The sequence below is a fragment of the Medicago sativa genome, chromosome 2 (genome assembly GCF_051527215.1).
Source record: "Medicago sativa cultivar Bolivia chromosome 2, Bolivia_mono, whole genome shotgun sequence".
NCBI classification, from domain to species: domain Eukaryota; kingdom Viridiplantae; phylum Streptophyta; class Magnoliopsida; order Fabales; family Fabaceae; genus Medicago; species Medicago sativa.
Genome location: NC_140750.1, coordinates 66020913 through 66085371, shown reverse-complemented (window position 1 = coordinate 66085371; position 64459 = coordinate 66020913). Strand labels below are relative to the sequence as shown.

Sequence of the window (64459 nt, the reverse complement as noted above, 5' to 3'; positions counted from 1 at the left end):
GATTAAGATACTTTTAAGCATATAGATACATGACAATTGTACTATAAGATCACAAATACCTCAGAAAAGTGCGCACATAAAACAACTTTCTATCATACTAGTAAATCATACAACGCAAAACCCCAAAAGCACCACCAAACTAAGATCGTATTATCAAAATAACCTTAACTTTTGAATCCAAAACAGTGCATAGAAGAGTAATCAAACCAAATACCTGTAACAGCATCTCCTTTAACAGTTTCCAGTATGCATCTTTTTCAAAATTTGATGAAAATGTCAAAAGAGGGCGGGAGCCTTTTAGGTGATTCCCAGTAAGCTTCAATTCCTCCATTGTGTGCACTGAAAAGCAGTGAAGGTAAAAGAGAAATTAGTAAGATGGGCTCGGAGAGAATGAAAGAGAGACGATCATAATTCAAAAAGAAGAATAAAGAACTGGATTACTGATACCAGAATAATATATAATCATAGCAAGGAAATTGGTTTATGTAGTAACCTTAAGATAACAAACAGATGAGAATATTACCGGCACTAACTAAAAATTTAACAGACGGACCGTTGGGGCATTTTGCCATCCAGAGATAAAGATCTTTTGCCTTCCTGCACTGAAATTCACATACACAGAAGGTAGATATAAGATAGTTATCCAAATGTCACAAATAGACTAGACTTGCTTAAGATTAAGAACAGGAACTCAAACTTGAGATTAAATGGAAAATGTTGTCTCAGCCGCCAGATTTAAATTAAGTAAACTGTGTAAATACATAGAAAAGCCAATTTGGGAGGGAAAACAAAGGAGTGAAAGTGTTCTACACTTTAAAATTTAAAATGGATAAAACAAAAATCTGCAAGACACAAGAGTCAGATGGGTAATCCATTATCCATCACATAAAGGAAAGAGATTATATCAATTTGAAACTAACCAACAACATTTGTAACAAAATGGAATAATTCTTCACACCATAAACAAACAGTGAATTTTCTAACTCAACGACAACATAGAATAGCTCATAAACATAATGCATAGTTGTCAATGAAAAACCTTAATGTCATAAAAAATAATCGAAAGGAATACCTCAAAAAATAAACATGAAGAACAGTTTTTGAGCTCAACAAGCTCGTTCAAGGTGGCGCCTTTAGTTTCTTTCGATTCAACCTTGTTATCCTTTTTGCAATGAGGCAGAAGCGATACCAGGTTCAACATCAAATGTCGGTACCTATAATAAGTTTATGATCAATACCATAATCAAAAACCAATAACCCGCAATAAAAGGAAGAAGTTTTTTATTACTTAATATCATACAAACAAGAGCATTCTGATACAATTCTTTTACTGCACATAAAGGGCTTGTTTGGATTGCATTATTTAAATTTATCTACAAGAATAAACACTTGTAAGACTGTTTGGGACAGCTTCTAGAAACAACATATGACATGTCCATAAACTGTTTTCAGCTTCTTCCATAAGCTCTTCAAGGTAGTTTATGAATACAACTTATAGCTTATATCAAAACCATTTGACATTAATTTAATTTTTGTTACATAAATAATTTATAAAGAAGCACTTACATGATAAACCCTTACAGCATAATAGCTTAACTAAGTTGTTGGCCAAACATAGCCAAAATAAACAAATCCGAACTCAAAACAAACACAAACTGTGCAAATACAGCAAAATATATTTGGGTTTTGTGGGTTGTACCTATAAACAATACGCCTAGAGCAAGTAACCAAAACTTTCTCTTTGTTCCTGAATACAGGTGAAGCACCATTCTCCTTAACCTCGACTTCATTCTCATTTTCATTCTTATCCTTCCATCCCAAAAGGGTCCTCACTGGTCTCTCTGGAGCAACATCTTCCTTTTTGGGCACAGCCACAGCTTCAGCCTTTTCGCTTCGTTTTCTCTTCCCCATGTTATTTGGCTACAAATCAATCGCATAATATAAATATAAATTAAATCATTTAATTCACATATGCCGTTAGTGTAAAGAGTCGTTACACTCAATCAATCATAAATGATAAAAAGTCACACACATGATTGGTTGCTTGAGATATAGTGACAGTGCATAAAAATTAAACTTTGGGCCTGTTTGGTTTGAATTATTTTAGCTTATCTACTTGCATAAGCTTCATGAGACTATTTGAAAGAACTTAGGAGAGCAGCTTATGACGTATTCACAAGCTGTTTTCAGCTTATTTTCATAAGTTCTCCAAGATAGCTTATTAAAACAGCTTATACAAAGACAATATAACTTAATCTTATATTTTTTCCATAGAAATAGCTTACAAATAGCTGCAAATAAGCTGGTTATCTAAACAACGGTTCTCTCTGGAAAAGAACATATGCATTAAAATAGCTACATGTATAAGCTTATTATGAGTTTCATTATAGCTGTGTATGTATTCATAGTGAATAATCTCTAAAACGAAATCGCTCCTGAACAATTGATAATCAGACAAATAGCACAATCCTTCAATAATCATATGTATATAGACAGTGTTATACCTCAATACAAATATAACAATTCTCCTATAATTTAACACCCACCTATATCCAGTGTTATTAAATTTTAACAAGGAGAAAAATATTACATAACAATTAATATGTCAACATTTAACGGTAAAAAAATGTCACATAAACTCAATTTACACACAAAAAATACATAAATACATGTCGTACAATAAGTAAACTCAGTTTACATAAGTTACATCAATTAAGTTTGTGACCGCTGAAATGATTTGAGATGTAACCGAAAAGCGAGAAACAAGTGCAAGATTTTGATTAGATTGGAAAATTTATTTCATTTTAAAAGTATTTTATTGAGGTGTGAATAGTAATTGTCTTTGTTCTAATCGTTTTAAAGTAAAAACAAGGTAGATTTTTTTCGTTTGAATGAGAAAAAAATATTAAAACATGTTTTTTTCCTAGAAAATTAAACAATTAAAAGAGTACATCGAATAACATTGGAATTGTAAAATAAAAAATTACTCATGGATTTCAATAGATTCATAACAGTATTTTTAAAATTTTAAAGTACTTTGCGGGTTTTTAAAATTTAAAGGAACGCATATGGTTGGACATTTGATTAAAGAGTAAAATAAAATTGATTCCTCATAAATTTGTACAATAAATATGAAATAATTTATCTCTCGTATTAGACATTTGATTTCTCACAGAATTCGTTTAAAGAAATTGCTTTCAATTGTAGTAGCTGTCACATGCAAAATCAAAATAAACTTAAGAAAGAAAATTTAGAAGCACATACATATCATCGTTGAAGAACGAAAATAAGAAATGAATACCTGTTGTGACGGTGATCTCAGAAACCCCAACACCAGAGAGAGTGCAGTGGAATGGAAGTGAAGAAGCTAACCTAGGGTTCTTTCGAGGATCTGCTTCCGCTATTTATTGCAGAGTTAAATCGGGTCGTGGGTTTATCTTTAATTTAACGGAAATGCCCGCATAGGCCCATTAATCTTTTTATTACTCCTTTTTTATTGAAGAAAAAAAGAGGCTAGTGTAGGAACAATTACCTTCTTCATTTATTCATAAATTTCTTCTTCTTTTTTTTTTTTTTTAAAGAAAAAAGTTTAAGTGACTTGGATTCATGAGACTCACCAAGGTTAAGGCATGTCTTAAGGTTATTTAAGAACGCTTGCAAGGTACTTACTGATCACCTACTAAAGACGTCCGCACATTAATAATGGAAGTTGAACTTATGACTTTATAGGTAAGTTAATTCCTTATCAACGAAAAGTGATATAGAAAAAATGAAGGAAAAATTTATCTTTACAGATTAATCAATCGGGGACCATGGGAATGATGAAGTGAAATGGATGGAAAATTTTATGTAAAAGGAAAATGAATACACATGGACACAATGTAAAATGACTTTCATACGATAGAAATTGTGTATTCTATCAAATCACTCCATTACCTTATATTTTAATATGGTGTGACGTGTAAAATGACTTTCATCCGATAGAAATTATGTATTCTATCAAATCACTCCATTACCTTATATTTTAATATTGTGTGACGTGCAAAAATAGTTGATTCTTTTGAGATGTCAATACAAATTATCAATTTAGCACATCTATTAAGCTTTTAAAATATAATTATTAATAAATATTCATAATAAAAATAATTTACACCAATACAACTTTGTCTCGTCTTTTATTTTTCAATTCTGTAGGTGACTTCTTACTAAAACAAACCTCCGTTAGGATGCAAAAAAAATAGTAAAAAAAACCTAAATAATTGTTATATATACTTTCACTCATTATTCATTAGCCGCGACAAAGTGAGTGAGACGCCACTTTACATATTTCATTTTTATTTTACATCACGTTTACTCCACTTTATCATTCTCATGGTCCCAATTTATGTATTTTTTTGTAAAAAAAAAAAAACAAATTTATGCATTTAATTCAAATTTTATATTAAATTCATCACAAAATTTACTAACTTTTGCTTATTACAATTTGTTTGGATATAATAATGATAATGATATTTGACACGTAATAACATTCAAGTTTACAACTTACGTCAAAAAAAAAAATTTACACCTTACAACAAAGAACAAGGACAAGGTAAACACAAAGTTGTGCTTATGATCCCTCATCAGATCCTTCTCCAACGTTGTTCCAAACAAAGTCTCATCTTTTGATGCCTTTGGTTTTCTGGGTACTACTTTAACCAACATCCAAATTTCGTACAAATCGTTTTTCCTTCCTCCACTCTCCAATTCTGTACTATTTTTCATCAAAATCATTATTTTTGCCTCAACTTTGGCTCTGAGTTTCCAACTATTTCTCATCAAAATCAATAATGCAAATTTGAAAACAATGTTATGCCAATTATTAGGATCCTTTGCAAATGAAAACACAAACCAACCTGGTAATTTCAGAACCATATATGGTCATCAACAATTGAGAAAACAAAAACATGGCCATGGGAAGGCTTGGCCTTTCTATGGTCCTTTGGTGTTTCAAATATCTGGATGAAGAAAAGAAAGACTACGTCAGGAAATACTCAAAATTGTGCATACTTTGATTATTCTAAAAACCAAGAAAGAAAGAAAAAAAACACACAAGCGCACATATGCAATCCACACCCCTATTCAAATACATAACTCAGGTACAAGAACCAAAACCAGAGAAAATTGCGAACAGGAATAAATGCTTGGCCACATTCTACTCAATTTAAATTTTAAATTATGACAAGAGCCAAACATAACATTTATAGACTTCTCAAGTCAACGGTGACAAATTAAGAAACTTTTAAGCATATAGATATTGTATGACAATTGTAATATAATGTCAGAAAGTGAACATAAAACATCTTTCAATCATACTAGTAACTCATACAACACAACACCCCCAAAGCACCGCCAAACTAAGATGGTATTATCGAAATGACCTTAACTTTTGAATCCAAAACAGTGCATAGAAGAGTACTCAAACCAAATACCTGTAACAACATCTCCTTCAGCAATTTCCAGTATGCATCTTTTTCAAAATTTGATGAAAATGTCAAAAGAGGACGGGAGCCTTTTAGGTGGTTCCTAGTAAGCTTCAATTCCTCCATTGTGTGCACTGGAAAGAAGTGAAGGTAAAAGAGACAACAACAACAACAACAACAACCAAGCCTTATCCCACTAAGTGGGATCGGCTACATGGATCAAATGGCGCCATAATGTTCTATCAAAGACCATATTTGGATCCAACTCATTGACCTCTAAATCTTTTCTAATGGTTTCTCTAATGGTTTTCTTAGGCCTTCCTCTACCTCTTTTAACCTGACTCTCCTCCATTTGATCTACCCTTCTTACCACGGCATCTACGGGTCTTCTCTCTACATGTCCAAACCATCTAAGCCTATTTTCTACCAACTTTTCTACTATAGGTGCTAGTGAAGGTAAAAGAGAAACTAGTAAAATGGCCTCGAAGAGAAAGAGAGACGGTCATAACTCAAAAAGAATGAATAAATGGATTATTGGTCCTAGAATACTATATAATCATAGCAAGGAAATTGGTTTATGTAGTAACCTTAAGATAACAAACAGATGAGAATAATACCCGCACTAACTAAGAATTTAACAGACGGGCCATTAGGGCATTTTGCCATCCAGAGATAAAGATCTTTTGCCTTCCTACACTGAAATTTAAATACAAAGGTAGATTTAAGATAGTTGTCCAAATGTCACCAATGGACTAGACTTGCTCAAGATTAGTTATCCAAATGTCACAAATAGACTAGACTTGCTCAAGATTAAGAATTGGAACTCAAATTCGAGATTAAATGGAAAATGTTATCTCAGTCATCAGAATTAAAATAAGTAAAATGTGTAAATACGTAGAAAAACCAATTTGGGAGGGGAAACAAAGGAGTGAAAGTGTTCTCCACTTAAAAATTTAAAATGGATAAAACAAAAATTTATAAGACATAAGAATCAGATGTGTAATCCACCACAAAATGGAAAGAGATTATACCAATTTGTAACTAACCAACAATACCATATTGCATTAAGCTAAATATCCACATAGACATCAACATTTGTAACAAAATGGAATAATTCTTCACACCATAAACAAACAGTGAATTTTCTAACTCAACGACAACATAGAATAGCTCATAAACATAATGCATAGTTGTCAATGAAAAACTGTAATGTCATAAAAAATAATCAAAAGAAATACATCAAAAAATAAACATGAAGAACAGTTTTTGAGCTCAACAAGCTCGATCAAGGTGGCGCCTTTAGTTTCTTTCGATTCAACCTTGTTATCCTTTTTGCAATGAGGCGAAAGCGATACCAAGTTCAACATCAAAAGTCGATACCTATAATAAGTTTATGATCAATACCATATTCAAAAACTAATAACCCGCAATATAAGGAAGAAGTTTTTTTGTGCTTAATATCACAGAAAACTGTTTTCATCCTCTAGAAACAACATATGACATGTCCATAAACTGTTTTCAGCTTCTTCCATAAGCTCTTCAAGGTAGTTTATGAATACAACTTATAGCTTATATCAAAACCATTTGACATTAATTTAATTTTTGTTACATAAATAACTTATAAAGAAGCACTTACATGATAAACCCTTACAGCATAATAGCTTAACTAAGTTGTTGGACAAACATAGCCAAAGAAGCACTTACATGATAAACCCTTACATCATAATTCTTCCTTCCGGCAATTATCTCTAGCAACACCATCCCATTGATGTATGCATTGCTTTTCTCTGATATAGCATAGTTTGTTATCCACTCGGGTGCAAGGTAGCCACAAGTTCCTCTTAGTGTTGTAAGAACATGGCTTTCTTCTCTATTCATAAGCTTGGCTAAACCAAAATCCGAAACTTTGGCAATGAAATGATCATCTATAAGTACATTCTCAGGTTTAATGTCACAATGAACAATCTTTGAGTCACACTCTTGATGCAGATAAGCAAGTCCTTTTGCTGTTCCTAATGCTATATTAAACCGTGTATCCCAATCCAAAAGAAATTCACTTTTTTTCTTCTTGAATATCCATTTATCCAATGAGTTATTAGCCATGTACTCATAAACTAGAAGCCTATGAGTCCCATCTGCACAAAATCCTTTAAGCCTTACCAAATTAAGGTGGTGAATGCTACCAATGATGCTAACTTCAACTCGGAACTCTTTCTTCCCTTGACTAATACCTTCTAGCTTCTTCACAGCTAATTGAGTCCCATCAGGTAGAACTCCTATATAAACTGATCCAAAACCTCCTTGACCTAGCTTCACAGAGAAGTTATTAGTTGCAACTTCAAGATCTTTATAGCGGAAACGGATTGGCATGCCGGTTAAATTCTCCAAGAAATTGTCTTCTTCAGAATTCTCTGCAGGTAACTTTTGCTTTTTCCTGCAATATTGAATCACCACAAAGAGATGAAAGAGTAAAGTTAATATGACAACGACGACAGCAATAATTATGATGTGCTTATTTCTACTTCCACTTCCATGACTTGAGACCTTAATGTAAGAAACATAACCAGAATCAGCATCATCGGATTTCTGAAAACTTCCAACACTGTCCAACAAGAAACAGCTCCCTGAACTTGTATGGAAGAACATTGCAAGACGAGCAATTTCCACGACAAGATGTTTGACAACCGGCCAAATCAGTATTCAAATAGGGATGAAGAAAATCAAGTGCAAAGTAACCAAGTCCATCATCAGCTTTCACAAATTCAATAGACTTTTCTGATTTATCATCATCACAAGGCGAGACAAAACCTGGTTTACAACTACTAGGAACAAGAACAGAAGGACAGCTGCACCTACGGTTATTTGCACAAATATTGTAGGTATCACAAGGTTCTGGTGTATCACAATCATCTTGAGGTATTCTTGTTGAAGAATCAACATTTAATCCACCACCGTTGAGATTAAAGAAAGTAATGACACCATCTTTTCCCAAAACTGCAATCCAACTTGCATTTATACCTGCATCAACAGAGAAAATAAATTGCCATAACAAAGACCTACTGTTATCATGGAATCTCCAAGAATTGTCTCTGAGATTTGCAAAAGCCACGACATGGCAGACCTTATCAACGATTTTACGGTTATCATTCTGCATAGTCCAATAAGTCTGTGGAGTTTTGAAACCAGCTGAAAGAATAACATTCCCAGATTTAATCTCAAGAACATAGGTCAAGTTATTTGAACTAGGTTCACTGGTAAGTTTCATTCCCTCTTTGAAATCCTGTGCATGCATCAAAGTATCAGTTGGATAACTAAAACTTATCTAAATTACCGTATTATTGTCATCGTTACCAAGCAAAACCAAATTTCCAGTGTCTTGCAATTCCATTGTTTTGCTAATTGTGTTTGTAGACCAGATCATTGTTCCATCTTTCAGTAAATATGCATTTCCATTTTTATCAAACACAAAATTATCATAATTGGAAACTGGTGATGCTGCATGGACGTCTGCTAATAGAAACTTCGTGGTGTCATTGACGGTGGTGACAAAACCAAAAGCAAAATTTCTATTGTTTGAGAGGAGAAACTTCGAGCCTTCGTCAATAAAATTCGCTTGAGAACCTGCCATCCCAGGTGGCATTGTGCCAATATATTGAATATCACATAAACACAGTTTGGACATGATCAGTAGGGTGGAGAAAGACAGATCAACAACAACATGGGATAAAAACCATTGGTCGTTGGTTCCCATCTATCTAGGAGAATTTGCATAAGAAGAAAATTATTATGATTGAAAAGAAAGAACAGAACAAGAACCACAGTTCCTACATGCCTAGAAAATTGAAACAGCACTTTTATCTGTCCATCCGTCAATGAACAGTAACTTTCATTTCATGAAAATGTGTTGTAGTTGATTGATTCAGTTCTTAGGAACTTACCTCAAACATCATTGACAATATGGAACTTTTTTGTATAAAAAACAAAACTATCTTGTGCCTTAAGAATGATATTGAAAATTGTCGCTTTCAGACCTATTATAATAGTTACCACATTTTACCAAATATCAGTTTCTTATTTTAAATTGTCTTTTTTAATAAAAAGCTCTTGCATTGATTGTTTATACATCAAGTTATTGATGCATCCCATTCAAAACAAAAGTTATTGGTGTATCACATTTATTTATAATCAAAATCAACTCAAATGAAGGATTGAGTTTTCAAAAATTAGAAGCATGTGTTAATTGTTCTATTTTTTTATGAAGCATGTGTTAATTGTTCTTATCTCTAAAGAGGAAGGTGGATTTTCATATATGGTGAAATATTAACAAGGTGAGTGCATAAAATTTAAAAAAAAAAAAAAATCATGTTTTTCATTACTCTTAATCTACCATTTTATGTTACATTTTGAAATGCAACAATACTGCAAAAAAAACTCTTCAACTAGGCAATCCAATGTTGTCACCATCGTTAATCTTCAATCTCATTTATATGACCAATCTGCACATATTTTCCTTACAAACTTCACAAATAGCTAATCAAAACAAGGGCATTTCAAAAGTTTGTTTTAATAGGCACCATTAAAAGTATTTGAATTTTTTTATCATTGCATATTATGTCAATAAGGTGCATCCCATCATGTAATTGCTATGTCATGCATGTGTGCATAAACGTTTTTTAAATTATATAAATGTTAACATTTTGGAGATACTCTTTACTGGTGTATGGTTTTTAGTTTATGGCTTTTTGGCTTTGTCTCTGAGAGTTGGTAAACATGGATTTATTTCCCATCATTTTCAAATAGTCAAAGGGGTTGGTTCTCACTCTATTCATTTCATTTTTAATTCATAACTTAATCTTTTTTTTTTTTGAAGAATTCATAACTTAATTTTGTTGTTTTTGTATTTTATTTAGTCAAATGAGATGGTTGCTATCTGGCAATTTTGCATATTAGTCCACCAAATTTTGAGAGAATTCTTAACACAAATTTTATAGTTCCCTTGAGATTATGTGCATTGTTCAAAATTAATTTCCCAAATGAGTTTTTTGATGCTTGGTCATTATGTCATACTATATTTATGTTCTCTTATAGTTTTTCTATGAAATAAAAAATTAAGCAACTCCACACCACTTCATCATCCAATCAAAGCCTACATACAAAATTTTACAAATTTTATTATTTAATGTGGCAGAAATATTAAAACACCTAAAAGGATAAAAAAAAACATTGAAGCAAAAAAAAATAAGAAAAGGAAGAAAATATGGTAGTTTTAAACTTTTGAAATGGTAGTTATATCAATGACTCCCATTACCTCTAGAAGAGAAATGAAAAGTTGCATTTTCTTGACTTCGTTATCTTAACGTCTAAGATATGTTAAATTATGTAGTCATATAGTTTGCAACTCCTATTCTACTTTCTACATAGGAAGATTCTTACCTTTTCAACAACGGCAACACTCTCAATAAGTGGCACACATTATTTAAATGAAGAAAAACATGCAGAAGAAGAGGAATTGAATAATAATCACAGTTGCAATGATGGGTTTAATGGGATGTGGTGATTTGGGATGAATCCTGCTCTTTACCCAAATGATATCGCTCATTCCCAAAGTAAAAGACCAAATTACCCCTACGCAACTTAACATGCGCTACGTGACTTAACATGCGCAGCGTGACTTAAGTCACGTAGCGTGAGTTAAGTCACGCAAAGTGCCGTTTTTAGTTCAAAACTCAGCATGCAAGGCCAAAACACCATTTTTCTTTCCCTCCACCTCCAAAAACCCTAAAAGTGCGAATTTTTGGGTCATAATCTCAACTCCAAATCATTGCAAATCGTCAGGAAACAAGTTTCTACGCTCATCAAGCATCAAAGAACAGGTAATGTATCCCCAAAACTCATCCTATTTTCCTGGTTTTTGTGCCTGTCACGTCATGTTTTTCAGTAGGGGGTAGGGCTCAGCGTGAGTTAACTCACGCTAGTCGTAAGTGTTGCGCAAGTTAACTTGCGTAGGAAGATAACACTAGTGTGAGTTAACTCACGCTAGTGTGTTGGCCAGATTTTGAAATTTTTCACCTCTTAATTTTTCTTGCTTTGCTTGCCGCACAGTCATTTATTTATTTTTTTCTTTGTTTTTTTTATTGAGTAGACATTGAGTGGCATGGTTGAAAATGTGGTGGAGGATGGCGTTGAGCCAAAACCGGGCAAAAACAAAGCTTCCGGTGAAGGTTCCGGCGTAGGCAAACCAACCAATGAAGTGAAGTTTAAAGTGAAAATTCCTTTTCAAGTTGAAGCTCACATACTTCACAATCAAGCAACACCGGTACCTACCGGTAACTTTGAAGAGAAGCCTAAACCGGTTCCTACCGGTATTCGTGTTATTCAAGTAAACACCGGTTCATTTTTTACAACAAACGAGAGATGGAAAGATCGAGAAAAATTGCTTGGTTGGGTTCGTCGACAAGCGGCTAGGGCGGGATTTACTATTTCTATAGATAAATCTAGTACAATAGCGTCATACATGACGATGCAATGTGAGAGGAGTGGTGAATACAAGCCACCTAAGACGAGGAAGAAACCGAAGCTTGAAGGCACGGGATCAAGGAAGTGCAATTGTCCGTTTAGGTTGAAATGCTTCTTTGAAAAAAAAACACAAGAATGGTGGATTGCAATGCTTTGTGGAGTTCACAACCATGAGTTGGTGCCAAAGTTATCCGGCCACCTTCTTGCGGGTCGACTAAAAGGGGAGGAGAAGCAAAGAGTTATCGACATGACAAAGAGCTTGGCAAAGCCTAGGAATATTCTCACGGCTTTGAAGGAAAGAAACAAAGAAAGTTTGACAGTCATCAAGCAAGTGTATAATGCACGAACTAGATGGCGCAAGGGGAAAATAGAGGACAAGACCGAGTTGCAATACTTGATTACAAAGTTGGAGAAGCATCGGTATGTCTATTTCACAAGAGCAAATAGCGAGGAAACCACTCTTGAAGATTTATTCTTTGCTCATCCGGATTCAATTGATATGCTCAACACTTTTCCCACCGTTTTGGTCATGGACTCCACCTACAAAACCAATACATACCGAATGCCATTATTTGAGATTGTTGGTGTCACCTCTACCAAAATGACCTATTCGGTTGCGTTTGCCTTTCTTTCCTTTGAAAGAGAGAATAACTTCATATGGACACTTGAGATGTTGGTTGGTCTTTTGACCTCAAAACACAACATGCCTAAGGTGATTGTAACCGATAGGGACCCCGCTTTGATCAAAGCCGTTGCCGAAGTTCTCCCTAAAACGGAGCATGTACTTTGCTATTTTCATATTGAGAAGAATGTAAGATCTAGGTGCATCACGGATTGTAAAGTCAATGCCAACCCTTCGAAAGGAAAAGGAAAAGTTGTTGCCAAAGAAGCAAAGGAAGCGGATGATGACAAGCAATGTGAGCTTGTTAAGAAAATAGTGAGTGCTTGGAGAGATGTGGTTAACTCTCCTACGGAGGATTCATTTGCAATTGCATGGTTGACATTCAAAGATGAGGTATATGGACCGTTTCCATTGTTTGTTAAATATGTTGAGGAAACCGTTTTGCCCCTTAAGAAGCATTTTGTGAGGGCATGGACGAATACATACTTGCATCTAGGGTGTAGGAGCACCAACATTGTTGAATCGGCTCATGCACAATTGAAAAGATACTTGAGGAGTAATGTGGGAGATTTGGCAACATGTTGGGATGAAATAGACAAAATGTTAAAAAACCAATTCGGTGAGATACATGGGAGTTTTGGGAGGAGCAAAATCGTCATGGTGCACAAATACAAAAAAACAAGTTATTCTCCGAGTTGGAGGGGTATGTCTCTAAGGCCGCTTTGGGTTTCATCGATGAAGAATATGAACGCTCTAGGAGATTCGGCTTTGCTAAAGAAGATTGTGGTTGTGTGCAAATGGCAACGTTCGGGTTGCCTTGTGCTTGTATTCTTGCCGAGAAGAGAAAGCAAAAATTGCCTATTCTTTTGGAAGAAATACACCTTCATTGGCGAAGGTTAAGTGTAATTGGAGAAGAGGTTGATGCCAATTTTTCCGTTACGGAGGAATGGGACGCCATTCAAGAACGTATCAAGAGGTCCCCTTACAAGATGAAACTCTTCATCAAATACAAGTTACGTGAACTAGGATTTCCGGAGGAAACAATGTTGAAGCCACCTCCGAGAAAAGTGGCCACCAAGGGGGCACTTAAAAGGGTGAAGTCTACACCGAAAATGAGGTCCACTGGTCGAATCCCCTCTAGGTGGGAGACTATTGATACTCAAAATCCCGATAGTCAATGCACACATGGCAAGAGTAAGTCTCATAAGACTAAAGGTTCTCGTCTTGGCACTTGCTCCCGCTCACAAACTTCAACTTCTACTTCAAAAAAACAACCTTATTTGCAAATACCATACATGTCACAATTTCCAAATCTCATGAGACCATACGTTGAAGACATTGTGAATGTTAGAGGGGATGGTAATTGTGGTTTCCGGGTTGTAGCTAGGCACATGGGATTTCATGAGGATGATCATGTTTTGGTTCGTCATGCACTTATTAATGAGTTGAAAACTCACAAGAGTGACTACTTGCCAATATATGCTACCGAGAGTCGTTACAAACTTATCTTGGATGGTTTACACCCTCCAACAAGTAAAAGTGGTATTGCACCTCCAAAGAAGTGGTTGACCACTCCGGATATGGGTCACATTGTTGCTAGTTGCTACAATAGAGCGGTTGCTCTATTGACTTTGCCCGAATTGGGTGGTTCATGTGAGACATATTTTCCAATCCGGAGTGCTCCACCACTTAATGCACATTCCAACATAATGTGCCTTTGCTTGATTCCCGACCACTTTCTTCATGTGAAGTTGAAAGAAAATTGTCCGCTACCACCTCCTCCTAAGGAGTGGATGACTCACAAGATTGGTGATGCGGAGCAATGGCTTTTCAGTTTTTGGATAGAAACGCCGCCTTCGATGAGCTCATGTCTAAGGAGCCAAAGCTGCCAAAGAAACCAACAAATGAGCACAATCCTATTACTTTGGACACCCCGGAAAAGCCAAAGCAAGAGAACGAAGTCATGGATGAAGATGAAGATTATGCACTATCACTAGTCTAGTTAGATAGGTTATGACACTTTTGGGTCGGTGGGTGTTCGTCCTATTTTTTGGTGGTATTACACCCCGACATATTTTTTGGTGGCCTATTGTGTAATTTTGATATTTATGGCCAATATGTAACTAATATTATATAAATATATGAAATGAATTATTTTGGATCGTTTACGTGTCATTAAGTGTGTTTAAATTATTACGGGTCATTACCGGCGAATTTATGAAATTTGGACCGTTTGGATCGTTTATATGTGATTACGTGATTGTGATAAAAACGATGTTTTTAAGTAATTTTGATCAATTATGTCGTATTATCCAATAAACTTCTTAAACTGGCATAATTTGGTTAAGTTATGAATGTGGCGTGATTACGGGTCTTTCTAGACTTATCACAAGTTTATTCTGTTACTGCATGCATTTAATGCAGTTTCTGTTTCTGCTATGAACGTGAGTTAACTCACGCCAGTGCAAATGGCAACGTGAGTTAACTCACGCACTGCATTACACTAACGCATGTTAACATGCGTGTTTTTTTTTTTTACAAATAACACTAACGCATGTTAACATGCGCAGTGTCTTTCAACAAATAACACTAACGCATGTTAACATACGTAACGTAACTTAACATACGTTAATAATTGTACTAGAGTAACTTAACATGCGTAGGGGCAGTTTGGTATTTTACGTTGGGAGTGAGCAAACCTGTTTGGGTAAAGAGCAGGATTCATTTGGGATAATTGGTTTTTTTTAGGCCCAACCACAATTTCTAAAACTGACAACAAGAGATTTACTTTGCGATTTGAAACCAAAAAGTAGAAGCAACATAGTATTATAACCCCTCATGTGTCTATGGCATCCTTATCTTGCTCACTTGGAGAAACCATAGCCTTTGCCAATTGGTGGCTTACTTTCAAGTATAACATCTTGAAGAGAGTTAGTCCTCAAGGTTTTAAAGTTCGTCTTATGCGTGAACAATCTAGAGAAGACTCGTCTAACCCAAAGTAGTCAATAGCGGTCGTGTATAGCGTAGCGATGGCTTTACGGATAGCGGCCGCTTCAGCTACTATTTGATTTTAGTATGAAATTCTAAATTAACCATATTTTTAAAATCTTTTTGAGGGCATTTTGGGGGTTTCGTAAACCCCAACATTTTTCAACTCTTTCTCTCTTCTTACATGCGTCACAAAACGCACTCTTCTATCTTTCAAGAAAATAATTCTTCTGCAATTGCGATTAAAAGATTTCACTTATGCGATTGCGATAAGAAACCCGTTCACATAGTGCGGATTGCGGTTTGCAATTGCTGAAGGTATTCTCTCCATAATTGTGAGAGCTTTTGTGTTTCTCTTCTTGTAAGAGTGTGTGGTGTTGTTATTTTACCAGTGTGGGTACGATGACGGAGGTGAATTTGGAAGACTTGTCACTGAGTGACGACGAGGGACTAAGTTTTGATATTGAGGAGGAAGAGAGTTCTGAACATGATCCTCACCTATGTTTGGTCGGTCGTTTTCTTGTCAACCGTCCTGTTCGGCTCAAGGAGATGAAAATACGGATGTCTGAGGTGTGGCGACCGGTGAAGGGGGTGGCGGTGAAGGAAGCACAACAAGGGCTATTCTTATTCCAATTCTTTCACAAACTGGATATGGAAGAGGTACTAAAGGGCGGTCCGTGGACATATGACAGTCATTCATTGGTTTTGGAGAAGCTGCAAATAGGGGTGCCGTTGAAGGATATACTGTTGAATTATATGAATCTCTGGGTTAGGGTTTACAATTTGCCAACTGGTATGATGAAGGAGAAAGTAGGAATCGGGTTAGGGAACTATATTGGAGAGTTTTTGGAGTATGATGGAAATAACAATTCTAGCTTCTGGCGTGAGTATATGAGGTTGAAGGTGAGGTTTGATATCAGACAGCCATTGAAGATAGGGAAGAAGATCAAGGCGAATGGAGGTGAATGGTGTGTGGTGAATTTCAAATATGAGAGGTTAGGAACCTTCTGTTTTGTGTGTGGGGTGCTAGGACATAACGAGAACAAGTGCGAGGTTAGGTTCTCTCAGCCAGACGTTACGATTCCTAAACGGTGGTCAAACGCTATTAGGGCAGATCCATGGAAGCCGGGGGGGAGGGCATCATCACAGTGGTTGCGGGAAAATGGGGTTTCTCAGGCTAATGTGGAAAAGGAGGAATGGAGGAGAGCCGAAACAGATGGGCAGTCTGAGTCCAGTAGGCAACAGGCGTCTCCGACTTCTGTGGAGAGGGTGACCACGTCTCAAGTACTGGTGGGTAAGCATACTAGTTCTACGCTTGTGCCATGTGGGGCCAGCAATGGCGTGAAGGAGTTAAGGCATGTAAATGCTCATGTATTGACTTTGACTAAAGATATACGGCCGGGTACATCATGTTCAGTCATTTCCTCAACTATTGATAACCAAAACCAGCTGCATAGTACTAGTGAGAATGAAAATAATGCAGACATGGAATATCAGTTTCAGAGGAAGCGTATGCGAGAGGACAAACAACTTGTCGAGGATTCCACAAATCAGACACTTCAGCATTTTTTATCGGCACGTCCTGGCAGCCAGGACTGCCGGGACCAATGATTATTTTGAGTTGGAACTGTCGGGGATTGGGCAGCCCGAGTGCAGTTCCAAATCTTCGAAACCTGGCCCGAGGACACAAACCAGACATTCTTTTCCTATCTGAAACATTGGCTAATACGCGAAGCATGGAAAATATCCGTTTCATGTTGGGATATGATTCATGTTTAGCAGTTGATGTGGAAGGAAGGAGCGGTGGGCTGGCAGTGTTTTGGAAAGATGTTTCTAATTGTCGTGTGTTAAATTACTCTCGAAATTTCATTAATCTGATTGTGGAGGATAGAGAAGCTGGTGATTGGAGATTAACTTGTTATTATGGCTTTCCTGAACGTGCGCGTCGTCGTGATGCTTGGGATTTACTTCGGGAGCTGCGGGATACGTCATCTCTTCCGTGGTGTATCATTGGGGACTTTAATGATTTGTTGTCTCAACAAGACAAAGCTGGTATTCATCCTCATCCTAATTGGTTGTGTACGGGTTTCCGTGAAGCGGTTGAAGATTGTGCCTTATCCGATATTAAATTGCATGGTCACCCATTTACGTGGATCAAGAGTCCGGGTACCAATCGAGTGCTGGAAGAAAGATTGGATATGGCTATGGGAAACTCTGAATGGCTGCAACGTTTTCCAGAAGTCAAACTTACAAACTTGCTTACTTCTCACTCAGATCACACTCCAATACTGCTTGATATTATACCTACGGTTCGTCAGAGGTATAATTATTCTTTTAAATTTGAAAACAGTTGGCTTCTAGAGGACGATATTGAGGAGGTGGTGGTGGATGGCTGGGGTGGTACTAGGGGGTTGGAGCTCGGTGATAGAGTTGTGAATTGTTCTACGAAGTTGCAAAGCTGGGGTAGGAGGAAGAGAGTTCGGTTTAAGGAAGAAATTAACCAATGTGTTCGTATATTAGAGGAGCTTTGTGCCCAGCCGAATGGTATGATGCGTACACAATATGTCGAAACTCGGGCGAAGCATGCTCGACTACTTGTACAGGAGGAGGCTTTTTGGAAGCAAAGAGCGAAAATGCACTGGTTGAAGGAAGGGGACATGAATACTAAGTTCTTTCATACATCCGCGGTAGCCCGTGGCAAAGTGAAGAAGGTTAGTAAGCTCCGGACGGATGATGGGAGGATTGCTACGTCTCAAGAGGATATGTGTATCGTGGCACAAGGTTATTTTGAGCAACTATTTGCTGCTAATGAAGGTGTGCATGAACCGGTGCTGGATTTGATGAGTCAGTGTGTGCCGATGGATGACAATATAATGCTTACAGCACCTATTACAAAAGAAGAATTGCGTCAAGCCCTTTTTCAGATGCAACCGGACAAGTCCCCAGGTCCAGATGGTTTTAATCCGACATTTTATCAGAGATTTTGGCATGTGTGTGGTGATGATATTTTTCAGGCAGTGGTTTTTTGGTTGGATCGCGGTTACTTCCCTTCAAACCTTTCAGAAACAAATATATGTTTGATTCCGAAGTGCGAAGACCCGGAAAGTATGAAAGATCTTAGGCCTATATCTCTTTGTAATGTGTTGTATAAGATGGTGTCGAAGTTGCTCGCTAATCGACTGAAACGATGTTTGGGTAAATGTGTGTCAGAGGAGCAGTCAGCATTTGTTGAGGGCCGCTCTATATTGGACAACGCGTTAATTGCTACCGAGATAATCCACTCAATGAAGAGGAAGACGAAGGGATGGAGAGGGGAATTGGCTCTCAAGATTGATATTAGCAAGGCTTATGATAGAGTGGATTGGGGGTTTATTCGAGGTGTGCTTATGCGAATGGGGTTCAGTGAGAAATGGATCCAATGGATGATGATGTGTGTTAGTTCTGTTACTTATTCGGTGCTTATGAACTTTGACAGGGTGGGGCCTATTGTACCCGGCCGAGGGTTGCGCCAAGGTGACCTGTTATCACCATATTTATTCATATTGGTGGCTGAGGGCCTCTCGACTCTAATACATAAGGCTATTAATAGAGGTGATATTCATGGGGTACAAGTATGTCGCGGCGCACCAGTGGTGTCCCATCTGTTGTTTGCAGACGATTGTTTCTTGTTTTGTAGGGCCAATGTGGTGGAAGCACAACATTTACTCACTATTCTTAAAACTTATGAGGTAGCATCTGGACAAGAAATCAACTTATCAAAGTCTGAGGTGTTTTTTAGTCGCAATATGAGTGAGGCGGCGCAGAAGGATTTGTCACACATTATTGGTGTCCGACATGTAATGGGTACCGGAAAGTATTTGGGGTTACCTTCGATGATTGGTAGAGATAAGAGGTCTATTTTTTCTTTTATCAAAGATCGTATTTGGAAACGAATAAATGCATGGAGGGGACGAGCATTATCGAAGGCAGGAAAGGAAGTTATGATCAAATCTGTGTTACAATCTATTCCAGCATACATAATGAGTATTTATCTTTTGCCGAATTCAATTATAAATGATATTGAAAAGATGATCAATGCGTTTTGGTGGGGAGGAAGGAGTAACAACCGAGGGATTAAATGGATGGCATGGGAACGTGTGGCATGCCCCAAAGAATTTGGTGGAATGGGGTTTCGAAATTTCAAAGCTTTTAATCTCGCTATGGTAGCTAAGCAAGGATGGAGCTTTCTGTCTAAACCTGAATCGCTGGTTGCTAGAGTCTTTAAATCGAGGTACTTTCCACGTTCCTCATTTTTGGGTGCTACACTCGGACATAACCCGAGTTTTGCTTGGCGGAGTATTTGGAATTCGCGTCAGTTACTTTTATATGGATGTAGGTGGACAATTGGAAATGGGCAGCAAGTCAGCGTGATGAATGATCCATGGGTTCGAGGAGGTCATGGTAGCTGGATTCAATCCCCACAAAGTCAGGGTGTGCATAGTTTGCGTGTGTCTGATTTGATAGTTGGCGAGGAACAAGTTTGGGATATTGATAAGCTTGAATCTCTGTTTCCAGATGATATGGTGCAAGCTATTCTCGACACACCACTCTTTGCAGAAGTTCAGAATGATAAAATAGTGTGGATGATGGAAGTAACGGGAGGTATACTGTTAAGACTGGTTATAAACTTGCTATGATGGAGTTGTTACATACTGATCGATTCCATGTTGAAGGAGAGTGGCATAGAATTTGGAATGTGAATTCCCCTCACAAAGCACGTAATTTGTTATGGAGGATTTGCAGAGGGTGTGTTCCGACGCGTCTCCGACTACAATCACGGCATGTACAATGTGAGGTGATATGTCCCTGGTGTGATATGGATGTTGAGGATGATTGGCATGCTTTTGTGGGTTGTATGGTGGCGCGTGAGAGTTGGTATTGGGCAGGCCTTTCGACTGTGCTGCAACCGCGAGTTGGAACTATGAGCAGTTTGGCAGATTTTGTTTTTGATATATGTCGTTCCGAAAGCCGAGACATTGCTGGTCGGGTGGCTTCACTTCTTTGGCAAATTTGGGCTGCACGTAATGATGTCATTTGGAATGCCGCTCATCATACTTCAACAAGCATTGGGAGGATGGCACTAGATGCTTGGCAGCAATGGCAGGAGGTTCATAAACATCCCCCACAACCGGTTGTGCAACACGGGCAGAATAGAGTGCAAGGTAACAGCTCAGTTTGGGAGAAACCACGCGAGACATGGTTGAAGTGCAATGTGGATGCCGCGTTCCATGACCGTAACCATATTACATCTTTTGCGTGTTGTGTTAGAGACTCCCGCGGGCTATTTATTCGGGCTCAAACGAAATGGCAGCGGGCAAATATGACAGTTTTGGAGGGGGAGGCAGTTGCCTTACTCGAGGCTCTTCACTTTGCGGATGCGAACAGATGGGACAGGGTTGTCTTCGAGTCCGACTCATCTACTCTAGTGCAAGCTCTATCGTCTCCGTGCCAGGGTGATTCGGAATTCTATGCTATTGTTTCTAGTATTATTTATCAGTTATCTTTACATTCCAACTTCGAGGTGAAGTTTGTTAGGAGACAAGCGAACATGGTTGCTCATAGTTTAGCTAGGGCGGCCTGTTCTTGGGCTAGTCACCGTATTTTTGATTCTTATCCTTCTTGTATTGAACATTGGATGATTAATGATAGTTAACTTTGTTTCGGTCAAAAAAAAAAAAACTAGAAAACACAACTTGGGGATCTCTTCTCTCTTTCTCTGTTCTTTTTTCTTCCTTTGTTTTCTTGTTTTACGATTTCTCTTATTTTATGATTTTTTGTATTTGCTTCTCTGTCTTTTGTTTTTTTTTTTTGGTTTGATTTATGAATGTTTCATGAGATTTGATAGTTATATTTAATTTTATATTAAATATAAGTTTTTTTATACTATAGTATTATTTGTGTAATTTGTCCAAAAAAAAAAATCAAATATCAATGACCGCTCTTTGTCATACCGGTATACACGATCTTGCTTAGGGTTGGCCTCTACATAGAGTTATCCGGGATTGACTACTATTGTGTTAACACGTCAAACGGTCAAACATGTGGTGCTACCTGCTTCTAGTAAACCCATTACGATAAGTGTAGCATCATCAGCTACCAAAAAATATATATAGTTCTTATTTTTTTTCTTTCACTTTCTTATAGTTCTTCTTTTTACATAAAACTAAAGTGAAGACAAGAAAAAAGAAGAAACACCAATCTTGAAAAAAAGAACCAGATCGAGTGGAATTCAAATCAACGAACCGTCCAATCCCAACCAAAGTGAACAAAAGCCAACCCGCATAAGAAACATTAATTATCAACAGCCATAAGAAAGAAAAGATCCAAGATAAATTAAATGAGTGCGACAATTACAAACTCAATTGGCCATAAGTCATTAATGTGGGTGATGTGAACTGTCTTGTAATTTAGTCCACACATACAATTAGTTGATGCACATAAAACTACAACTTTGATTTTTAAATTTAAAGGTCTTGTTAGAACATTCTTTAAAGATTTTAAATAGAAAAATTATTTTTAAGAAAGACAAATACTATAATTACAGTGCATTCAATACATAAATTTTTATAAAAATTTGCTTCATCCGATCTTATATTTAAGAAAAAACAAAAACATCGTCTTAAAGAAAGTTGTCAAATTGCATTTAAGTCATCATATAAAAACACATCCTTTTCAATTTTATCCTTGAAAGTGTTTCCTAAGTGTTGAAAACATTGAAATAGTTATAGTAAATTTAATTTAAGGGTAAATTTGGAAATCTGGTATTAAATATACTACCTCCGTCCCTAATTATAAGACCCTTTTGAAAAAATAATTTGTCCCTTTTTATAAGACCCCTTTGATATTTCCAAGTACATTAATTATTTCTTTACCAACATACCCTTATTTATTTTGCATTTTTTTCTTCAATCAACAATAAATATTATATTGAAAACATAAATTAACTCTCTCTCTTAAGGATAAAATTGTAAAAACAATAGTAATTATATACAAATTTAATACTACAACCAACTTTCTTAATCTCCGCAATTTTGGCAAAAGGCTCCTATATTTAGGGACGGAGGTAGTAATAATTATAGTAGACTTTTGTTTATATTTAAGACTGTGAGAATATTTCATAGCATGGTAACATTTGCAATTTGATAAAACTATTTTATAATATGTATGTATAGTTAGTAAATTTTTCATTTTAGATTCTCTTGTTTATGTAGTTTTTTTTTTTTTTTTTTTTTGTGAACGTGTATGTAGTTATTTGCTTGCTATGTTATTTCACTTTCCAACTTGCGCTTCAGCTAGCGTTGTTATATTCTTTCTTTTCAACCAATTCCATTTTAAAACTTCCATAATTATCTTCCTTGTAAATTCTTCCATGTAGCAACTAAAACATGGGAACAAAACATTGGTTTTTATCCTATGTTGTTGTTGGTCTATCCATCTCCATCCTCCTGTTCATGTCCAAACTGTGTTTATGTGATATTCAATATATTGGCACAATCTCACCTGGGATGGAAGCTTCTCAAGTGAATTTTATTGACGAAGGCTCGAAATTCCTCCTCTCAAAGGATAGAAATTTTGCTTTTGGTTTTGTCACCGCCATTAATGACACCACCAAGTTTCTATTAGCAATCGTCCACATGACTAGCTCCGTCGTGATTTGGACTGCTAATAGAGCATTACCAGTTTCCAATTTTGATAATTTTGTGTTTGATAAAAAAGGAAATGCCTATTTACAGAGGGATGGAACTGTGATCTGGTCTACAAAGACAATTAGCAAAACAATGGAATTGCAAGACACTGGAAATTTGGTTTTGCTTGGAAACGACGACAATAATACGGTAATTTGGCAAAGTTTTAGTTATCCAACTGATACTTTAATGCCTTCACAGGATTTCAAAGAGGGAATGAAACTTATCAGTGAACCTAGTTCAAATAACTTGACCTATGTTCTTGAGATCAAATCTGGTGTTGTTATGCTTTCAGCTGGTTTCAAAACTCCACAGACTTATTGGACTATGCAGAATGATATCCGTAAAATCATTAACATGAATGGCGATGTTGTGGCTTTTGCAAATCTCAGTGACAATTCTTGGAGGTTCTATGATAACAAACAATAAGTCTTTGTTATGGCAATTCATTGTCTCTGATATATATGCAAGTTGGATTGCAGTTTTAGGCAAAGACGGTGTCATTACTTTCTCGAATCTCAACGGTACTGGATCAAACAGTGATAGAATACCAAGAGATCCTTGTGGTACACCAGAACCTTGTGATCCCTACGGAATATGCTCAAACAACCGTATGTGTAGCTGTCCTCTTGTTCTTCTTCCTAGTTGTAAACCGGGTTTTGCCTCTCCTTGCGATGATAAATCAAAAAGATCTGTTGAATTTCTGAAAGTTGACGATGGACTTGGTTACTTTGCGCTTGATTTTCTTCGTCCCTATTCAAATACTGATTTATCCAATTGTCAAACATCATGTCTTGGAAATTGCTCTTGTCTTGCAATGTTCTTTCATAGAAGTTCAGGGAACTGTTTCTTGTTGGACAGTGTTGGAAGTTTTCAGAAATCTGATGATGATAATGGTTATGGTTATGTTTCTTACATTAAGGTTGCTCGTGATGGAGGTCAAAGAAGCAATAAGCACATCATAGTTGTTGTGATCGTTGTCATAACAACTTTTCTTGTTCTGCTCTTTATGGGGGTTCTATACTACAAGAAAAAGAAAAAGTTACCTCGAGAGAATTCAGAAGAAGAAAATTTCTAGGAGAGTTTAACAGGCATGCCAATCCGTTTCCGCTATAAAGATCTTGAAGTTGCAACTAATAACTTCTCTGTGAAGCTTGGTCAAGGAGGTTTTGGATCAGTTTATAAAGGACTTCTACCTGATGGGACTGAATTAGCTGTGAAGAAGCTAGAAGGTATTGGTCAAGGGAAGAAAGAGTTCAGAGCTGAAGTTAGCATCATCGGAAGCATTCATCACCTTGAAGGTGAGAAAAACACAAGAAGGGGGGTTGAATTGTGTTTTGAAAAATTCTTCGTTTCTCCTAAAAACTGAACACACTGATCAGAAGCTAAGTGAGACAGCTTCTGAAGTGATAATCAGAATCTAAATGCAGCGGAATAAAACAGAGAGAGAGAGAAGAAGAACGACACAAAGCAATTATACTGGTTCCTTCCACAATCCGGAAGTAGTCCAGTCCCCCTTGCACTTCCAAGGAGATTTCACTATGGGTAATATCTGATTACAAATGCTCAAGCACACAAGCAAGAGACTTCCTTTGCTCAAGCACACAAGCTAGAGACTTCCTTTGCTCAAGAACACAATCAAGAGACTTCCTGCTCAAGCACAACTGCAAGAGACTTCCTAACTAAACAAAATTACACAGAAAATTGTTTAAGGTTGAACACTTGATATACAATCAGAGGTGCTCACAATACAAATCAGATACAGACTCAATGGACTTAAGAATTTCTAAGATATGACTTTGAGACACAGAAATTCTAAGTGAATGCAGAACAATTTCAGCAGAGGTTTGGTACTTGTGAAAATCTTGTGAGTCTTTCATTCAGCGTTCTTGCATTACCAAATCTCTAGGTCTTCACTCCTTTATATAGAGGTGTGAAAGAGACGTTGTGAAATTGCCAGCACACCAAAGAGTCGTTGTTGAAGCTTGATCTTTCACCAATGATCTTTTGCCTGATTTGGTTGTTGTCCTATGAAGAACCAATTTGAAATCCATTCCTTATCCAAAGGAACATATATGCAGGCGAGACCGTATTCTGGAGCTGTTTTCTTGTCTTGTAGCGTGGACACAAAACAGAGTAGTGGAGAACGTGGTTGTACAATTCGTACAAAGTACAATGTCAACGCTTTCGTCCAAATTGCAAGCACAAGCCTTCAAACACCTTTGAAATGACCGTTGCAAAACTCCACTAATCCTTTGTTTGTGTTTTCGAATCCAATAGACAGCTTTTGCATTGATAATTCTTCAATTCTTGAATCTTTTGCAAATCCAGTTGAGATTCAGCTTCTGGTGAAATAGCTTCTGATGAGGCAGCTTCTGATGATATGACTTCTGCAGCTTCTGATGATGCAGCTTCTGATGATATGACTTCTGGACTTCTTGTCTTCAGGAGCACTATTCTTACTTCAGAAGCGACTTAACTTCAGGAGCACTATCCTTACTTCAGAAGCGACTTAACTTCAGGAGAGCTTTTTCTCTTCAGTAACAAGTTGCCTTCAGGAGCGTCCAAGCTTCAAATTTTTGTTGTTTCCTTTGCTCTTTATTTGCTCATTCAGAACCAATGATGATGTAACTTTATAATTATGGTCCTGTACACTTGAACAAATATTAGCTAGTCCAATTTAGAATTTTTAATACCTTGTTATCATCAAAACTCTTTAAGGTTCATTGTTAAACACATTTTGTTCCAACACACCTTAATTTGGTAAGGCTAAAAGGATTTTGTGCAGATGGAACTCATAGGCTTCTAGTTTACGAGTACATGGCTAATAACTCATTGGATAAATGGATATTCAAGAAGAAAAAAAGTGAATTTCTTCTGGATTGGGATACAAGGTATAGTATAGCATTAGGAACAGCAAAAGGACTTGCTTATCTGCATCAAGAGTGTGACTCAAAAATTGTTCACTGTGATATCAAGCCTGAAAATGTACTTCTAGATGATCATTTCATTGCCAAAGTTTCAGATTTTGGTTTAGCCAAGCTTATGAATAGAGAAGAAAGCCATGTTTTTACAACATTAAGAGGAACTCGTGGCTACCTTGCACCTGAGTGGATAACAAACTCTGCTATATCAGAGAAAAGCGATGTATACAGCTATGGGATGGTGTTGCTAGAGATAATTGGGGGAAGGAAGAATTATGATCCTACTGAGACGTCAGAGAAATTCAATTTCCCTCGTTTTGCTTTTAAGATGATGGAAGAAGGTAAAATGAGAGATATCATTGATTCAGAGTTGAAAATGGATGATGAGAATGATGATAGGGTTCATTGTGCTATAAGTGTTGCATTGTGGTGTATACAGGAAGACATGTCTATGAGACCTTCCATGACAAAAGTTGTTCAAATGTTAGAGGGTCTTTGTACTGTTCCTAAACCACCAAAATCCTCCAATGACGGAAACAACTCCACTTCTTCTGATGCTTATCTATCAGCAGTTAGTCTTTCAGGCCCAAGATAGCAACAATAGCTCTGTGCATTTTTCTTTCTTTTTGAATTAAATCACTTTTTTGGTCTTTATATTTATGGATTCAGGATTTTAGTCCGCGCTTTTAAATCTAAAAATATAGTAACTTAGTTTTTAAATATCAGAAATTTTCCCCACCCCTAAATTTGTGGTATATTTTTTGTGTTGTGTCAAGTTTAATAATGAGTTGGCTAGTCATTGGTGATGCGGAAATGCATATGTTGATTAAATGCAAATATTTTAATTTTATAATACACGTCTTTTCTTTTAACGGCAAATGTTGGTATTTTTGTATGCCAAGGGTGTGAATCGAACCCAATAATCCTTCTTTTTTTTTAATGCAGGACAGAGACAAAATCATGATTGTAACTATTCTAGTAAACATAAATGGTAATGTCTTGGAGAAAACTAGAATATGTAGTCTAAAGTTACTAGACTAGGAACTTATGAATCAATGTGAAGTGGAAAAGTCGCTTGTACAAAAAAAACACTTTTTAAGTCAGTTACAAATGGAGAACTTTCAGCAAATTGCAAACCCTTAAAACCATCAATATGACGAAGTCAAGCAACAATGCAACCTTAATTGCCATCTAAAAGCCTTACCTGGTTCAAACAACACTGACAGTCCAAAATCTACAGCTTTCAATGCAGCCGTTTCCTTCTTAATTGGAAACAAAAAATTCTCAGGCTTGAGATCCCTATGCATCACACCATGTTTGTGGCACATCTGAAATAAACAACAAAATAAACAATCATGACCATGTTCCCACTTGACCACAGCATAAAAAAATAGAACAAGCCGATCGAAGAACATCAATTCAAATGAAAATCAAAGAATCCCATTTTAAATTAACATACTGTTGGTATACATAATTCATAATTGGTTAGGTTTTTCTTGTGTTACAAGTAATTAACTTGCAACACAAGTTAGGTAGAAGTTTGTTAAGATTTGAGAAGTTTTAGCTAGATTTTTAGTCACTGTGATTGCATATATATAGTAGTATCACAGTCAGGGGCGAATCCTTTTATAACCAAGGGGTAGCTACCCCAAATTTTTTATTTATATTGAATAACTAGGTGTATTAATGTTGTTAGCAACCCCAATAATATATTTTTAGTTACCTCAAACAATTTCATTTGCAAAAACTTAGCATAAATTAAAATGTTAAAAAAAATAATTACTTGATTACTGATTAATAGACTTATTTGTCTTATTTTGACATTTCGGTCTCTACAAGAACCATGGTGAAAACATTTTTTGCAACAAAAGTTATCAATAGTCAAATAAAATGAACGTTGGTTTAACACAGATAGCTTATTTGTTGATGTTGAAAATAAATTGTTAGTCTATTTAGCAAACTTCAATTGATAATGTATTTGTCTCCTTGAAGCCTAATTTTATAGACATTAAACATATTTAATCCTAATTTAAGATATTAAATTTTAAAAAAGATAATTTTTCTTTGGCTAAAAAAAATTCTTTGTATTTGGCCCCCTCGTAAAAATTACTCTAACTTCGCCGTTGATCACAGTGCAATTGATAGTTGTAATCTCTATGATTAAATAAACAGTTCTTTTGTTCCATAATATACAATTTTTTTCCCCCACTTTTCACTTTCTCAAAATCACCTTCTTATTCATCAAATATCCCAACACTTAGCCCCTAAAGTCCTAATCAAAATCTTCATATATCAACTTAAATAATACAATAATCCAAATTGAATATGCACTCAAACAAAAGACTTCAAAACTCCTGCTAAAAAGGTAATTCTGCACAAGTGAGTCACACAAAAGTCTACATGATTCTACTTCTAGAAACACCTTCAAGGATCTATAAATAGATAAGCATAGGTGCAATTGTATTCAAGCCTTTGAGATGTAATGTTAATAACATTTAGGGCTTCACTATATTATATTTCTACTCCTACAATAAGTTAATTACTATTGTAATACCTATTGTCTCATACTAAAATTCCATGACTTCCATGCTAAACTTTACTGTTTGTATACTCAATGATCAAGATCTCAACATTATTTTCTCAAAATATTTTCAATGGAGAGGATCTTGATCCTTTCTTTATCCCCGACTATCTCTAAGAAAACCACATGTGTTTGAAAATGTACTGTTAGAAGAAATAAAAAAAAGTTTTTGTCTAGAGAAGTATATTTATGAATGGCATAAAAAAACAATTTTTTTCAAACATATACTGCCATGATGAGTTCCACACTTACTGTAGCAGTATAGCTACTGCCAGATTCATTACTAATAAATAACCCCTAAATGCAATTTTTACTATGTACAAATTTAAGAATGTTTTACCTTGACCCTTATACTTTAATATGAAGTTAGTTTTTATGCTAAGTACAAAATTTTAACACTTGGAAGCAATGGAAGCCATTCGTTCACTCTTTTTATCGTTTCATTTGAACACTACAAGTCAGTCTTTTATATTTCTTCCATCATTCAATCTTTTTATCACTCTATTTGAATCGTTTTTCGTCATAAACTTTCATGTATTATACATTTCCTTAGTCTAATTTTTTTTTTTAATCTAAACTAGCATATTCAAATTGGCATCGGAGATAATCAAATCTAAGACGTTGAGGAAGAGCACACTATAATGTCTCAAGCTAACACCATCAAACCAACCAAAGTGGGTTTTAGTCTAAAAATTGATTTTAGTTAAAAGTAAAATAAATTAAGAGCCCGTTTGTTATAGCTTTTTTAAGAAAAAAATCACTTTTTTTAAACAAATAATCACTTTTAAGAGTTTTGCATCCGTTTGTTACAGATTTTTAAAAAAATCAGAATCTAAAAATAATCTAAAAACAGCTTCAAATGAGAAGCTGTTAGGAGCAGCTTAAAATAAAATAGATTTTTTTTAGAGGAGAGAGAAAATATAATTTAAAAGATTGAACTAATTTTGTAACAAAAAATCCCTTTTATATAGTTGTATCCAAACAAACTAGATTATTTGTTTAAAAAAAGTGATTTTTATTATAGTAAACAAACACAAAATAGATTCTGATTTTTCATATAATCTCTAAAATATAATCTCTAAATTATTTTATATCAAAATCACTTTTATTTTAATCTGTAACAAACGGGCCCTAAAGTGTTTTCTGTTTAAATGCATTCACCTAAGTGTCTTTTGTTTAAAATTAAAAATAAAAGGAAGAGAAAAAAAATCGATTATAATCTGTCTTATACAACTTAATTGGTAGTTGCAAGGACAATAATAAGCACAGTGGCGGATCTTGTCTAAAATATTGGGGGGAGAGCGACGAATATTAACAAAAATATTATAATTGAAATTCATACAAGTCATATACAATTTCATCTAAAAAATATAAGCAACAAGTCCAACATAAAATTAAGGCTTAATTGCACTTTTTGCCCCCTATCTTTCCAAAACCGGCGGTTACTGCCCCTTAACTAATTTAAATACAAAACAGCCCCCTAAGTTTGGATTCTATGGCAGTTTTGGCCCCCTGGTGCTTTTTTGACTTGGTCAGTGATGACGTGGCACCCAAACCCCTTATGTTTGGTGTCACGTGGATATTATTATTATTATTATTATTATTTTAATTCTTGCAAGCATTTTTAAATTGGAAGAAATTAAAAAAAATGGAAGAAATTAAAAAAAAATGCTCAGCCTTCCTTTGCTTCTGCGAAACTGGGAGAGAGAGAGAGAGAGAGAGAGAGAGAGAGAGAGAGAGAGAGAGAGAGAGAGAGAGAGAGGAGAGTGAAACCATCAACGCCGAACCAAAAATGGTCAAGTTTCTGAAGCCAAACAAGGCCGTCATCGTCCTTCAAGGACGCTACGCCGGGAAGAAAGCCGTCATCGTGAAGAATTTCGACGACGGAACCCGTGACCGTGCATACGGCCATTGTCTTGTTGCAGGGATCAAGAAGTATCCAGCTAAGGTTATCAAGAAGGATTAAGCGAAGAAAACCGCGAAGAAATCGCGTGTGAAGGGGTTCGTGAAGCTTGTTAACTACCAGCATCTGATGCCGCCGCGTTACACACTTGATGTTGATTTGAAGGAGGTTGTTACTACTGATGTTCTTCAGAGTAAGGATAAGAAGGTGACTGCTTTGAAGGAGGCGAAGAAGAGGTTCGAGGAGAGGTTTAAGACTAGGAAGAATAGGTGGTTCTTTACCAAGCTCAGGTTTTGAGCTGTTTTGTTGGAAACTGTTTTGACTGGAAACTGTTTTGCTTTGTAATTGCTCCTTTGCCCTTTTAGAATTGTGCTTGGGTTTGCTTCTCTCATCATAGCCATCAAAACACAGCAATTGTGCTTGGGTTTGATTTAGAATTGATCGATTAAGAGAAGCCCCGTATCAATTTCATGAATAATCAAGCATATTGTAGATTCAAAAAATTAGGGTTCTTTGATAGTAATGATGAAGAAGAAGATAGTTTTGTGGAAGAGGATGATGATAATTAGAGGGGGAAAAAAATCACGTGCCAACTCCAATACATCAATATGGTAGAAAATCCATAATCATTTTCTATTTTTGCTGTTGGTGTTTGATGTTCATGTTGTTATTCTTGAATCTGGTTTTGTCCATAATCATTTGAAAATTCAGACTTCAGGGAATTTGAAAATCAAGTTTTTTTTTTGTTGGATTGGAAGAGATGAAGATATAAAATCTGTTGGTGTTTGATGTTCATGTTGTTTCTTTTTCTTTTTCCTTTTTTTTTTTTAATTTCTTCCATTTTTTTTAATTTCTTCCAATTTAAAAATGCTTGCAAAAATTTAAAAAAAAAAATAATAATAATAATATCCACGTGGCACCAAACATAAGGGGGTTTGGGTGCCACGTCATCACTGACCAAGTCAAAAAAGCACCAGGGGGCCAAAACTGCCATAGAATCCAAACTTAGGGGGCTGTTTTGTATTTAAATTAGTTAAGGGGCAGTAACCGCCGGTTTTGGAAAGATAGGGGGCAAAACGTGCAATTATGCCTAAAATTAAAGCTCCAAGTATATTATCTAGTATCTACCAACTAGATTAGCCTTATAACATCTCCAATGGGGAGCCCTCCACTTAACAAGGACTTCAACCTATTAAGGACCCCCAATTGGAGGAAGAAAAAAAGTTGGTACCTATTAGTTACCGGCAAATATATAAATACTTTCTCTCTTCAGCAACTAACAAGTCACACGATTAAAATGGGAATAAAGTATATAAAAGTTGTCCCACCATCTCAAGTACATTTTAAATGGACCTATTTAAAGACTCTTTTTACTTTAGTACCATTGGAGTCATTGAGTCTTTAATAAGTACTTTTATTTTTTTATTTTTTTTAGAGAATAGGTACTTTTATTTAAAAATTATAAATAAATGACATGTATAAGTGAGACTCATTTAAAGATCCTTGGTAGGTTACTACCATTGTGGATCGGAAGCAACCTACTAAAATGTTTGCATGTGTGAATGAAAGAGGTACCATAGAGATAGTGTGTTTGATCTGCTGAAAAATGAAGGACATGACAACTCTAGTTGTACGGTGTTTGATTTGTAAAATTGTTTCTGGAACAAGACAAACGGGAGGCAACGAACAAGACAAAAACAAAAAAAATTGTCCCTCACTAAACCACAGCACAACTTTTTGTCTCATGTACATGCTATCTAAAATACAAAAATAGTCTTTGGTCCACTAAAAATTATTAAATACCATAAAAGATTGACATGTGATGTTCAACCTTGTTTGTGTTGTTCTGTCTTGTGATGTTCTCTCTAGTACATACTGTTTAGCAAATCAAACAAACCTTATGTGTATAAATAAAATTATATCAAGAGTATTTGAGTAATTTTCTATATACCAAAAACAAAATCAGGGGTATTGAGGCACTTATGGGTCTCTTACTAGATCTGCCACTGAATAAGCGGAATTAGGGATTTGAACTCTAGATTTTTCATTTCCTCATACTTTTAGTGTGTGTGTGTGTGTGTGTGTGTGTGAATATAGCTATTATGCTACTCGACAAAAAAAATCAACTACAATTTCATTTTAAAAGAGTGGTATTTTCATCTCCATGCTAGTATGTATAAAATAAATACATTTGGAGCAGTGCATGAATACAAATTAGATTAGCTTAGGCGCGATTAAAATGCTTTTTATATTAGGAATACAGACAGTCCATCAACAATGGTTCCATGGTCTAGCGGTTAGGACATTGGACTCTGAATCCAGTAACCCGAGTTCAAGTCTCGGTGGAACCTTTTTACATGTCAATTTTCTTTACCTTTTTTTTTTTTTTCTTTCAATAGTGATAGTTGTTGATTTCCCACTGCGCCTTACCTATTTTGCAATGAGCATATGGATTTTATAACTTTGGTATTAAATTTGGCATTTACATAAAAGGCTAAATTAAATTTGGTATATCAACTCGTTGGAAAGTAATTGAAAAAATTCATAACTCTTCTACTATTTATTTGTTCTGAAAAAAGTATAATTTGATATGGATTTGGGGTCATTTCATCTTGTCTTGTTCTTAATTTTTATAAGTTTTGAGAGAATTAGATGTCATTGTGCTTTGACATAACACAGCTTTTACCTTTAAACTCAAAAATTCAATCCATCAATTTTTCTGTGGCTTTTTTAAGTCATGCACGCAAGGTTGAATGAATCTGAAGAAGAATGCAAGGCAGTATTGTATATTTCGAATAACAATGTTTAAATGAATATATGTGATAACATTACCTGGCTCATACGATGGATCTGAATCTGATAAACTCAGAATCATTGAATCAGCTAGGTTGATGGGAAAGGCTCTGTCTAATATGAAGGCAAACATGGCCTCCAGTCACAAATTAATTTTTATATCTTTTTTATCATATGGATTTCAGTACATTATTATTTAGTAAAAGTGATCCATTGAATAGAAAAAAAATGGACATAATAATCATTATTAAAAACCATACTTACTACCAAATTGGTGGATTGTGTGTCATATGATGAAGTGAATGTATGGATTTAGTTTGGTGTAGATGCTATGTGAACTTAAAATCCTCTAACAAAAAAAACTTGGATCCTAAAATATAGTTTTTATAGAAGCGGTTGATTCCAAATTGTTTACAGTAGAAATCATGTCTCATCATATGATGGGAAATGCATTAGAAATCATGTCTCGTCAATTATTTGGCATAGAATTAAAAAAAAAACATCACAGTGCAGTGCTGAGAGAGTCAATTTGAAAAATTGGTGATTGTCATAACATATGCTTCTGGACAGACAATTGGTTGGAACAACATCTGATGGATTTGCTACATATTCCTGATAACATTCATACTTTGCTAGATAGATATGAAACTCTCTAACTATATCTCTAATGGTAGCTGGAGCATCCCTGAGTATTTTCACTTCTACATTCTCTGATATCACCTCAAAAAATTTGATGATCAGTATACTTGTGAATACAACTATTTGAATGATGATTGCTGACATGGAGACATCGTTATCGTGTGGTAATTATAGTGGAGTTTAAAGGAGAAAGTAAAACTCACAAATGACTATGATTCCAACCAATTTTAATAATCTATGAGACAAAATAATGTTATGGTTTCTGTATCTATGGTACAAGCAAGAGCACAAAATTCCACTGTACATAAACCAGGGTGCCGGCACTCTGATTCAGAATACTGCCTGAAAGCCCGTAAACAACAGATATCTAACTTAAGACTTTTTTCATGTAATGAAGAGTTTAAGATTACACTTTCCCATTTCTCATTGAAACCAGAAGAAAAAAAGAAAAAAAAATTCCTATGGAACAATCTCGATCAAGGTTGAGTAGAAACACCCTGTAAGATCATGAATTAACTGGAACACAGTAGGATGAGCTGAGCGTTGGTGGCAAAACACAAACTAGATGTGGCCCAGACGGTTTGCACCTTATATTTGCCTCTTCAATTTCTGGCAACCCAAGTAGAGGAGGACGCACATAACCAGCCACTAGTGGCATGCATAATACTGTGATAATTATTCTTGCACCTATCATGATAAGAAGGAAATTCAAATATCAATAAAAGTATAGCACATTGCAAGTAGTTCCTGCAGACTACTCTTCCCAATTACCTAAAAATATTTTTTCCAAACAAACTGATAATACATACATATACCTTGATTTTTTGAGAGAGATACATGCCCTCTTTTTCTTCCAGCAATCATCCAATTGCCAGAATTTGCATTTACCTCGTACAGAACTTCATCCTGTCAAAATTTGAAACAATTAGCATCAAACAGAATAAAGGAAAAGTAGACAAGAATTGTCAACATTCAAGAGTTGGACGAATAAATGAATGGGCAGCCCGGTGCACAAAGCTCCCGCATACGCAGGGTCTGGGAAGGGGTCCCACCATAGGTGTATTGTACACAGCCTTACCCTGTTTTTTACCCAAGAGGTTGTTTACGGGACTTGAACCCGTGACCTTTCAATCACGTGACAACAACTTTGCCGTTAGACGAATGAATAAAAAAATATGCAACAAAAACGAAAAAAGAAGAAAATATTATGGATACAGACCCAACAAAAACAGAATGATTTTTGAAATAGACCAACTAAATCGATCACACAAGGATGAGCCAATGAAAGATCCATACAACTTTTCTTTCTCTCATTATTTGTTGTCCTCCAGCAAAGAAAAATTATTTTCTATCATCATCATTGGCTCAGTTGTTTCATAAAACAAGTATGAAAAAAAAAATGATTCCTCTTCTTCGAAAGAAAGAAAAGCCTCTACTTTCTTTCCTCTATATTTGTTCCCAAACAAATAAAAAACAATGCTGTCAAATATCCTCCATTCAAGATTGTTTAAGCATCATGCAATTAGATCCTACGGAGGAGCACAGGAAGGAAGTGACTATTTCACTTCACCAAGAAACAGAAGTAAAATTATGCAAAGTAAAAAGATGATGTTGGAAGTTCAAAAGCCACAATCACAAAGAGTATAAGATACCATAAAAATGTTGAAAAAAGTAGCAAACACTCTTCTCTCTGTTTACAGTGGTACTTACATTCTGTTCAGAAATTTCTTTCTCATTCAAATCCTTCAACCTTTCCACCCTCCATTGCATCTTAACAAGTTGTCCAACTCTTAGGCCATCTGAAGGGAGAGGAAGAAATCCAACGGCGAGGCACGGATCAAGCACAGGCCTTTGCAAAACAATTACACTCTTGAAGATCAACTCCTGTCTAGCACCACCAACTCCAGTAGATTCATTTATAAAAGGAGGGTGGGCTCCGATTGTTCTATCACCAGAAATTCCATATTTGACATTTAATATGCTTTCTGGTTGCTTCATGGCTTCTACATTTTTTAAAAAATAAGGCTGATTAGTAGCAGAGCCAGAAATCATGCTATGATTATTTTCATTGGTAAATAATTATATTAAGACAAAGGTGTGCCATGGGTAAATCAGGTAATGACCAAGATTATCAACTAAGAAAAAGCCATAATTTTTTAGCTATATTTGTATCAGTTTAAGCAAAATAAAAAAGGGGTTGACCAAAGAATAACAGTTTTTTGGCCTGCCCCTCATTCTTGATGAGTAAAATCTCTTGAGGGAAAGCATGATGAATAAAAGCATGGTCATATCATCAAAAACACTTAACGATTGTGCTAGTGCAACTAACAAAAAAATACCAGAAACTACATCACTAAGGTTTAACATAGACTACAGGTTAAGATACAAGGACAATCTCCATGCACACTCAGAAAGATTGTTAAGGAATCGGTAACTATGACAGGAAAAACATTTAGACGAATTATTGACAGCTACAGCTAGTCATTAAGCTTGAATTACAATAATTGAACCAACAAGAAACCTCTGAAAAATAACAGAATTATAGAAATGCACTTCCAGTTAAATTTAAAGATCCGCTAGGATCTCATTGTGATAACCGGTTCCTAAATTCGGCATACTGTGATATTTAGGGGCACTGGTCAAATTATTTGGTGCTATATTAAAAAGCAACAATAACATTGTTTCACTGATCTCTGGCCAAATGCATTTACCTTCTGCATTTGTCTTGTCTAGGAAGATACTAAACAAAATTCCTGCTTTGGAAGTGGGAGATATGATTAGTGGGAAGAAGCTTGATTTAGGTCTACCCTCAGTTTGTCCAGAATGAACAAATCCATCTTGAAGATCAAGCCAAGCATCGTATATGGTCAACACAGCCTTTACTTCAGAGTGAAGTATTACCTACAAGTCACATGAACCAGTGGGTGCTTATCAACCAAATAATATAAAAAAATACTCAAAAAAAATGTCATAAATCTCAGTGGTCAATTGCATACAAGACAAAATATTGCTAAATTATTTATTGATGTATATAAAAATCATCAAACAAGTATAATGCTTTTAAATCAGCTTAGATTTTTAGTATATTGTTGCCGGTTGAATATGTTCGATTGTTCATAAATCATCTCAGAAACATTAAGCTCTTTCATGTTTGACATGCCCCTCATACAAGAGGCCTTTGCGCTTGAAGCATGGACAACACATGACCACCTTATGTTGAAAGTTCATTTGGAAGAATGGGGAAAAAAGAACCCAACTCCAAACCACATGGTTATAGAGGCTTCGATACCACACATCATAAACCATCAATCTCAAAATATTAAGCTGTTTGGGTAAAGGCATGAAAAACTCAGTGCTGAAAGTACATTTTGTTTTCCTATGACTGACATATCTAAAATCGCTTTCTGAATTTACAAATTCAATCAAGAAAAAAAAAACTCCCATCAAAGAGTAATCAGTTCCTTCATATGTAAAAAGTTGGTGCATTTTCCATTTCCTATTTTAGCACAGAAAGCAATGGAAGGAAAAAAAAAAATTATAGATGGTTCCTAGGCATATATATAATGGGTGGTCTATTTTTTCATATAATCAAGTGTTAATTAAACAATTATGAAAATAAGGATCCATACCTGCAGAAGCAGTGTACCATCATTGCATTTATCCGTAACACGTGTCCTCACATAGAAAGGATGTGTAAAATGCACTGCTAGGGTCCTGGATAACAAGGTAAAATATTATTATGTACCTAATTGCAGAAAAAGAAACAGTACACAAAAACCATGTGTAGGGTACTTCAACAGATGTATCTATATGATGATTAAAATTAAAATATAAAAATGATGGAAATGGAAAAAAAACCTTTCAAATATCTGATTGTGGAATGCTCCAAATTCAAGTTTTAGAGCTATTGTTCTCATTCCATCTACAATACTCTCTCTCCTTGTTGTGACTGAAAAGAACAACAAAAATAAATAGATAAATAAATAAGTGCATGTCGTTTAATATAAATGACATGTTGGAACCATCAATATTTTCTATCACTGTCTCAACCTGAAGATGATCCTCTGTTGAGTGTGTCACTGATGGCACGAATTAAAACCCAAAGTATAGAAGGAGTGTCGCTTGCCCAATTCGGAAACACTATTTTACCATCATGAAGATTCGATCGTTCAAACTTTTTCTCAGAATTTGAAGAATCTATCTGAGCACCATCTTCCTGCACCTCGAGATCATCATTCTCTGATACACCAGCATAGCTTTCCATCTCAATTATGTGTGTCTCTTCAATCTCCAATCCTGGACCCGTATCAATATGCAAGACAGCAGCCTTGAGGGAGTAATTTAATGGACGAACTAAAATGCCAACCCATTGGTGTTCATTTATTAACAAAGCAGATGAAACAGCGGCATCAAGATCAACAAGGGCTCTAGGTTTGGAAACCTAAAAATAGGTAAACATAAATATTAGATATTTTGACATTAACTCATTTTTATTGATACAATGATAAACAGCACTAATGAAAACAAATGACAGCTTATATTTACCAAAAAACTAAAGAAAAATAAAGTTAAATAGGATAGATCAAGAGGAAAACATCTAAGGGAGGAACATGTTCATATGAACAGACTCTGTCTTCTAATGAATCACCACACGCCTTTTCATCATGTTAGAATAGAGGTTACCTTCAAAATGGGCTTAGCTGGCTTTTCATAACTCATAACATCATCGCTTTCTGTAGGACCAACTTTTGAAAAACCATGAGATCTAAACCTCAATTGCCCAATCTGCCCAGTAAGAACTCCAAGAACATACGATCCTGGTTTCTGAGGTGGTAGATCCAAGGTAATAGTATTCCGACCAGGATGTAACACTATAGCTGTAGAACTTTTCAATGCCTTGAACAAAATAAAAAAGTTCGGTTATTCAAGGAGGAAAAATTTAAAAACCATAAACTTCCTAAGCAATTGTTGATATGAGTAAAACAACACCTAACAACAAATACCTTTGCACCTTCGTCTGCATTAGATGTTGCCATTAATGTAAGACTGATTGAGTCAAGAGTTATATCATCTGGAAAACCACTGCAGACAGTTACCGAGAGGATACCAGGATCCTTATCACACAGCTCCAATGGAGGCCCGGGATTCCCAGAAAATGTAATTAATGATGATACATCAAGAGGTACAGGGTCCTTCATTTCACTATGAGCAAGACGAACCACTTCTGCCTGAAAAGCTTGACGCTCCTTCGTCAAAAATAATCCATCTTCAAGAGAAAGTAACCGCACACAGGATAGCAAGTAGCCAGCTTGATCATTAAGAATCTTCTGACACTCTGCTAGAATGGGAAGGACCTCAGCCAACAACTCCTGCCATCCTTCCCCAGAATACAGCGCACAAACCTTCTCATATGACTTTGCAGCTTGGTCAAAATGTCCATGTTTAAAGGCAACAGCAGCTATCTCACCATCAAGGACAACTCCATGTCTTTTCCACCAGGAATTGTGGTAATTGTCAGCAGCACCTTTAGTTAGCTCTAAATATTTTTTCTGCCCATAACAAGAGACAAACACAAAAGAACATTAATGAAGATGTAGTCCAAATTGCACTAGATATTAACAATCATTTGCAACTCAAAATGTATTCATGAGGAAGAAAAATGATAAACCACACAATCAAAGACATGGATATAAATCCATCAGCCTATGATGATACCTCAAACTCCTCGGACGAAGATAATGATTTTAACATCTCAAGATTAGAAATTGTTTGCTTCAAAGCATGTTCGGCAGCAATATAAATCTCAGCAAGCCTCATTGGTCGGCTAATTGAGCTATCAAAGTTTCCCGGTGAAGAATTAGTGCGTGGCATGGAACCCGAAAGTACTTTTTGTGGTGACATCTTGGGGGATGCATCAAAACCTGATCTGTCAGCATATAAATCAGATTGATAAAAACCCAAATTGAACAGAAATTATAAGATTTCTTAACACTTTACTGTAAGTGATTCCATGTGGAACAATCAATATATAGCATTTCATTACCCTTCCATTGGACCCTGGCGACTGTCGAACATTTCCAACGCATTTCCGGCGGAAAGTGATGCCCTCCGCCGGTTGGCCTCTCGTAGAAGCACAGTAGGTTCAAGGGGCAGGGGCTTTCTCTGGATACCAAAGTGCTTGATTCTATGAGTTGTTTGAAGAATCAACTGCAGAGATATAATAACATAATGTTAGGTGAATATATGATGGATAAAAACCATAGGGGAAATTAAAATAATATTAATAATAATGATAATATTGAAACATATGTGTGCTCAATAACAGGTTTCATAAAAAATATTTTTATTTATTTTAAGTAATAAGCTTATAATTCTAAGAAGAGCAACAGGAATTTTTTTTCTCTCGTTACTTTAGTAGAATACTTTATAAAGAGAATAAAGAAATAGCAAGAAGCTTCCAACCAAGAATTAAGTGAATATATTTTGTGAAAAAAGCAGGATTGAACCATTTTCATGACAAGTTAGCCGTATGATGTTCTTTGGTGCCTTTGGCTGGTGCGTAATGCAAGGACTTTTAAGGAAAAAAAAACTTTCAAATTCAAATTTCAAGAATTCATTAGCTATGATGTATTCTCCAAGCTTGTGATCTTAAACAGATGCATTGATGAAAATTGTTTTGCTAACTGATGAAGGCCAGGCAGGTCAGTTAGATGAAATACCGTGATTGTTATAAAGTATAAAATTTATTTAGTAATATTTATATTGTTTTCAGATGGGTTAACTACATCATCCATTGCTTACAATCTCACTCTTAACATTCAACTGAAATATTTAACAGAACATTAAAAAACATTATACTGGTGTCAACAATTTATTGTTTAAAACTCGTTATAATAATTATAAATTACCTTTTCTTTCTCAAGCACCTCTGCTGATGCATCAGCAGGAACTGAAGGCCAAACAGCTGGCTTAGGCCAAGGCAGCAAGCTGAGGGAAGCACTGCTCGAAAGAGAAGAAACAATTTAAACAAGGAGAATGAAACCAAATGCGAAGTAACTGGTTGAATTACATTATTCCGGAAACGAATCAAAATTGATCAGATCAAGAAAATGCAGAATATACTTGATTCCAAAGTATGAAATGTACCTGTTAACAGGACTTCTTTCTATATCAGTTCCATACCCAATTAAATATGCTAGCCTCATGAACTGCCAATATCAATGAATTCAATAATAATCCAAGCAAACAAAATATGGTAGGAAAACAAGGAGAAAAACAATGCCTTTGATTCAGCTTCATTTACAACTCAGTGATGGATTTAAGCCATCGTTAAACTAAAATAGATAGATTTTGTATATTTAATGACTTCATGAGACAAGCATTTCACCTTGACTCTGGCTAGAGAATATAGGTCACCAAGAAGACAAAAGAACTCCTTCTCTACGTCAGGTGCCACAAGTCCATCACTATAGTTGGAAGTGGTTGCTTCAATTAAAGCCATGCAAGCAGTGATCACCCAGACTTCACGCATACAAAAAGGCAGAATACGCTGAGAAGAAACATTGTATAGAAGTCAACAATGGACGAGCAAAAAATAAACACACGGTTCAAATTGAAATAATATAGGAATATGCATGTGAGCGAGCACTAATGAACAACACAAAATAAAATACCTCATGCAATGCCAACGATTTTGAGAAGCTTAATATGAATGAATAGCCTCTTGATGCTACCTCAATAGGTCGATTTAGCTTGAATAAGAGCTGCAAAATGACAGAAAAGCAGTAAATCATAGAAGGCTAAACAAATAAATAATTGTTGAATGTCCGAAGGATCTGATTAAGCATTCCTTGCGATAGCAGCACAAACTCAAAATGTCAATGATAACTCAATTACATAGTTATCACAAGGCATTGCAATTTACAACTTCAGAAGATTAAAAAAAATCTCCAAAACAGCAACAAAGACCATAATTAAATCTTATAATATATTCCTTTCAAATGGTCAGAAATGCACACTTTAGTACATATGAGATACAATGGATATCCAGCAGATGGTGATGGTCTGATATTTAAATAATGAAGTTTGTGTTGTTGAATACTCTCCATTAAAAACAGAAAAGACACATTATACGGCATTTATACATGGTTAATTAAAACAATACTGTTTGTTTATGAACACAGATTCATCCAAATTTTAGATGGCATGGTGAACTTTCAAGTTTTACCAAACAAAAAGAATAAATGAGAAAAATTTCAAAGGAATTCAATGGTATCTTAGTATAAAAGATGTTGCAAACTGCCCTGCTTTAAAATTTATATAAAGCGTTTGAGCAAGGGAATGTGAAAATAACAAATAAGCTTTCCATAGGCATAAAATATTTGATGCATATTATATTGTATTAATCTAAATTTAATGCAAGGGGTCTAATTCAGCTATTCTGTGGAATCCATCTTAAATCATAGAATAAATTCTACAAGTAGAAGCATCCAAGTTTATAAACAACAAGACACAAGATACATCAATAATTATAAGTAAAATGTTTACAACTAGGCTGGAAACATATGTAAAATGTTTCATGAAATATAACTTATAAGTGCTTTAGCTAGGGAAAACCTTTGATTGACAGGCGAACAGATACTGTCTGAATTCAAACTCCCTAAATGAATCCTCTTGGACGATCTGCGTCAATGCTTTGTTTCCTGGATTAATAATTGCTGCCTGGTCATCACCATGGTCTGCCCCACCAAAGTTTCTTTGCTTTCCAGTCATGTTAACTGCATTAAAACCCAGACATATTTGGACCAATTTTTATTGTTCAGAGATCACTCTGACTAATACAATATCTAATGTTCCATAAAGGCATCTAGCGCACAATACTTTCAATCTAAATAAACATCATCTTGACTGCAGCAACAGAGAAGAAAATTAAGCGTTGTGCACCTGTTTCAAGATAGCAAAGTTCTAGTTCATCATATTCCCGCAAGGCATCTTCATGAAGGTGGGCCATTTCAAACATAAAAGCCAAACTTTCCTGAGTACACAATACAAAGTTGTTACAAAAAGCCACAATCTCCTAGAATGAGCTGAAATGGAAAATTAATAAAGGTTGGGCTTTCAGAACAATTTATCGTACTCTTAGGTCCACAATTCATAAGAAAAGGATGAACCTTCAGAATGAAAAAATTACAGAAGTTCCAGACTGGCATGAGGCGCTGTTCACTGAGCTTCCGTATCTCATCTTCATAAAATTGTACACGCCTATCCAGTGTATTTCTGATGCATTCCATTATCTTTGATTCCAGATCTTCCCAAAAATGTGCTTCAGGGAAATGCATATCATATTTGCAGCATCTAAATAAAGGATAACACAGTGTTAAAAGCATCAAAAGGGAAGAAAAGCAAGCTTTATCAAATATCAACAATTATGCAATTAAACTAGACATATTGGAATGAATGAGAAGGAAAATTATGAAAAACCACTCTTTTTTTACTCATGACTGGTCAGTATTTCTGGGGAGAATCCCTTCTTACAGTTTCTACTTTTTTTTCCATCTAATTCAACATCAAATTCTCAACCATTCACATGTACTATTAACAGTTGACGGGTTGATCCAACAATATCTATCGACAGTCCTTCATGTTAAGCGAAGGACACAATAATGGAAAAATGGTCCCACAGAAAGCAACACTAAGACCGACCCATAAAACTAAACTTACAATCTTCATTGCAGATTATTCTGCACGTGTGGGTGGTCTCTGTTTTGTTAATGTACTTTGGCACCAGTTAGCTGTTAGAGCTAGTTATACATGTACCAGTCTCTGTTTTGTTGATATATTTCTGCAAGTGATATAATTGTGATAGAGCTGTTGCAGTTAGCTTTAATCTGTTACAGACTGTCAGTTACAGCTCTGTTAGAGCAGAACTAACAGAGACTGTATAAATACCAGAACCCCTCACAGGATTCTGTAATAAGTTAATAGATCACTTTCTCATAGTTCATATAACTTTCGTCCATGAGGTGTCAGCTTAGTGGTAAGATATTGACCTTATAGCCTCAACGGACGGAGTTCAAATCCCATGTTGTAAAGCTGTAAATGGCCAATAATGCCACTTTAATTAATGATAATTTGCCCTTCTCCAAAATAAAATTATAAAAAATATCACTTTCTCGGGTTTTTCTCTCCTAATATTTTTTGGGCTTAAATATGCCTTTAGTCCCTGTACTTTCATCAGATTTTGGCATTGGTCCCTGCACTTTTTTTTGTTTGGAATTGGTCCCTGCACTTTGTAAAAATATTGGTATTGGTCCCTCTGTTAACTTTCTGTTAAAAAAAAAAACACAAAACTATTGGTATTGGTCCCTGGACTTTGTAAAAATATTGGTATTGGTCCCTGCACTTTGTAAAAATATTGGTATTGGTGCCACGTGGCATGAAATGATTGGGCCACGTGGCACTCCGTTAGTTTTGTGTTTTTTTTTTTAACAGAAAGTTAACAGAGGGACCAATACCAATATTTTTACAAAGTGCAGGGACCAATGCCAAACAAAAAGAAGTGCAGGGACCAATGCCAAAATCTGATGAAAGTGCAGGGACAAATGACACATTTAAACCTATTTTTTGTAACTTATTTCAATTTTCAAGAAACCACTTTCAATTAACTATTGCCACATCAAGTCACAATATTGAGAACAGTGTGCAATTAAATGATTTATTTTTTATTTTTTTTTACAAAAGTGTGCAATTAAACGATTTTTAAGATTGTTATACATTGCTGTATTCTTGTTCAAAAGAAAAATACATTGACTGTATTCTGTAATGTCTAAAATAACCTTGAGTCAAGAAAAACATTTGGAAAAATTGTCAACCAACAAGTCATTCCCTTGCAAGTTTACCTTTCTCTTTTTCTGGAGCTAAACTCAACTTCAAGTTTAGCATATACTTTCTTTGCCATTTTGTTTGCCTGATCATTGGCTGGATGAGCTTTAGATACAAATACAATAAACCATTCCCTTTCATCATTCTGGACAATTAATTTCAGGCGTGGTTTAAGGATGCTTTTAAACTCATCAAGATCCTGGGAAGAGAAAATAAGAGTTACAATACATAATAAATTCTGCAACAGAAACAATGAAAAGTTTATGAACCAGAATTTATTGAATGAAACAATTTTAAATTGAATAGTTGATAATTTAGATTATTTCCTGAATGGTCTAAAGTTCAGCATAGAACTATGACCAGAAATATGACAATAGGATTCTTGATTAGCATGAAATAAAGATCCTTATGACAGGTTTTGGCATCATATTACCAATAATTACTCTTCCAGCATTTGCAGAACCCCAAAAAAAAAAGAGAGAAAAATAATTCGGTATCGATTTACCCCACAAGCAAGAAAACTAACCATACATCAGGATAGCTAACCAACCTGAATAGCATTTAAAATGTAATCTTCATGTCCAACAACAATTACAAATGGAGAGCGAGAAGAGCATCAATGAAGAAGAGAACTAAGACAAATCTTACGAACTAAAATGGGTTCGTTGACAGTAATTATCATGGCTGTAAATACTACAAAATTGAGGTTTCCCCTTATAGACGAATGCCCCCCCACCTTAAGCTCTTCATATTTAAAGCTTGGACAAAGCATAACACCCTATCCCATTGCCTTGTGCTAAACACGCTAAGCAAGAAACGAGACCTCCTTAAAGTTGAAAGGTTCGGCCCTAGCCCAAGAATGTGTAGGTAATAGAGATACTAATAAATTGGGCGAAGATCTTTCCCCCAAAAAGGGATTGGGTTTAAGACAATTCAAATTCTATCTATCAAAATGCAATTAAAAGATGTTATGAAATGTAGTTATGTACTGCACTGCAATTACACTTAATTCATCAACACCATGACAAAATCAACGGTTCAAATTTTTAATACATCTATGATTTGTTATGTATATCGGTATATCCATGATTTTCACATCAATGGTTGAGTTTTTTTTACTTTACCTACCAAAATGAATTACATTGTAGCAGAAAGCTATAAACTGTGTCAAAAGTCATAGTGGATCTCCCTAATCTAATCTCAGAAGTCATCAAAAATTCAAAACATTACAACTTTCAGCAAGAATCCAAAAAAAGTAATCAACAATAATGCACATTACCTCACAGGTAACAAGCACAACAGTTGCATACGGCTCTCGAAACCAGAACAACAACTGCTCCTGAGGAAACCGACTACGGAGCCTTGAATCTGTAGTTAATATGAACTCTGCCGGCAACTTCTCAACCAAGACAGGGTTCCTCGTCTTGTTATTCAAACTCGCCCTTTTAAACGGCAACCGCGCTTCAAAAGCAGGCTTTACAGTGGGCCACAAGTCACTCACGTCCTCCACTGACAATCATTTCCATCAAGTATCAATAGAATAACACAGACACACTCGCACAAATACACACACAGACACATCTAGATCACTAACAATTATAGCCTATGTAGCACCGACACTTCAGATAGAAAACGTGTCCAACAAATGTCGGTGTTTGACACCTACACTACAATGATTCATTTATTTACTTTCAATCGCTTCTATTCCTAAATTATCATGTGGCAGTGTTGCGTCCGTCCACACATGTGACAATGCTTCGTGTAGTTAACCAAATTCATTCAGTAAGAACAGTGATTACGTTCAATTAAATCATTTTCTCGAATTATTACCATATTACTAGTTTACTAGTTTCGAGTGTCGTGTCTGTGTTACTTAATTAAAAGAGTACACTATCTGGATTTCCGAGCATTTGATGAACAAAAATACATTGAAATTATAGTATTACTTAGTATAACAGTTGAAATAATGATTCGTATTATCACATAGCAAGAAGAATATATGAAAGTATAATTGAATTAAACTAAAAGCCCTAAATAACATTATATATAAATTCATAATCGCGAGATAGATCAAAAGAGAGGAAGAAAGAGAAATGAAGATTTGTATGATCGGGAAAAGGAATGTGAAGAGATCTTGAGTAGTACCTGAAATGACGAGGCGATCGGAGGAGTTTTTAATGGTTTGGAACTGAGAGAGGAAGTTAGCCATGTTGGATCTGAAGAGTATCTAGATCCAACATGTGCAGTGAAGTTAGAGTTAGTTGAGTTCGGTGATCGAGTTCAGAAAAAGAAGATGATGTTACACCCTGTAGATCCAGTGTTTCACTCACTCCACAATCCAACACTTCGTTTCATAACTCTCTTGCCGTAGCCGTCAATATCATGGCGCTTTCTCTTTTTTTACTTTTCACTATGGTTATTAAGTCCTTTAAAATGGATTAAACCAGCAATCATTTTGTCTACTAGACATTTTTCGATCATCGAATGGTTAATGAGCTTCGTCAAAAAATGAATGGTTTAAGAATTTGAGTTTAATTTGGTTAGCTATGCTTATACTATCTCATAATTGAAAGTCACCTCACAATCGTTATTTTCATGGTTCCCATCTCCTGGTTCCCATCTCCTGAGAATGGGAAGGTTAACAACAAAAAAATAATAATCAACCAAAAAAGATTGCAATGTAGTTATAGCTTTAAGAGTATCAAAATTATAAAAAAAAATAAAAAATAAAAACATCATTGTGTATGTCTTATGTTAATAATATATTAATGTGACGACATTGTCTCGTAAAAATATCTTAGTGTCTTTTATCGGTCATTTCATAGTCTTTTATATGAGTTTCTATACGTTTTAGTTTAGTTTTATAACAAATTGAAGAAATTTGTTCAAAAAAATTGAAGAGATGATCATGAAAAGAGAAAAGTGCAAAGAAGACCTTGAAACTAGCTCAAATTCACCCTAATCAGACAACTTTAAGATCTTGCAATGCTTTTTAGGGTGATGAAAAATGGACAAGGAGTGAAGAATGACATAAGAACCAAGTACTATTAAATGTGTATTATCGCATGAGGAAGAGAAAGTCAAGGACACGTTACTAACTCTTACACGTTGTGCAAAGATGCATACATAGGCCCGTTTCTGAATTAATAAGATTCGAAAATTTATAAAAGGCATAGAGTAACACTTCCAAAGGGGTCGATTTTGGAAGATCTGAAAATGAGAAGAAAAAATAGGTTCTTGAAGGCTGGAGCTTATTGGATACACCTGGGACAAGATTCCATCTTTCGGATCATCACCTATTCATGTATTGTTCTTCGTAAATTCACGATCTATGTTTAGGTTTATCATGAGTGGTTAATTCATAAATTGGGCCAAGAAGGGGATCTTTGTTGTAGTTGTTTTAACTATGTAATCCTTTAAGACCTTTTATGCAATTACAATGATTAGGTTTTATTCAGTTAATATTTGATTTTAATTTTTTTGTATGTATACGGATATTTATGAATTGATCTAAATGCCCTGTTATTTTCAATTATACGACTTATTTTATTCTTAGAATATATGAATGTTTTGAGATTATCATACGTATCAGACGTGAAATCATGTATCAACCATAAAATAATCATGTTATGTTTCATATAATTTAATCTTGGGGGGGTGGGGGTTTCTTAAGACTTATCCTCAAACTGTTTATATCTCTAAAAGAATAAATAAAAAATGTCCATCTGAATGTACATGTATGTCATGATCGAAAATAAAAAGATTGTTGAACCAGGGTAGTTTAAAGAACAGTGACCCTTAAATTTGGTTCTGATGATAACAAATTATTAGAAAACAATTCATACTCTAATATTTGTTTCATGTGCAGAAATATTACTCAAAAGATCTATTCTCTATTCACACTTGAAGAAACACGAAGAACGTCTGGTATAGTTATCAAACGATGAGTCCAGCTCCAGCTCTAAAGTGGCTACACAAGCAAGAGTTTATTTACTATATACATTCTCTTGATGTCCTGCCTCTAGTCAGCGAGAATTTTACTTAGTCACAAATCCTCATGAACCTCATACTTTGATAAATAATGTTTTTAATTTTTGATGAAGATTTCCATTCGAACCATCAAATTCAAATGAAGGTAAAAATTGGCAAAAGGTAAGCGAGATGTGAGGTATCAAGCGAAACTATAGTTGTCAAAATGAGCTTATCTGATGAAACAAGGTGATTTCCTAGTATCACACTTGAGACATAATATTGTGTTGCGCAATGTTTCGAGATGAGGTCGGCATCTCAAACACACTCGCTTATGTTCCCGTTATTGAGTATGTTTGCTTCTTTTTGTGTGGAATTTATTGTTCGACAATCCATGGAAGGTTGGGCCTTTTTAGACATATACCGTTATAGGTAAGAAGTGAATGAATCTTGATTTTCCTTTATTGTTTAGACGATCCATGGAGTTGTTGGGCTGAGCTCTTAGACACATACCATTGTAGGTAAGAAGTTAATGAATTTTTATTTTGCTCGATTGTTAGACGATTCATAATAGCGAGATAGATCAAAAGAGAGGAAGAAAGAGAAATGAAGATTTGTATGATCGGGAAAAGGAATGTGAAGAGATCTTGAGTAGTACCTGAAATGACGAGGCGATCGGAGGAGTTTTTAATGGTTTGGAACTGAGAGAGGAAGTTAGCCATGTTGGATCTGAAGAGTATCTAGATCCAACATGTGCAGTGAAGTTAGAGTTAGTTGAGTTCGGTGATCGAGTTCAGAAAAAGAAGATGATGTTACACCCTGTAGATCCAGTGTTTCACTCACTCCACAATCCAACACTTCGTTTCATAACTCTCTTGTCGTAGCCGTCAATATCATGGCGCTTTCTTTTTTTTACTTTTCACTATGGTTATTAAGTCCTTTAAAATGGATTAAACCAGCAATCATTTTGTCTACTAGACATTTTTCGATCATCGAATGGTTAATGAGCTTCGTCAAAAAATGAATGGTTTAAGAATTTGAGTTTAATTTGGTTAGCTATGCTTATACTATCTCATAATTGAAAGTCACCTCACAATCGTTATTTTCATGGTTCCCATCTCCTGGTTCCCATCTCCTGAGAATGGGAAGGTTAACAACAAAAAAATAATAATCAACCAAAAAAGATTGCAATGTAGTTATAGCTTTAAGAGTATCAAAATTATAAAAAAAATAAAAAATAAAAACATCATTGTGTATGTCTTATGTTAATAATATATTAATGTGACGACATTGTCTCGTAAAAATATCTTAGTGTCTTTTATCGGTCATTTCATAGTCTTTTATATGAGTTTCTATACGTTTTAGTTTAGTTTTATAACAAATTGAAGAAATTTGTTCAAAAAAATTGAAGAGATGATCATGAAAAGAGAAAAGTGCAAAGAAGACCTTGAAACTAGCTCAAATTCACCCTAATCAGACAACTTTAAGATCTTGCAATGCTTTTTAGGGTGATGAAAAATGGACAAGGAGTGAAGAATGACATAAGAACCAAGTACTATTAAATGTGTATTATCGCATGAGGAAGAGAAAGTCAAGGACACGTTACTAACTCTTACACGTTGTGCAAAGATGCATACATAGGCCCGTTTCTGAATTAATAAGATTCGAAAATTTATAAAAGGCATAGAGTAACACTTCCAAAGGGGTCGATTTTGGAAGATCTGAAAATGAGAAGAAAAAATAGGTTCTTGAAGGCTGGAGCTTATTGGATACACCTGGAACAAGATTCCATCTTTCGGATCATCACCTATTCATGTATTGTTCTTCGTAAATTCACGATCTATGTTTAGGTTTATCATGAGTGGTTAATTCATAAATTGGGCCAAGAAGGGGATCTTTGTTGTAGTTGTTTTAACTATGTAATCCTTTAAGACCTTTTATGCAATTACAATGATTAGGTTTTATTCAGTTAATATTTGATTTTAATTTTTTTGTATGTATACGGATATTTATGAATTGATCTAAATGCCCTGTTATTTTCAATTATACGACTTATTTTATTCTTAGAATATATGAATGTTTTGAGATTATCATACGTATCAGACGTGAAATCATGTATCAACCATAAAATAATCATGTTATGTTTCATATAATTTAATCTTGGGGGGGTGGGGGTTTCTTAAGACTTATCCTCAAACTGTTTATATCTCTAAAAGAATAAATAAAAAATGTCCATCTGAATGTACATGTATGTCATGATCGAAAATAAAAAGATTGTTGAACCAGGGTAGTTTAAAGAACAGTGACCCTTAAATTTGGTTCTGATGATAACAAATTATAAGAAAACAATTCATACTCTAATATTTGTTTCATGTGCAGAAATATTACTCAAAAGATCTATTCTCTATTCACACTTGAAGAAACACGAAGAACGTCTGGTATAGTTATCAAGCGATGAGTCCAGCTCCAGCTCTAAAGTGGCTACACAAGCAAGAGTTTATTTACTATATACATTCTCTTGATGTCCTGCCTCTAGTCAGCGAGAATTTTACTTAGTCACAAATCCTCATGAACCTCATACTTTGATAAATAATGTTTTTAATTTTTGATGAAGATTTCCATTCGAACCATCAAATTCAAATGAAGGTAAAAATTGGCAAAAGGTAAGCGAGATGTGAGGTATCAAGCGAAACTATAGTTGTCAAAATGAGCTTATCTGATGAAACAAGGTGATTTCCTAGTATCACACTTGAGACATAATATTGTGTTGCGCAATGTTTCGAGATGAGGTCGGCATCTCGAACACACTCGCTTATGTTCCCGTTATTGAGTATGTTTGCTTCTTTTTGTGTGGAATTTATTGTTCGACAATCCATGGAAGGTTGGGCCTTTTTAGACATATACCGTTATAGGTAAGAAGTGAATGAATCTTGATTTTCCTTTATTGTTTAGACGATCCATGGAGTTGTTGGGCTGAGCTCTTAGACACATACCATTGTAGGTAAGAAGTTAATGAATTTTTATTTTGCTCGATTGTTAGACGATTCATGGAATAGTTAGGTTGAGTTTTTCAGTCACCTACCATTATAGGTAAGAAGTGAATGAATCCTGATTTCCTTCAAGTTGGCTATAGATGGGGAACTAATCCGACGTTCTTCTAATGGTATTGTCGTCGACAATTTATTCAGAGGATTAACACCATTATCCTCTACAGTGCTCATCATGTTCCCCTCCCTCGACCGAGTAACCTCAGGCGTGGTCTTATTATACTCACGAATGAGTCTACAAGTATACTAAGTCAAGTCGAGTACGTGATTTATGGATATACATGTCCACAACTCCCAGACATGAGACATGTAAGGGTGAAATTTAAACACATTATATGGTTTGTTTGGAGACATATTACATGTTGTTGATAAATACTTTATGGGAAATGTTAACTAGTGCCCCGGGGCACTGGTTAAGGACTTTAAATGGTAATTTTTTTATAAAAATTTGTGTAATAAAGTGCATTGCAAATTGAAATTTTAACATTTTTAATGAATAATTACTTAATATAGAATGCTTGAAGAGTGCCCCGAGGGCACTCGTTAACAAGACCCATACTTTATTTATAAAATTAAATTAAATTTTTTGAAAAATTATTTTTGAGAAATTTCCATTGAACTTCATTATAACAGCAACAAGATCTTATATTGTCTTCTTTTTAGCAAATACTCCCTCTAGCCACATTTATAAGCAAAAAGTAACTTTTTAGGTTCATTGAATGACTAATGTATCTAACCTATATATAGACCGGATACATTAATTATTCAATGAACCTAAAAAGTTAATTTTTTGCTTATAAATATGACCGGAGGGAGTATATAAGATTCTTTAAAGAACCCAAAAAAAAAAAAATAGATTCTTAAAAGAAGACATAAATATTTGTGGTAGAGTATCTTCTCAGGCAATTTTAGCAGACTTTATCTACATGTATTTAGTTTAATTTTAATTTTAATTTTTATGATACCGATCTACATGTTTCATGTGGACACCATTCATCTTCGTCCATGTTCTCCATGAATTATACCAGAACATAAACTCACATGTAGGGCGTCTCACCGTATCAAGCTACACCTCCCCCACAGAACAACCAATCCCATCATAAGTCAAACCCAAAATTAGAGTTGTTTGGATTGACATTAGACAAACCTGACAAAACATCATCAGATTTAAAGATAAAAAATCATTTCGATTTGTTTGGATGCTTCATTAAAAAAATTTCATCCAATCCAATTTTATATAGGTTTTTTTTTTTACACACTGTTTAATCTAAATCAGTATTTTTAATATCATAATCACACACTTGTAATTTTTTATTGATTAATATAAATTATAAAGATACGAATAAAATAACATGTTTGATCCAAATATAACATGTAATATATTATAAACAATTAACGATGTGTTCCTTCCTTCAAAATAAAAAACGGTGTGGAATAACAATGATCGATTATGTTTGAAAAATATAAAATAGTTATACCAATATTATATATATATATATATATATATATATATATATATAAAAGTAAAAAAAAAATATTAATTTAAATTACTTGGCTTGGTGGTATTGGCTTGGGACCTGGGAGCGTGCTCCTCCTCGAGGTCTCAAGTTCGATTCAATTCTCCCCAGTAATGCATTAATGACTCCCCAGTAAACTTCTTTAAGATATTAATAAAACAATTCTCCCCAGTAAACTTCTTTAAGATATTAATAAAACACTTGAACTTTGTTTTGTTTGCGAATTTGGAGATGAATGGAAGGGAGAACTTTGGAGAAAAGTAAACTTCTTTAAGATATTAATAAAACACTTGAATTTTATTTGCGAATTTGGAGATGAATGGAAGGGAGAACTTTGGAGAAAAAAAAAGGAAAAAGCCGGTAGAAGATATAAATGAAGGTGGAGCAATAAAACAATTCTCCCCAGTAAACTTCTTTAAGATATTAATAAAACACTTGAACTTTGTTTTGTTTGCGAATTTGGAGATGAATGGAAGGGAGAACTTTGGAGAAAAGTAAACTTCTTTAAGATATTAATAAAACACTTGAATTTTGTTTGCGAATTTGGAGATGAAAGGAAGAGAGAACTTTGGAGAAAAAAAAAGGAAAAAGCCGGTAGAAGATATAAATGATGTTGAGAGAGGAGGGTTTTGAGAGATTAATTTTTCTTCGTAATACAAAATTCTTATTATTTGAGGGAACTCAAAAATTAGTTTGAAGGAGGGTTTTGGGGAAATTTCTGAGAGTTTATATGAATTTTTTAAATTTAAGGCTTAAATATGTTTTTGATCCCTAAAAATATGTCAATTTTTCGTTTTAGTCCCTTTAAAAAATTTCTTCAACTTTTAGTCCTCAAAAAATTATTCATCTTCACTTTTGGTCCCTCCTATAAAGTAAACTCATATGTAGAATTCATATTTTTGAATAAAATTTCACAGAAAATATATAATATTATAAGGATCTCTTCCAAAAAGAATTAGAAATTTTTACCAAAACATGAATTTTTATATTTTTGTCTGTAAAAAATTCATATTTAGTTTATGTTTGGTTAAAAATTCTAATTGTTTTTTTTTGAGTTACTTTTACAATATTCTATACATTTCTGCTTAATTTCATTAAAAAATACAAAAATTTACTTAAAAATAGGGACTAAAAGTAAAAGATTAAAATTTTATAAGGACTAAAAGTTGAAGGAAAATTTTAGAGAGATTAGAACGAAAAGTTGATATGTTTATAGGGACCAAAAACATATTTAACTCTATGTTGTCGTACTATTTTTAAAATTTTAAATATATAATTCACAAATATTAAATTATCATACTTTTTCAAAAGATATGAAATATTTCTCATTTCCCCCCAATATTTCCCACATCCTAAACTCACTTTTCCCTCCACTCCAAACTCCAAAACAAAGGCTTTAGAAAAAACCTAACAAATAGTACATTAATCACCTAAAAAAAATAATACTAAACTTGTTTTTTTTTCCTGAATTATAAACATCATCTAAAACTCACATACATCACAACGTGAGATCTTAATATATCATACTAATAATATGCATATTTGATTTGATCCAGCTTTAAAAAAGTCCAAAATTCGATCCAATTCAAGTAATTTAAAAAAAAAAACATTCAAACATATTTCATGAGAATAATTATTGGATAAACTTTATTTACTTTGATCAAATTTTGAATTGTTAGAATCATTTTCTCTAAAAACTTTAGGATTAACAAAAAAAACTCAATTTTCTGCTATTTATCAATTTTTTATATGATTTGACGTTTTAATCTGATTAATTTCAGTAGAAAAAAAAAATCAGATTAATTTAACTTACTAATCCTTAAAAAAAAAAAAAAAAAAACTTTTTAATCTAGGTCGGTTTAAATATGAACGCCCGCTACATCATCTCTCTGGAGCCACACAAAAAGTCATAGGACGCGACACACAAGATCACAAAACCGCTATAAACGAACCAACGCGTTTCTATGTAAGCTCACCCAACTCGAAGAACTCGGGAAGCTAGAACTCACCAATTCACTTCAATGGCTTCCGTTCACAGCACCGTACCTCACCACACTTTCCTCCCTTCAATTTCCAAACCAAAATCAAAATCCATTTCCAAGCCACAAAACTTTCCAGTATCAAGATTCTCCACTAATCCGAATTTCACAAAACGTGCAGCGGTAGCGACGAAAGTATCAACGGAGGAGTTCGACGTAATAGCAGTACAGAGCAACGATATTACCGACCAGCAAGAAGGTTTGATAGTGAGCCGTGTGGAAATGGAAGGTGGAGATGGTGAATTAGCGACGACGATGACGACGCAAGTGAATGGATTTGGAGCGAATGAAGGTTTGTTATCGTTGGAAGGTTTTTCGAGTGCTTCGGGTTTGGTTGGGAATGAGAATGAAGAGAATGTGGAGAATGTGGAGAAGCTTCTAGATAGAAGTATTAATGCTAGTATTGTTCTTGTTGCTGGTACTTTTGCTCTTACGAAGCTTCTTACTATTGATAGTGATTATTGGCATGTAAGTTTACAACAACAACTCAATCATGCTTATCTGAAATTATGTATGTGTGTGTGTGTGTGATTCTTTGGATTTGGAAATGATTAAATTTGGTTGTACTGTGGAAATTTTGATACAAAATTTGCAATTTTATAGACTAGGCCGGGTTTGGATTGACTTATTTTTCAGCTTATGAAACATAGTTTATGCAAATAAATAATCCTTTACTTTATGTTTTTATTTTATTTTATGACAGCATAATTTTTTATGTTAATTCTTAAGTTCATGCTAATGAAAATTGTATTTTATAAGCTGTTTTTCCATAAACTACCTCGACAAGCTTATGAATAATACATAAAAGCTTATTTATTTGCATAACCAGTTTTGCATACGCTAAAAACTAAGCCAATCCAAACGGTATAGTGATTATGGCCAAGTTTGTGTCGATTTCTAGCTTGGATCAAGTAAACTTCTCATCAAAATTAGGTCATAGTTACCAACTTGGTGTGACGCGAGTGGTAGATACTTGAGTTGATCGATCCCTTGGCCAATGCGTATGGAAAAATATTTGTTTGGAGAGAGACTGATCTCTTTAATGAATCTTAGTTGTCTAGAAGAATTAGTCTATACATTTGCATGCAGGGAGGGTTTTACCAAGAAAAAGTATAGTTCTTCGTCTTGTAGAAAGAGTCCTGCTAATTTAAAGTTGGTCTAAGTTATGTGTTTATTCCAAATAAGCTAATTTAAACGTGCTCCAGTTGCTAATTTAGATTAGCTCCAGTCAAATTTGATTATCTTGAATTTTTCCTTATCTGCTAGGATTTGTGTTTCTTGGTGCTATGTAGGGATGGACAATCTATGAGATAGTAAGATATGCACCTCTACACAACTGGTTAGCTTATGAGGAAGCTCTTAAGACAAATCCGGTTTTTGCCAAGATGGTGATTAGTGGGGTTGTTTATTCCGTAGGAGACTGGATTGCACAGGTGAGTTTCTATGTATTTCATTTCATACACAGCTGAGTCTCGGTTAGTTGAATGGACAATTTTTATCATGCACTGTGGCTTAAGCTCTCCTGATTATTGCAGTGCTTCGAAGGAAAGCCTCTTTTCGAGTTTGATCGTGCACGGATGTTCAGATCAGGGCTTGTTGGATTTGCTCTACATGGCTCTCTTTCTCATTACTATTACCAGTTTTGTGAGGTAGACCATATGAACAATGTTCTTTTCCTTTCTTGCATTGTTCTTGAATTGTCTGACTTATGGAGATATGCTAATCAAGTGGTCTCTCATTTATCCAGGAGCTATTTCCTTACAAAGGATGGTGGGTAGTTCCTGTCAAAGTTGCCTTCGATCAAACTGCATGGTCGGCAGTTTGGAACAGCATTTACTATACAGTTGTGGGGATCCTGCGTTTTGATTCTCCAATCAATATTTTCAATGAATTGAAGGCAACATTTTTCCCCATGTTGACTGTAAGAGAACCTTCTGGCTATTACCATTTATTTGTTGCATGGAAACAGTTATTATTTTTCTGAGAACCAGTGGTGGTAACATTATCTTGCAACTTCTTGTTATTTATGTTTCCTTAAATTTTCTTATACAGGCAGGATGGAAGTTGTGGCCATTTGCTCATCTAATAACTTACGGTGTAATACCAGTTGAGCAAAGACTTCTTTGGGTAGATATGATAGAGCTTATTTGGGTGACCATACTTTCAACGTAAGTTTATCTGGATTATTTTGAATTGCTGCATAGAATTTTCCATCTAGGAGAAATTGTATAGTGAAATGCAAGTGAATGTGTGAAAATGCATAGTATGGCTCTAACCTACACTAATTGATTAAGTGTTTACATGATAAACACTTATCTATATGGTATTTTCATACTCAAAGATAGAACGTGGTTAAGTTGTTTTTATGTGTACACTAAGTTGTTTTCATAAGCTATCATGTGTAGTCTATTGAAATAAGTTGATAACAGATTACGAACATACTATAAGCTATTTTTGTAAACTTTACCAAACAATCACAAAACACAAGTGTTTATGCATACGACTCTAACCTACACTAATTGATCAAGTGCTTATATGATAAACACTTATCTATAAGCTATTTTCATACTCAAAGATAGAATGTGATTAGATTGTTTTTAGATATGCAGTAAGTTGTTTTCGTAAGCTATCATGTGTAGTCTATTGAAATAAGTCTAAAAAAGCTTACAAACATACTATAAACTATTTTTGTTAACTTTTCCAAACAGTTACACGACACAAGTGTTTATGCATATGTCCAAATAAACTGTATGCTCCTTTGTATATCTCTGCAGTGGTTCTAACATGGATTTTTGTGATCAATAGATATTCAAATGAAAAATCAGAAGCAAGAAGCTCTTCAGAGTCTATAGAAGCGAAATCCACTACATCTGAGGTATGTGGCTTCTGGTTTTGTGATCAATGGATATTTGCTAAGTTTGGTTAAAAAGCATTTATATTATGGATCCTTTTTTATTTTTTTTTAAATCTTTTCATATATTTACCAGGAGTGAAAAGAAGAGATATGTGATAGAAAAGATTATTATAATGGAATGAAGTTCACGGTGCGCTGGACCTTAATTTGGTTTGGACATAGATTTGTAATGCAGAATATCGAAGCTGATTGTATATGTGTATATGTTGTATCCCTAAGAAATTCATGTATGTTAGGCAACATTATCAACTCTCCTGTAGCCATTACACAATGTAATTGTTCATAAAATTTATAGATAGACTATATATTTTTGAACTTGCCTTCTTGCATGTATTACAATGCAGTCGAGACAGGATTCATTCTGTCAAACAGGTCAAAATTGTGTATATATATGTAATCAGAGATGACCGAGTTAGATGGTGGTTCATACACTTCCCACAAATGATGAGAATTTCTCAATTGGCTGCTTGGCTTATGAAATCGTTGCTCCTAAGAGCATCTCTTATAAGAGTTGTTTAGCGAATTTTAATAATAAAATAGGAACAACAGGAGAGAGTTCTCTAAAATATATATTTGACTGAAAAATTTCATACTATTTCAATATTATTTTTTCTGTACTTGGGTATAAAGGTGGAGAAAATATGAGATGAAGTAGTTGAGAGTATTTCAAAGATGACTAGTATTTGTGAGTTAGGCAGCTTATGAATAGATACTCACATTAAAGTAAATTAAGCAGGTATTATAAAATTGAGTTATTACGCATGATTTACATGTGTAATTTGATCCCCACATATCCTTCGATCATTATCATAAGCAAAGACTTATTTTTAGGTTTATTGAATAATTGATGTACCATGTCAATACTATAGACTAGATACATTAGTTATTCAATGAACTAAAAAACTGATTTTTTTGCTTATAATAGTGACCGGATAACGTATATAACTAAAGTTTATTGATGTATGAAGTAGTTGAATTGAGTGTTCGATGTTTTCTCATGCATCAAATACCGAGGCTGCCTAAAACTATGAAGATAGTAGTTGGGAAGTTAGTACAGTATATTGGGGAGGTTGTGTGAAGTTTAATTTTAATTGGCATCGTAAAGAGATGGTGAATAGTATGCAGCGGTGGTGATGGGAGATATCAGATTTAATATGTTAAGTAGTTCATACTTTTGGTCCACTGTATCTATATGTATAGCAATGCAGGTGCAGAGTTGTGTGGGTATTAAAGTACCTATCCATCCACGCCCATACATGCTTACTTTTAAGTGTAATTACTCGCACCTGTATCTATACTCAAACTGCGATTTTATTTCTCATCCCAAGATGAGCCTTTTATGAAGGAAATTGCATTTCCATTACTAATGAACGTTATGTTTCCTATAGTCAACCGTGGAATATTTAGTGCGGAGGCAATCAAATTATAATCCATTACTTCTTAGATGTACGATGAGTATCCTTGATTCTTGCCCTTGTCTCCGCCTCTGTCTTGGCCGCCGTTATTGGCTTTTTGAGGAAGTTTTGTCCTCTGACTCGACCATACATACATATTGGGTTAGGTTTCTGATGGATTGAGCTTAGACCCAGTCCATAACAATAACATTACCCCCCTTACTCACCAAAATGTTACAACTGATTCTATCTTCTTTATCAGTTGACGAGCATGGTCTAGGACATAAGAGTCAAGGATCTTCCCCCTTAAGGTTATGCCCAAATCAAGTAGTATGAAGATATAGCTAAAAATTATTGATCAAGTGCCTTAAGAAGAAACAAAGGCTCTGTTTGGTAAAATTAGCTGATAGCTGATAAGCTAGCTGATAGCTTTTAGCTGATAAGCTAGTTGAAGTGTTTGGTAAAATTAGCTGATAGCTTTTGCTTTGAATAATAAGGGTAAATATGGAAGAAAAAATGAAAAGCTAAAAGCTATAAGCTCAAAAGCTACTTGAAGTAGCTTCTGAAAAATAGCTTATAAGTTCCTGAAATAAGCTATAAGCTCGTTGTACCAAACAGAGCTAAAGTGTTACCAATCAGAGCTTTTTTTGTCAAATGAGCTTATAAGCTAAAAGCTAAGAGCTAAAAGCTCTTTTTTTGGGTTTACCAAACAGAGCCAAAATATAACGATAAAGTTATGTCTAAACAGCTCCATTCCAATACAGATACAGATTAGAAACATCTAAGATTTCCAAGAATGTATATATGCATGATGTGCATACAAATCTTGGATAATCAATACTTTGAACATGTTCATTCATTTGTAGGTAGTTTCAGTGTCATAGCCTTAAAAGTACTTGCTATGATATGGTAACAATAATCTGAAAAAGAACATCTCCTATCATCATATGCTTTCTTACCCTTTGATTAAAGGAAATTATAGCCCAAGTAAAGAAGAACAGAACAGAACAGAACAGAACAAATCTAACCTAATTGAAGTATTCAAAATCAAATCCTCCTAAAATTAAAAACCCATTTCAATTTGCAACATCATCATATTAGCAATAATTACCAACTTCATCTAACTTAAAACATTACCAATTGAATCAAACCAAGAAAAAGACAAAATCATGTTCAAAATCCTCATTCTGAACTACCCAGAAAATGAACACATATATTATCAAAAGTCAAAACTAGATTACCCATTTGAAAAAAATGAAACTTTATAAACCATAAATATATATAGCATCATCTAATTTAATTGGATAGTTAAACTTGTACAATCATCCAAACAAAAAAAAAAAAACAAAAAAAACAAGAACTATGACAGATAAAAATCATGAAGCCATAGACATGATAGAGAGTCTACTAGGTGTTGGTTTGAAATTCAACCATCTAAGTCCTAAACGTTTTGGTGGTGGTGTTAAAGCTCTTCTCAAAATCTCTTTACTCGCCAAACGCTTCTTCAACCTTTCTCCTGGTACTACATACCCATGACGAGCACAACGAACCGAACCGGGTTTGTTCAAACACGTGCAAGCCGGTCTGAACCGTTGAGACATAGACATCTTTGGTGGAAGTTGTGTACTTTCTTTTGTTTGTTGTTGTTGTGGTTGATGATGTTGGGTGTCTTGCATTTTTTTCTTCTCAAGCTAAAACAAGAAACAAAAATAGAACAAGTTTGTGTTTTTATGTTGTGTTTTTTGGGTTTGGAATAGAGTTTTGGAGTTTGAGATTTTATATGAAAAGATGGGTTAAATAAAATGAATGAGGAAGGTTCATGAATGATGAAATTGTTTTTGGGTTTTTTGAATGCTTGACCAAATTGAAGACTTGGTAATGAGATTGTTGATTTTGAATTGAATTAATATATGTAAAGTGGGTGTGTGTACTAGTAGTAATATAAAGTGGCAATTTTTTTGACCGGTATACGTGTTTGCTAGCTTGTGAGTACTTGGAATTTGGTCAATTTTCTAGTGCGTGAAACACAAATTTGAAATTCGAACGTTTGATTCATTAAAAATAAATAAAATGAACGTTTGAGGATTCCTTTGGCATAATTAATGAGTCAATTGGATCTTTATTTATTGATTAATCTTGTTTGGCACGTTTTGGAGCTGGAGCTGGTCAGAAAAACAACGTTCACAAAGGCTGGGTCTAATAATAACTGGCAAATGGGCCATGAAGCTCACTTGGCATTGATGGAGACCACAAGAATGCTTATATATAATGAATTTAATAATTTTAATTTGATCAACACAATAGAGGAGAATCAGTTTCCATTCCACGTATCATCATATCTATCTAATCTCTTGTCTAGCATAGACCAATTTTTATGCACAAAATGCGGTATACAGCTAAATCCCAACTAAAAAGCTTAGTTGTTTGTTGGGCACATTGAGTCATGCTTGGGAAAACTAAGAACTTCCTTGTTCACTAATTCTTTTTCTTTGCATCCAACCCACTGCCACCTACTCCCTCATTCCATAAATATTTATCATTATCATTGTATTATTACATGATTTATGTTTTAAGCAGGTCGGGACCCAATCTGGTCTCTACTATAGAAATGTATAATTTTTTTATTGACCATTGAAGTACTTGTAGGTAACCTGTGAACTAATCAAGGGATTTATGTTGCTAGAGTGCCAATAACAATGTCTTTCATCGTTAGATTGGTGGAGGAGCGTTTCAACGATATCAAATTGAAAAGAGATGGAGGCAACTCTAGTTCACTTAATGTTGGTGTTACATCCTCGGTCGGTTTCCAAAAAGTTGTGGTGGAGTAGAGGTGGTCGGAGGAGAGCAATGGTGAGGAGTAAGTGGGCAATGACCTAGACTATATGGTAAATTAAATTGTCTACTCAAAGGTCAAATGGAAGGGGTTTGTGGTACATCTTTGTCAAAATCCATTGTAATCGAGGAGGGAGAAATAAAAGCGTAGTTTTCGGTCGGCGTTGATGAAGGGTGTGGATGACATTTCATATCAAACAAAAACTTTTCTCTTGGATCTAGGGTTGTGGAAAATGGGTTAAAAGAAGTAAGGGTAGAGGTGACGATTTCAGTGATTAAAGATAAAGTATGCGGGAATGCAAGTCACAAAGTACAATTACAAAAGGTAGAGGAGTGCCAGGTTGGCGTGTCTTGTTGGTGCACTCTGTACCAAGCCACATGGCAACTCTCATGTGCCTGTCAAAGTGGGCTGAAGGAGTTTAAAGTCATTTGGGCCTAAGACATACTATTTATTCAATAAGTGGGGGGGGGGGGGGGGGGGGGGGGGGGGAGTAAAGGACTTTTCAAGGAGAGGGAGTTCAGTTTAGGCCGAAGACTTGCCTCTTAAGTCCATATCACAAAAGTTCGAGGACGAAAATCAATTAGTCAAGAGACTTACATATTAAGATGTGGTATAGCTACGTGAATCCTACTGGATAAATCTACAACTTCATACCTCACATGTGAGAAAAAGGATAAAGTTTGTGCAAGGAAGGAGGCAAAAGAAGGCATGGTTTGTACGGGTTTGAAGAATTTTACAAATTTTCTATCTTTCTTTAAATGTGGGGACATGGTTAGGGCAATCAATGAATGTCCTCAATCAAAAAAGGGAATCTGATTCCATTAAAGTTTTCAAGAGGTTGATCAATGATAATTTGTACTCTAAATATCAGAGGCGGAGGGCTGGGGTGAAGAGAAGGAGAATTTGAAATTTATTAAAAAGTTATATGGTTGATTTCTTAGCCTTACAAAAAATTAAGAAAGAGACTTTAGATGGAAAGTTTTGTGCTCAATTCTGGGATTGATATGGATATAATTGGGGGTTTGTTTAGCGGTGGGGAGAAGTGGGGGCATCCTATATGTTTGGAAGAGTTCTAAAGGGAAGCTTCTAAACCATTTTAAACGTAGATAATTTATATGTGTAGTTGTGGAATGGGGATCAATGCAGAAAATATGTCAGGTGGTTAATGATTATGCAACATGTGACGTTGCTGCTAAGAAGAGGTTGCGGTATGATGTCATCTCGATGAAACAAACTTGGGCATTCAACTTATGGTGTATGGTGATCGAATTTAATGCTATAAGAAAGATGGGGAATGAGAGGTAGGAATCCCCTAGTGGGCCTGTCGAATGATATCCATACATTTAACCCTCTCATCGAGTCAAGGAAGTTGGTTGAACTTCCTTTATTGGGGAGAAAATTTACGTGGACCCAACTTAACATGAGATGTATGAGCCGCTTGGATCGAGTTTTTACCTCACATTCTTTGCTGACCAAGTAGTGTGGTTCGAGTCTTTATGCCCTTAGTAGACATAAAAGAGAAACTAAAATCATTGAAGGTAGACATTAAAAATTGGAATGTTGAGGTTATGAAGATTTGGAAGGAAAAATCAAATTGCTCTTGAAAGAATTTACGTGCCTAGGTTTAAAATGTGAAGATAAAGGGTCTCATGGAGGAAGAGGTATCCTATTGGAAAAAAAAGTATTTACTGTACATGTAGATGCATATGGAGA

At 35.0% G+C, this 64459-nt stretch overlaps 7 protein-coding genes, 1 non-coding gene and 2 pseudogenes across 12 annotated transcripts in view; 6 read left to right on the top strand and 4 right to left on the bottom strand.

Moving 5' to 3' along the window:
* Positions 1 to 3374, bottom strand: part of LOC146949832 (ribosome biogenesis protein BRX1 homolog 2-like) — a 5340-nt gene extending 1966 nt beyond the window's left edge. For both annotated transcript variants that reach the window (XM_085745860.1, XM_085745861.1), the window contains exons 1-5: positions 3302 to 3374; positions 1700 to 1920; positions 1073 to 1214; positions 524 to 602; positions 215 to 339 (exon numbers count right to left, since the gene is read on the bottom strand). In XM_085745860.1, the coding sequence (XP_085601986.1) occupies positions 215 to 339; positions 524 to 602; positions 1073 to 1214; positions 1700 to 1911 (558 nt within the window). In that variant the 5' untranslated portion in view covers positions 1912 to 1920; positions 3302 to 3374. The remainder of the gene's footprint in view (positions 1 to 214; positions 340 to 523; positions 603 to 1072; positions 1215 to 1699; positions 1921 to 3301) is intronic.
* A 3182-nt stretch (positions 3375 to 6556) lies between these two features.
* LOC146949831 (G-type lectin S-receptor-like serine/threonine-protein kinase SD2-5) lies at positions 6557 to 10072 on the bottom strand. The gene has a single exon (XM_085745859.1). The coding sequence runs from the start codon at positions 8106 to 8108 to the stop codon at positions 7125 to 7127; it is 984 nt and encodes a 327-aa protein (XP_085601985.1). The 5' UTR covers positions 8109 to 10072; the 3' UTR covers positions 6557 to 7124.
* Positions 10073 to 11616: 1544 nt separating this feature from the next.
* Positions 11617 to 14602, top strand: LOC146949830 (uncharacterized). The gene is made up of 4 exons (XM_085748574.1): positions 11617 to 12046; positions 12140 to 13260; positions 13317 to 14345; positions 14435 to 14602. The coding sequence occupies exons 1-4, from the start codon at positions 11617 to 11619 to the stop codon at positions 14600 to 14602; spliced, it is 2748 nt and encodes a 915-aa protein (XP_085604700.1).
* A 5661-nt stretch (positions 14603 to 20263) lies between these two features.
* On the top strand, positions 20264 to 22055 carry LOC146949829 (uncharacterized). Its single transcript, XM_085748573.1, has 2 exons — positions 20264 to 21110; positions 22039 to 22055. The coding sequence occupies exons 1-2, from the start codon at positions 20264 to 20266 to the stop codon at positions 22053 to 22055; spliced, it is 864 nt and encodes a 287-aa protein (XP_085604699.1).
* A 957-nt stretch (positions 22056 to 23012) lies between these two features.
* LOC146949828 (G-type lectin S-receptor-like serine/threonine-protein kinase SD2-5) lies at positions 23013 to 26892 on the top strand (annotated as a pseudogene). Its single transcript, XR_015027389.1, has 2 exons — positions 23013 to 24603; positions 26064 to 26892. The product of XR_015027389.1 is annotated as a G-type lectin S-receptor-like serine/threonine-protein kinase SD2-5 (transcript).
* A 3715-nt stretch (positions 26893 to 30607) lies between these two features.
* On the top strand, positions 30608 to 31036 carry LOC146949827 (large ribosomal subunit protein eL27-like; annotated as a pseudogene).
* Positions 31037 to 32999: 1963 nt separating this feature from the next.
* On the top strand, positions 33000 to 33071 carry TRNAQ-CUG (transfer RNA glutamine (anticodon CUG)). The gene has a single exon. It is a non-coding gene; the product is annotated as a tRNA-Gln (tRNA).
* Positions 33072 to 34358: 1287 nt separating this feature from the next.
* On the bottom strand, positions 34359 to 47385 carry CLUB (TRAPP II complex TRAPPC10/CLUB). Of its 3 annotated transcripts, none has more exons than XM_085745857.1 (21): positions 47179 to 47385; positions 46313 to 46542; positions 45051 to 45232; positions 43289 to 43506; positions 43096 to 43186; positions 42769 to 42929; positions 41826 to 41915; positions 41540 to 41701; positions 41299 to 41360; positions 41061 to 41151; positions 40196 to 40359; positions 39868 to 40078; positions 39156 to 39701; positions 38836 to 39048; positions 38203 to 38593; positions 38011 to 38101; positions 37782 to 37866; positions 36864 to 37053; positions 35863 to 36155; positions 34962 to 35058; positions 34359 to 34839 (listed from the first exon to the last, which is right to left on the bottom strand). In XM_085745857.1, exons 5-21 carry the CDS (start codon positions 43169 to 43171, stop codon positions 34658 to 34660), a joined length of 3105 nt encoding a protein of 1034 aa, XP_085601983.1. In that variant the 5' UTR covers positions 43172 to 43186; positions 43289 to 43506; positions 45051 to 45232; positions 46313 to 46542; positions 47179 to 47385; the 3' UTR covers positions 34359 to 34657. The 3 variants fall into 3 exon arrangements, with proteins under 3 accessions (XP_085601983.1, XP_085601981.1, XP_085601982.1); XM_085745855.1 differs by having other exon boundaries at positions 43323 to 43506; XM_085745856.1 differs by having other exon boundaries at positions 34968 to 35058; positions 43323 to 43506.
* An 8155-nt stretch (positions 47386 to 55540) lies between these two features.
* On the top strand, positions 55541 to 58834 carry LOC146949824 (Peroxisomal membrane 22 kDa (Mpv17/PMP22) family protein). Its single transcript, XM_085745853.1, has 7 exons — positions 55541 to 56073; positions 56898 to 57038; positions 57141 to 57254; positions 57353 to 57526; positions 57658 to 57773; positions 58411 to 58480; positions 58593 to 58834. The coding sequence occupies exons 1-7, from the start codon at positions 55588 to 55590 to the stop codon at positions 58596 to 58598; spliced, it is 1107 nt and encodes a 368-aa protein (XP_085601979.1). The 5' UTR covers positions 55541 to 55587; the 3' UTR covers positions 58599 to 58834.
* A 2340-nt stretch (positions 58835 to 61174) lies between these two features.
* LOC146949823 (uncharacterized) lies at positions 61175 to 62004 on the bottom strand. Its single transcript, XM_085745854.1, has one exon. The coding sequence runs from the start codon at positions 61587 to 61589 to the stop codon at positions 61290 to 61292; it is 300 nt and encodes a 99-aa protein (XP_085601980.1). The 5' UTR covers positions 61590 to 62004; the 3' UTR covers positions 61175 to 61289.
* Positions 62005 to 64459: the final 2455 nt, after the last annotated feature.

Bases quoted from the DNA above. Each gene is read 5' to 3' on its own strand.
- LOC146949831 (XM_085745859.1), bottom strand. From the start codon at position 8,108: ATGTTCTTCCATACAAGTTCAGGGAGCTGTTTCTTGTTGGACAGTGTT.
- LOC146949830 (XM_085748574.1), top strand. From the start codon at position 11,617: ATGGTTGAAAATGTGGTGGAGGATGGCGTTGAGCCAAAACCGGGCAAA. The intron at 13,261-13,316 runs GTGCACAAATAC...TATGTCTCTAAG, and splicing joins GGAGGAGCAAAATCGTCATG to GCCGCTTTGGGTTTCATCGA. The intron at 14,346-14,434 runs GTGAAGTTGAAA...ATGGCTTTTCAG, and splicing joins TTCCCGACCACTTTCTTCAT to TTTTTGGATAGAAACGCCGC.
- LOC146949829 (XM_085748573.1), top strand. From the start codon at position 20,264: ATGGAGTTGTTACATACTGATCGATTCCATGTTGAAGGAGAGTGGCAT.
- CLUB (XM_085745855.1), bottom strand. From the start codon at position 47,242: ATGGCTAACTTCCTCTCTCAGTTCCAAACCATTAAAAACTCCTCCGAT. The intron at 43,507-45,050 runs GTAAACTTGCAA...TCCTTTATTTAG, and splicing joins AGCTCCAGAAAAAGAGAAAG to ATGCTGCAAATATGATATGC. The intron at 41,152-41,298 runs GTACATTTCATA...TCTTTCGAGCAG, and splicing joins GAAAGAAGTCCTGTTAACAG to TGCTTCCCTCAGCTTGCTGC.
- LOC146949824 (XM_085745853.1), top strand. From the start codon at position 55,588: ATGGCTTCCGTTCACAGCACCGTACCTCACCACACTTTCCTCCCTTCA. The intron at 56,074-56,897 runs GTAAGTTTACAA...GGTGCTATGTAG, and splicing joins TTGATAGTGATTATTGGCAT to GGATGGACAATCTATGAGAT. The intron at 57,527-57,657 runs GTAAGAGAACCT...TTTCTTATACAG, and splicing joins CATTTTTCCCCATGTTGACT to GCAGGATGGAAGTTGTGGCC.
- LOC146949823 (XM_085745854.1), bottom strand. From the start codon at position 61,589: ATGCAAGACACCCAACATCATCAACCACAACAACAACAAACAAAAGAA.